The following is a 72,089-nucleotide window of genomic DNA, read 5'->3' as shown; positions in this document are numbered from 1 at the left end:
CATGAGAAAAACGTGATCAGGAGCCGGTTCATTCATGTCTCCCTCCGCCTAGAAGCCTACCAGGAGCCGCTCATTGTCCGTGCAACCTCTTGGCACCGGCGATCACTCCCTGCCTCTTCAGCCCCGGGCGTCACATGCCCACCAGCTTCCGCTTGGTTCGTCCCCGAACCATACCGTACTAAGAGAGGTCGGCTTTGATACCATTTGTAACGTCCCACTGTATCAAGACGGTTCTTTTCAGCGTGCTTATGTCCTCACTCACACGCACCCTGAGAAACTTCCCAGGGGGTCACCCATCCTATAATTGCCCCAAGTCAAGCACGCTTAACTTTAGAGTTCTTATGTGATGAGCTCCCGAAAAGAAGATGCACCTTCTTGATATGAGCAGTACATATGAAATCTTTTAATCCCTCCTCAACTATGTAGTCCCATACCTACACAGTCTCAGAATCCCCTCTCATTCCGGCACGGGATCGGTTCATTCATGTCTCCCTCCGCCTAGAAGCCTACCAGGAGCCGCTCATTGTCCGTGCAACCTCTTGGCACCGGCGATCACTCCCTGCCTCTTCAGCCCCGGGCGTCACAGATTTACTTAGGTAAATTTTCCTGTAATAATTGGAATATGATTATTAGGTTGTCAAGTAATTACAATTCTTCATCAGGACACCGAGATGACTTATACTGGAAGACGTGAACTGTGATCAAGACTAGACATAGTGGAGTATATTTCCAATGTTACTCTGGAAGTCTTTTGTACTCCAGAGGGTTAGGGAAAATTTACCCAGTTTAGAGATCATTGCAACAGTTACGTTAAAGTATAACTTAATGTCAGTTGATAACCTTGAAAAGATACTTGATCTTATTGATGGATAGAACTATGATGGGATAAGTGATTCCTGACTAGGAACATTTTGCATCAGAAGAGTTTGGGATCTATCAGATGTTTGATCTAGTTAGTGTTTGGCGGATGTCATGAACCTGCTAAGTTACAACATGGATTCGACAGTATGAGAATTTAGGTGTTCATGTTTGCTTTGAAATAGACAGTTAGAATGGTGCAAGTTTAGTGCCCAGTGACTATTTGTGACTATCGTCTGAGGCGGTCAGAGATAAACGTAGTTGTTTCCAAGAAATATGCTAGTTCAACTTTTGGATTTCCTTCTGCTTAAGAAGAGTTGATAAGAAGTTTTACTTCTAATTTATCAGTGGCAGATACAGATGTTTTAACCCCATGATGGAGGAGGTAAATGTTCTTTTGTAGAAAGAACGATTGGAATTGTTCATTACTTGGTGATTAGGAACTGAACTGTAAGATTTCTAATCATTGGAAGTAACTGATAGGATAAGATTTCTAATCATTGGAAGTAACTGATAGGATGAGTACATTACTCAGATATTCAGTTCTCAGAAATTCTGGGATTTCATTGTCAGAAATTGATATAGAAAGTGTTTGAATTTCAATGGGTGATAACGGGATAACATCAAGTGTTTAGACGTGGGAAAAGGACAGCAGCCGAGATCTAAAGTTACAAGGTCCAACGAGATTGTTGTGACTGATTTTCTGGGATGTCTATTGGATGCGTTAGGCCATTGATATGTCTGATTTGATGAAATCGAGTCAGGGGTTAGTTAGATTGTATTTGTGAGACCCCTGTCCCACATGGAAAAATTGAAAGGTTTAAAATGAGTTTAAAATGGGCTACAATGGATTTCTATAGCAACTTGGGTTAATCATTTTCGTAAAGCAAGGACGAATACGAAGTAGTTGCTATAGAGGCCCATTGTGCATTTGCGCAGGCGTGAGCTTGGGCACGGGGCGTTACAAATGGTATCAAAGACGACCTCTCTTAGTAAGGTATGGTTAGGAGACGAACCAAGCGGAAGCTGGTGGGCATGTGACGCCCGGGGCTGAGGAGGCGGGGAGTGATCGCCGGTGCCAAGAGGTTGCACGGACAATGAGCGGCTCCTGATAGGCTTTTAGGTGGAGGAAGACATGAATGAACCGATCCTGCCAGAATGAGAGAGATTCTGAAACTGTGTAGGTATGAGACTGCATAGTTGAGAAGAGTTTAAAAGATTTCATATGTACTACTCATATCAAGAAGGTGCATATTCTTTTCGGGAGATCATCATATAAGAACTCCAAAGTTAAGCGTGCTTGACTTGGGGCAATTTTAGGATGGGTGACCCTCTGGAAAGTTTCTCATGGTGCGTGTGAGTGAGGACATAAGCACGCTGGAAAGACTCGTCTTGATACAGTGGGTCGTTATAAATGGTATCAGAGACGGTCAACAGCCGGCAGACCCCCGGGAAATAAGTGCTATGCAGGATAAAGTGCTACGTGCATGGGAGCCACCACTTGAACCTGCGGGACAAAGTGCTACATGACGGGAGCCACCTCTTGAACCCGTAGGATCCACCTCTAGATTCCCGGTGCTGGTGGATCGAAAGGTCAGGTCGCGACGAGGACGTTGCGTTCTGAAAGAGGGGTGATTGTGAGACCCCTGTCCCACATGGTAAAATTGAAAGGTTTAAAATGAGTTTAAAATGGGCTACAATGGACTTCTATAGCAACTTGGGTTAATCATTTTCGTAAAGCGAGGACGAATACGAAGTAGTTGCTATAGGGGCCCATTGTGCAGTCGCACAGGTGCGGGTCTGGGCCTGGGGCATGACAGTATTTATTTAAGGACTTTGCCAAAGTGGGATGAAACAGTTTTGTTCATATAGTAGCGCAAGTCAGAATTCAACAAGGAATTATTACTATCCGTGGCAGGATAATCAGTATTCTAATTTTCAGGTGTTATTTCAAGTTATGAGATAGATGTCATAATATTAGTACTAGGGATTGTACTAATAGACTTTTGAGTCAACATAATATATTTATTGATATTTCCAAGAAGAGAACCTGTAGGGTCCAGGAAATCAGAAATTGTGGACAATGACTTTGTCACATGTGTTATGACAAGTTCATTAGTATGAGAATCCTTTTGGTACAAAGACTTGTGTACTCAACTCTAGTGGAAAAGTGTGAAATGCTTTGTGTATCAATATGTTTCTTGTTATTTGGTATGTCAACAGATTTAGATTGAACATCGACAATCTGGGAGTTTGTATCATAGTTATCGATTCCTGAGTGAAAATGGGAGTTATCGCAAGGATTTTGTGACTCATTTGCCAGTATTCTCAAGGAATTATGATACTATCAGGGTTGTGATGTATCGACTCACCGAGACAACACATTTCAATTTGTGTAATCGAGACTTCACTTGTGACAGTAGTGATAGACTACACATTCGGGAAATTACGAGTTTTCATGGAATATCAGCAAGCATTGTCAGAGAATGAGATTTCAGATTTGTTCCCAGATTCTAGGGGAGTTTTCAACATGGTAAGGATACTACTCTTGACTTGAGTACTTCTTATCATCAGGAAACTGATGATCAGTCGGAGCGCACGATCCGTACTATTGGAGATATGTTACGAGCGTGTCCTTTGGGATGTTGGAAAGTAAAAGAGATATAGTACATATTTAGCATTGCCGCTATATGGGTCTGGTATCCACGATGTGTTTCATGTATCACTGTGGTGATGATTTATGGTAGACGAGTTTTACATCTTGTAATAATCTAAGGTACAGTGGATACATATTTGACGTGTGTGGAGAGACCATGTTGTAACTAAATCATAAGAAACAATATTTTGGAATAAGATGTTCCTTTTGTGGTACAGTTTCAGTATTGAGGCACTACTGATCTTTGGATTTTAGTAGGATCTTGTAAAATGTTATGAGATAATAAGAACATGTTGTTCTTATTCAAAGTTCATTCAGTACTTAAAATATGATTTCGAGGACGAAATCTCTTAAGTGGGGGAGAATGTAGTATCCCGGTTCCATTTTACAAGATTAAGGGACTTAAACGTATTAAGGAAATTGCTCAAGGGACTAAATTTCAAAATGGATTCGGGTGAGATCGGACCGTCTGATCTCGGAATGGAGCGTCCGATCTCCCCCTGTTAGGTGTCAATTTGGAGTCGACATGTGGCACAGATCGGACCATCCGATGTGTTAAACAGGTGTTAACAGGATCTTGATACGTGGTGGGTGCATGCAGATCGGACTGTTCGTTGGTGGGATCGGACCGTCCAATCAAGGTCTATAAATAGGGGTGGATTTTGGCCATTTTTGAATCATTCCTCACCTCTCCTTGGCCCATGTTAGCTCGATTTTAAGAGCTTTTGGGTACTCTTATTTTAAGAGTTGGAGTAAGTATTAGTTTTTATATAAAGAAAAGTGTCCGTAGTAGTGGCCAGGAGGCGGAGCTCTGGCGAGGTGTCCAGGGGTCGTAGCTAGCTGTGCCCAGACTCTGGGGCATGCGACATCAGCGAGCTGACGACAAACGAAGATATGGTTCTTGCTCCTTATAAGAAATAGAGAGTATGCTATAGTTTAATTAAGGATTTTAGAGCATGATAGATGATGTTTGACATGCTAGATTATACATGGTATTTATGTATTGTAGTGTTGCATGGTAGGCTTGGACCTAGAGGGGAGCTTCTAGAATCTGCCTTAGTAAGGTACATAAGTATTATTAGAGATATCCATATTGAGTATGCATGTATTATGTGTTTTCATATATTATGTGATTGCATGATTTATATGATATACCATGTCATTACTGTATGTTGCATACATGAGCATATTGATCCCATGTCTTTGAGATATCATGTAGTAGGGCGCTCACCCTACGAGTTTGTGGATGGTTGGATACGTAAGTCTTATGTCAAGTCATAATTATGGTTGGACACTTGTAATAGTACCAGGTCACCATTATCCACTAGGTATAGGAGCCACCTCCTGAGGCGACGGCGCAGAGTACTATATACCCTAGGCCCGATCTATGAGCTAGTTTCTTGTCCCGAGTGTCTTGGTACCTAGTTCATTTGCATACATTCACACATTAGTGTATACTCATACACTCGTACTGAGCATGTTAGGCTCACTTCCGATTATTTTCTGTTGTCTGGATACCACATTCAATGGGGCCGATGCAGGTAGTTCTCTCGAGGACAGGGAGGTTAGGTGGTGACCAAGGATGTATGGCAGGTTTGACCACTAGATTTTGATTTTTTGGTATTTAGTTTATTTAAAGATCCGCATTTTCTCTGATTAATATTATTGATTGATTAATTGCATGCTTAAGCTTATTATTAGTAGGTGATAATGGTACGGGCCACTACATTCGGTTTCATCTTAACTCTTTGTACCTTCTTAATAAATGTGAGACAAAACTCTTCCCTAAAATATATGAGAGAGGTTACTACAACTGCTAAAGTGAACTGTTCGCATGTACCATTTTTGAAAAAATATTTGAATATCTGATTCTTGCGCATTTATTTCCGTCAATTTGTCTGTTCTTTAAAGTACAGGAAGTGGCTCTTGCACGAAAAATGGAGTTTATGTATCAGTTTAACGATAGTATCTTCAACGTCCATATCCTCAGAAATCAGCGGTTTGAGGAGTTGGAGCCAGTTGATGAATTGTGGCATTGGTTTAAGATTTTGTGCAGTTTGAACTTGCCAATATTTTTCTCAATCTTGAATGTTCCGTAACTGGTCTTGGGATTTCTGAACTGGTTGAACTGGCATATACTTGTTTTAACAGTTCTGAATTGGTAGAGATGTTTAGGGCTTCTGAACTATTGAGCAGTTTGCAGTTTTGAACTGGCTAAGTACCTGTCATACACTTTAAGACAGTTTCTGCTATAAAAATGAGATTTTTTTATCACAAAAAACAAGGGATATAATATAGATGACATAGTCCCACTTGTAACAACAGCTGAGAAAACCCCAATCGTCTTAGTTGTCTCCCTTGTAAATTCGGCAACAGACAACTCTGTAGAAATGAGATCTACTTCACTTTTGCCCAAATTCATCAACATTTTCATTGGAAAAACGTTCACTGTCGATCTATAATCAATTAAAACTTGGAAAACGAGTTTACCATTCACATGGGTCTTGATGTAAAGTTGTCATATTTTCTTGGTCATCTCTAGTGACAATTTCCAAAATAAGGTTGTCATATTTTTCATAAGGATTGCAAGGAAAATCTCAGAAATTATAGAAATGATTATGAAGAAGAAGAAATGCAGAGATAATTGATTAATAATATACGATGACTTTTCAAAATTTCTCTGACAAGACACGTGGCAATCTTGTATAGGAGAAAAGTTTTGAAGAAGGACTAAATGATATTTTAAAAACTAAAAAGATAAAACGTCAATTACTTTAATAAAAAATTAAACTGAGTCCAACATTAGTCAACTAAATGAAAGAATTAGTTAGTCGGATAACTAAGCATTAAAAAAATTTAAAAACTGAAAAGTCACTCAACTTGATGTGGAACTAAACTGAGTCATACATTGGTCAATTACTTGATAAGATTAGTTATTCCAAGAGTCTAGTCGACCAGTTTAGTTAGGTCACCAAACTGAGCATTAATTGGGTTCAAGGGTAACTGACTATTGTATTATCAGTTTTCTATTTGAAACTCAACATTCGCCTTTAATTAATCCTCTTCAGACAATTCAAGAAGTCCTAAAACATTTCTAAAATAAGAAAACTTAGTCTTAGGGAGTGGCTTGGTGAATATGTTTGTTGCTTGTTGCACAATTGAGATGTATTCCAACCTTATATCTTTATTCAAAGCAAGAACTCTCAATATGCTTGGTTTTGAAGTAAAGAATAAGATTGTATGTGATCCCAATTGTTCTTGTATTATCAAAGAAAATAGGTGACTTCTTAGCTTCAATCCCATAATAACTTAACTGTTGTTGGATCCAAAGCATTTGGGTGCAGTAGATTCTAGTAGCTAATTACTCTGCTTCAGTTGAAGTTGCAATGGACGTTTTTTTCTTGCTAAACTATGAGATCAGTCGGTCTCCTAGAAATTGAAATGCTCAACTAGTGTTTTTTTTTTTTTTCCAGTTTTCATTCTACATATTCTGTATCTGAATATCCAACTAAATTAAAATATTTATCCTTATCATACCATAACCCAACATTTTGGGTTCCTTTGGTGTATTTGGTTTGTCTGATGAATATCCCATTCTCCAATTACTTCACTTGAAAACTGAGGAAAAATGTCAGTTCACACATCAATTTCATTTTGAATTTGTCCTAAACTAATTTAGCAAACTTCTTGAATAGCTAGTGTTAGTTGACCCAAAATTAATGTCATCAACATAAATTTAATCAAGCAAAGTGTTTCATCCTTAGTGAATTTAAACAAGGTTTTATCCACTATGCCTATTTTAAAGTCGTGTTCAATAAAAAATTTGGTTAGAGCCTCATACCATGATCTTGGAACCTGTTTCAGTCCATATAGAGCTTTATTAAATGATATACATGATCAGGGTATAAATGGTTTACAAAACCTAGGGGTTGCTCAACGTAGACTTCTTCTTGTAGTTTGCCATTTATAAATATACTCTTGACATCCATTTGATAAACTTTAAAATTCTTGTGAGATGCATAGGAAAGGAACATCCTAATAGCTTCCAGTCGAGCTACTGGAGCATAATTTTCATCATAGTCAATGCCTTCTTCTTGCCCGAATCCTTGTGCAACCAGTCGAGCTTTGTTGCATACGACTATTCCATCATCATTGAGTTTGTTTGTATGAACCCAACTTGTACCTATAAATAATTGATGAGATGTTCTTGGAACTAAGTTCCAGAAAGAATTTCTGGTGAACTGGTTTAAATCCTCTTGTATATCCTCAACCTAGCTAATGTCACTCAGTAGCTCATCAGTTTTCTTAGGTTCAATATTTGAAATGAAACCTGAATGAAGAAATAAATTAAGCATCTGTCCTCTGGTCCTTACTGGATTAGAGATGCTATCTATGATCAATTTTGGTGGGTGATTCTTGTTCTATCAATATATTGGTTCATCTGGATTATCTTGTGGAACTGGATCAGTTTTCATAACTTCAGTTGGATTGTCTTCAGTTTACCTCACATCAGTTTGGTTGGGATCAATTTGGTTTTCTTTAGTTCTCTGTATTAACTGATCAACTGGTTAAACTAGTCCATCTTCTTGTTCAATTGGTTGATCCACCAACTTAGGTTCTGGAGTTTGAAGTGTTCTTTTGACATGTATTTCATCATCACTTTCATCCTCCAGATTGATGTCCTGTAGTCGACTGGTTAGTTGAGTGATCAGGTTGGTGATTAGTTGACATTGTTTCATAAAAAACAATGTGCACAGATTCTGAAAGAGTGGGTGCCCGGTTAGCCAACTTGTGGCTAAGAGCTTTTATGACTCTATGTATAAACAATCTTTGTTTAATATAATTTACATTCATTAATGACATTTTCTTTGTCTTTCTTCATATTGTTATATTGTGATATAATATTGTTGTTTTGATAAAGACCTTGAATATACTATAGTGTAAGTAAGATGAGATAGTGAATAAAGAGAGATCACTATTATGAAACACATCTTATAGTCACTGTATATTCTAAATAGTTCCTAGTCAATTGAGCTGTCCGCTAATAAGGATAAGGATCGCTCGAGATTGAGACTAGCATTTGTGATGCCAAGTACTATGTTTCATTGGTAATGGACATAGAGATGTTCAAAGCATGCAAATGGATATTCATATGATGAATGACCGAACTACCCTATTCGGACATTCCAAGTGGTTATTATTATTTGAGTGGATAAGTCCGCGATTTTGGTTGTACACCATTAGTCCTTACTACTTGAAACATCATTGAGACTCTATATGCTAGTACAGTACTTTGACTCGTTTACCGACTCTATTGGGGTAATCAGGTGTCGGGATTGGGTACAGTTACGGCACATATAGGAGTCGATGCTTTGTTGTCAAGGATTCACCACATACTTGCAAGTGTGGATATCCTATGCGATATGAGGAGATATTAGTGTGACGAATCTCTGGCCAGAGTACATGATGTGTTTTAGGTTACTCGGTTTTCCTTGTAACACATGCGATGTCACTATTTGATCTCCAAGATGTAATGCATAGTTATCGAATCTCGAACGACTCTCGATGCATCAATGGTTGTTGATTCGATCGGGATATATGGATGAAGGGACCGTACTGTACACTAACCAAAATATACTAGTTCTTGCAGGCACTATCAGTGATACCTAGGGAATCATGGGGCGATGTTGCTAGACGCTCTTACCATGATTCGTTGGGCAAGTCGGAAATTGTTGTTCTGAGTCACAAGGAGTTGTGAGCCCACGGCTAGCTGTATCCCTGAACCATTGAGGGTCACACAAGTAATGGATTACTAAACTCAGTTGAGATAGTTAAATTTAAAGAGTTAAATTTAATGAAAGAGAAGTTGGACTTCTTAAATAAAAGGAGTAGAATTTCCTAAAATGACATAGGGATGGACATTTTTGGAAATCACTGAATTCGGATTCAGAAAAATTATCTTGACATCAAAAGATGCAGAAATGGTTTATGTGCACATTGGTAAAATCAGTTTATCAATCGGAGTCACGATGAATTTTATATTAATTTCTATAATAACAGGCTTGGCTTGTTGGGCTTAAGTTATGGATTGTGGGCCCTAAGCAGTTAGAGTCCTAATACAATTATAACTTAATCTAGTCTAGAAATTATCTATAAATACATGTGTAGTGTTCGAAAATCATAAGCTTTCAGTATTGCAATTTTTGAATTACACACATATATTTTCAAGAGGAATTTTCGAAATTCCTCTGCTCCTTTTTGAGATAATTCAGTGTGTAATTTTTGTGAAAAATTACATTCTGAATTGACAGATCAAATCTATTTATTCTCTTCGATAAACATCTGATTGATTTCAAGTGCAATCAATCATAGGGTTTTAGTTTTCTATTCGTGGACTTAATTTCGGAGGTTGATCGTGATAGTCATCGGTTCCCGGGATTTACAAGAAGAGCAGATTAAATTCTGTTGGAGTCCATAATCAAGCCTTTTCTTGAATAGGTAAAATATTTAACTGTGTTTATTAATTTACTTGCAACAATTTTAATCGTTAGGATTTGATACCCACGATATGGAATCGTTCCATATCGAAAAATAAAATTTTTAAACTTTCGCTGCTCCGGGTATCACATCCGTGTGATCAAAGAATGCTGTTCCAACAGTGGTATCAGAGACAGGTCGTAAACTTTGATCAAACGATTAAAATTAATCGATTGTACAAAATTTTTAGCCTCGGTTTTTGAAACAAAACGAAAAATTTTTAAAATTAAATTTGAAAGGAAACAAGGCAATCGGGCAGCGCACGTCGCTGCCTAGGGCAGCGATTTGATCGCTGCCCCGCTGCCCAGGGCAGTGATCGTCGCTACCCACAGGCACCGACGAGCTGCCAACCTCTACGTGGGCAGCCCTATCCCACGTGGAGGCGGGGCTGCCCGGGAATGTCCCTGGGCAGTTCGAAAATTTAAAATTTTGATTTTTTGGATTTTTTGAAATTTTTGAAATTTTAGTTTTTGGTTCGATCGAAAATTGTTTTTGATTGGTCCACGAGGCATTGGATCAAATTGTTTGAGTCAAAAATTTTTAAAATTGATTTTTGGATAAATTTGAATTTTTGAAAAATTTATAAATTTTATCCGTTAAATTAGATTTTATAAAATTAATTATTTTGGTACAATTGATTATAAGATATGATCTTATGAAAGGATAAGATAAAATTTGATTTTATCTTTTTAATTATGATGCCATTGCATGTTATCCAATTATTTAATTATTGAATTAATTATTGGATAAAAAGATGATCGATTGCCATGACCAATTTGTTAGGTGTATGTTAGGTTATTTATATTTTGTTTTATTGTTGTTGGATTTTATTAATGGGCTTGGTTTATAGCCCAATTTGAATTGTCATTTGTAATAAAAAGTGGGCCTGGTTTATGGTCCGTTCCCACCCTTAAATATGTATCCCCTACTTGTCATCGAAATTTATTGTAAATTTATTAGACTTAGTGGGAGATAAAGATTTGAAGACAAAGGTGGGCCCAGCAGACAATAAAGACCGAAGAAATGTAAATTGGAAGCTCAATGTAATAGGATTGCATTGCATACTTGCATATCACCTAGGATTGGACTTAAACTCGTGATTGGCAACCACGGGTCGATTAGTGATTGGGATCGATCATCTTTTAAATAATATATAATATTATTGTTGTATGCATGTTTAGACTAAATTGTATGAATCCCACAAGCATACAAATATTGCATGATGAGACAATTTTCAAAATTAAAAATCCCTCATTTTAAATATGATTTAAAATTGATATCAAGATAAACAAAAGGAAATTTAAATATTGTTTAAATGTTCCTACCTTCCATCAACGATCAATGTATGAGATGCTACCCGCGGGCACGTTCCGGCTCATATTATTGGGGGGGCCCGTTCGTCGGAAAGCTGTACATTGGATCGACACATGTTGTAAGTTGGGTGGAACTCCCTTGGGATTGGCTCATATTATTGGGGATCCACATGGCGACCGTCCATCACAACTTAATATTGATGGGTCATCTTGACATGTCACATTAAATGGCGTCATATTATTGGACCCTTATTGGACATGAGGTAAAAACATGGGGGTTGCTTTGGAAGCAATTGAGCTCTACCTTTTGAAAATTATGGTTGGCTGATATTATTCGGGACTATAGTTTGTCACTTGGACTCCATGTTCTACTAAGGAAACAAGTTTCCCGTTTTCACTAGAGGGTAGTGAAATCGTTAAAATAGTGGGAGTGAAATTCATAAAATTAAATCTCGTCATATTTTATGTCTTAGTAAATTAATTAAACAATCACTGATTATTGTCTGTTTCTTTTCAGTATTTCATTACAATAAATTCGCGAAATCCACTATACTCAATTCTCGAACAAAACAAATTGACTGGCGCAAACTATACGAAATGGTTCCGTAAATTAAAGATTGTTCTAAACTCGGAGAAAATTTTCTAGGTGTTAGAAAAGAATCCTCCAAAGGAAGCATCGACTAATAAAATTCCGGAAGAATTGGCAAAACTTGATCAATGGTGGGACCATGATATAAAGGCTAAATGCTATATGCAAGCTTCAATGTCTGATGAACTCTAAAGGCGATTTGAGGATGCCGTGAATGCTGCTGACATACACATGCACCTCAAGGAATTTTTTGGAGCTCAGTCAAGGTCGGATAGGTATGCCACCGTCAAAGAGCTCATTACATGCCGCATGCGAGATGGGACTTCGGTCCGTGAGCATGGGGTACACATGACTGGGCTCATTGAAAAATTGGTAACACTCGATTTGACTTTGGAGCATGAACCAAACGCGGACTTTTTACTTCTTTCTCTTCCTTCGTCGTTTGACGGATTTGTGGTGAACTTCAATATGAACAAGATAGAGTTCACCCTTGAAGAGATGGTCAATATGCTTGTGTCTTATGAGGCCACATTAAAGAAGGATAAACCGGTACTCTTGGTTGGCTCCTCTTCTTACTCCAAGAAAGGGCCAAGTGGAAAGGGTAAGAAACGTTCTGCCCCACCCAAGAAAATTGTACCACAGAAGAAGGGCAATACAAAAGCTTCAAACATGAACATATCTGGAGATGTTTGCCATCACTGCAAGAAATCCGGTCATCGAAAACGTAACTGCAAGGAATACCTCGAGCAGTTGCGAACTGCAAAGGGTATGTTTTACATTGAAATAAATGTTTCACTTAATACTACTTCTTGGGTATTGGATAACGGATGTGAATCTCACATTTGCAATGATTTGCAGGTGATGACAAGAAGTCGTAAGATTAGGATGGGTGAGACCCAGCTGAGGCTCGGAAATGGTTCCAGAGTTGAAGCCAAAGCAGTGGGAGACGCTTATTTAGTTTTGCAGAACAATTTTAAGTTATTATTGAGAGATATTTTATTTGTGCCAGATTTAGTTAAAAACATTATTTCTGTTTCTATGCTTGATAGAGATGGTTTTTCTTGTAATTTTGTAAATGGGATTTGCAATATTTACAAGAATGAATGTTTGATTGGAAATGGACAACTTGAAAATGATCTATATAACTTAAAATTAAAATACGTTCCAATTAATTATGTTGATAAACCGGTAACAACAAATAAAAGGAAAAACGATAGTCAAAACCCGGTAAACCTTTGGCATGCTAGGCTAGGTCATATTTTCTCAAGGAGGATGAACAAGCTAGTGGGAGAGGGCATGTTTGATATGTCTGATATTTACTCTCTACCTACTTGTGAGTCCTGCCTAAAAGGAAAAATGACTAAATCTCCTTTCAAAGGAAAGCCTGAGCGTAGTCAAAATCTGTTGGATTTGATCCATACAGATGTTTGCGGACCATTTAGTATCGGTACTAAATTTGGTCACACCTACTTCATTACCTTTACTGATGATTATTCTAGGTATGGGTATTTATATTTAATGAAATGTAAGTCTGAATCATTTGAAAAGTTCAAAGAATTCAAGGCTGAAGTAGAAAACAAACAAGGTAGAAGTATTAAAGCACTTCGATCGGATCGAGGTAGAGAATACTTAAGTACCAAGTTTTTGAGTAAAAGAGAATGGGATTCTCTCTCAGTGGACTCCTCCTATGACACCTCAGCTGAATGGTGTCTCGGAGCGTCGCAATCGAACTTTGTTGGACATGGTTCGATCTATGATGAGCTTCACCGAGCTCCCTACTTCGTTTTGGGGCTATGCACTTGAAACGGCGGTGTTGTTGTTGAACAATGTTCATACCAAAGCAGTGAATAAAACTCCATATGAGTTATGGAATGGCAAAACTCCTAAGTATTCGTATTTGAGGATTTGGGGATGTCCTACTTACATGAAGCAGATAGTGGGAGATAAGTTGGATAGTCGATCCACCTTATGTTATTTTGTAGGATATACGAAGAATTCAATCGGATATTATTTCTATAATCCTACTGAAACAAAAGTGTTTGTTTCAAGAAATGCCACCTTCATGGAGAAGGAGTTTTTATTAGATAAGAAAGGAAAGATGATGGAACTCGAAGAAATTTGAGAAGAACCTGAGATACAAAATAACGATCCCACACCTCAAGAACCTTCAGTGGACACGCCTACATCTAGGAGATCCGAGAGGACTTCTAGACCTCCTATTCGATATGGTCTTCTTCTTGAAGGGGATCAAAGTGAACCCGACATTGGATGTGATCCAAGAAACTTCAAAGAAGCAATTTCTGATGCGGATTCAAATTTATGGCTTGATGCTATGCATTCGGAAATAGACTCGATGCATACAAACCAAGTTTGGTCTTTAGTAGATCCTCCCGATGGAATTGTTCCAATAGGGTGTAAATGGATCTACAATAAAAAACTTGGGCCTGATGGCAAGGTACTAACCTACAAGGCACGATTGGTAGCAAAAGGTTATACTCAAAGACAAGGAGTTGACTATGATGAAACCTTTTCACCAGTCGCAATGTTCAAGTCCATAAGAATTCTTATTGCCATAGCAGCATGGTATGACTATGAGATATGACAAATAGATATGAAGACTGCATTTCTTAATGAAAACATTAAGGAAGAAATCTATACGATGCAGCCCGAGGGATTCACATCCATGGGAAGTGAGCATAAGGTATGCAAGCTTCAGAGATCAATTTATGGTCTCAAACAAGCATCAAGAAGTTGGAACCAGAAATTTGATGAAACAATAAAGGACTTTGGTTTTATCAAAAATCCGGAGGAACCGTGCGTGTACAAGAAAGTAGTTAAGGATGCGGTGACGTTCTTAGTGCTTTATGTTGATGACATCCTACTCATTGGGAATGACATAGGGATGTTGTAGTCAACAAAAATATGGTTATCAGGTAGATTCTCGATGAAGGATTTGGGTGAGGCCTCCTATATTCTAGGGATACAGATCTATAGAGATAGATCTAAGAGAATGATAGGTCTCACTCAAGCAACCTACATCGACACCATATTGAAAAGGTTTTCTATGGATGAGTCCAAGAGAGGACATCTACCTATGTGTCATGGAGTTTCTCTATCCAAGTCTATGTGTCCCAAGACTAATGAAGAGATAGAGAAAATGACACACATACCATATGAGTCAGCCATAGGTAGTATTATGTATGGGATGATATCTACCAGACCGGATATAGCCTTTGCTCTGAGTGTCATGAGCAGATATCAGGCCAACCCCGGTCAAATGCATAGGAAAGCCGTGAAGGATATACTTAAGTACTTGAGAAGGACTAAGAATATATTCATGGTTTATGGAGGAAGAGAATTGAAATTGGAAGTCTATACCGACTCTAGCTTCCAAAGCGACGTGGATGACTCGAAGTTAACCTCTGGATTTGTATTCATGCTCAATGGTGGTGCTGTCTCTTGGAAGAGTTCCAAGCAGGACACCACAGTGGATTCCACCACTAAGGCAGAATACATTGCAACATCAGCTGCTGCTAAAGAGGCCGTTTGGATGAGGAATTTCGTCCTAGAGTTGGGCGTAATTCCTGAAGCTGTTGGTCCAGTTCCGGTGTACTGCGACAACACTGGTGCCATTGCTCAGGCAAATGAACCAAGGTCTCATCAAAGATCCAAACACGTACTTAGGAAATACCACATCATCCGGGAGATTGTGGAAAGAGGAGACATCACTATCGAGAGAGTGGCCTCTACAGACAATATCGCTGATCCACTTACTAAGCCCTTGCCAGGACCATTGTTTGACAAACATCGCGAAGCAATGGGATTACGTAGTATGACTAGTTGGCTTTAGGGCAAGTGGGAGATTGAAAGAGTGGGTGCCCGGTTAGCCAACTTGTGGCTAAGGGCTTTTATGACTCTATGTATAAACAATCTTTGTTTAATATAATTTACATTCATTAATGGCATTTTCTTTGTCTTTCTTCATAATGTTATATTGTGATATACTATTGTTGTTTTGATAAAGACCTTGAATATACTATAGTGTAAGTAAGATGAGATAGTGAATAAAGAGAGATCACTATTATGAAACACATCTTATAGTCACTGTATATTCTAAACAATTCCTAGTCAATTGAGCTGTCAGCTAATAAGGATAAGGATCGCTCGAGATTGAGACTAGCATTTGTGATGCCAAGTACCATGTTTCATTGGTAATGGACATGGAGATGTTCAAAGCATGAAAATGGATATTCATATGATGAATGATCGAACTACCCTATTCAGACTTTCCAAGTGGTTATTATTATTTGAGTGGATAAGTCCGCGATTTTGGTTGTACACCATTAGTCCTTACTACTTCAAATATCATTGAGACTATATATGCTAGTACAGTACTTTGACTCATTTACCGACTCTATTGGGGTCATCAGGTGTTGGGATTGGGTACAGTTATGACACATATAGGAGTCGATGCTTTGTTGTCAAAGATTCACCACATACTTGCGAGTGTGGATATCCTATGCGATCTGAGGAGATATTAGTGTGACGAATCTCTGGCCAGAGTACATGATGTGTTTTAGGTTACTCGGTTTTCCTAGTAACACATGCGATGTCACTATTTGATCTCCAAGATGTAATGCATAGTTATCGAATCTCGAACGACTCTTGATGCACCAATGGTTGTTGATTCGATCGGGATATATGGATGAAGGGACCGTACTGTACACTAACCAAAATATACTGGTTCTTGCAGGCACTATCAGTGATACCTAGGGAATCATGGGGCGATGTTGCTAGTCGCTCTTACCATGATTCGTTGGGCAAGTCAGAAATTGTTGTTTCGAGTCACAAGGAGTTGTGAGCCCACGGCTAGCTGTATCCCTGAACCATTGAGGGTCACACAAGTAATGGATTACTAAACCCCGTTGAGATAGTTAAATTTAAAGAGTTAAATTTAATGAAAGAGAAGTTGGACTTCTTAAATAAAAGGAGTGAAATTTCCTAAAATGACATAGGGATGGACATTTTTGGAAATCACTGAATTCGGATTCAAAAAAATTATCTTGACTTCAAAAGATGCAGAAATGGTTTATGTGCACATTGATTAAATCAGTTTATCAATCGGAGTCACGATGAATTTTATATTAATTTCTATAATAACAGGCTTGGCTTGTTGGGCTTAAGTTATGGATTGTGGACCCTAAGCAGTTAGAGTCCTAATACAATTATAACTTAATCTAGTCTAGAAATTATCTATAAATACATGTGTAGTGTTCGAAAATCATAAGCTTTCAGTCTTGCAATTTTAGAATTACACACATATATTTTCAAGAGGAATTTTCGAAAATCCTCTGCTTCTTTTTGAGATAATTCAGTCTGTAATTTTTGTGAAAAATTACATTCTGAATTGACAGATCAAATCTGTTTATTCTCTTCGATAAATATCTGATTGATTTCTAGTGCAATCAATCAGAGGGTTTTAGTTTTCTATTCGTGGACTTAATTCCGGAGGTTGATCGTGATAGTCATCGGTTCCCGCGATTTACAAGAAGAGCAGATTAAATTCTGTTGGAGTCCATAATCAAGCCTTTGCTTGAATAGGTAAAATATTTAACTGTGTTTATTATTTTACTTGCAACAATTTTAATCGTTAGGATTTGATACCCACGATAGGGAATCGTTTCATATCGAAAAATAAAATTTTTAAACTTCCGCTGCTCCGGGTATCACATCCGTGTGATCAGAGAACGCTGTTCCAACAGATTCTTCAACATTTAATGTTCTTTTGTTAAATACACTATAAGATTTTCTAACTGAAGAATAACCAAGAAATATAACCTCATCTGAATTTTCATTAAATGCAGTTAGATGAATTTTATCGTTATTGTGGATGTAGCACTTGCAACCGAACACCTTGAAGTAAGACACAACTAGTTGCTTGACAGGCTAGATATCATAAGGCTCTTTTCAATCTTCTTATTAATCATTGATTGGTTCTGAGTGTAGCATTCAGTGTTCACTGCCTTTCCCCAAAATCTTTGAGACATCCTAGAATCAGCCAACATAGGTCTAGTAGCTCTTTAAGATTTCTATTTCTCCTCTCTAAAATCCATTTTACCGTGGTATTCTAGCTGCTAAAAAATCGTGTCTGATCTCATGGTTCTCTAAAAAGGAAGAAAAATTTTGGTTGACAAATTCAGTTCCTCTTTCACTTTCGATTTTGTCAATCCCATTTGATTTTCATTTAAAAGTCTTTTGAAAATTTTGATCATTTGAGGAGTATTTTGGTCTTTTGATTTTAAAAAGATGACCCAGGTGAACCTAGAATAGTTATCAATAATAACTAAGGTATATCTCATTTCCCATAAGCTCATAACTGGAATAGGACCAAATAAGTCCATGTGTAACAGTTCTAAGTTTCGGGAGGTTGGTTACATACTTTGTTCTTAAAGGATGACCTGACTTGCTTTCCAAAATGACAAACATAGCAAATTTTGTATTTTAAAAATTCAATTTTGAACAGACCAATAACCAATTCATGTTTGCTCAGATTGGCAATGGCTTTGAAATTTAGGTGGTTCAGTCGCTTGTGCCACAATCGATTCTTGTTTGACTGATGCTAGACTTGGCCACGGTCGGGTTCGGTTCAACAAAAGACCCTTAACCGGCCCGCTCGTGGCCGGTTATGGTCCGAGTCTGGTTAACAGCTGGTTCCGAGACTAGTCCGACCATAATATTTTTTTTAAAAATATTTTAAATAAATATTTAAAGAATAAAAATGAATTTAAAAAATAAAGCTTGCACAATTGCACTTATAAAAAACTCTATCAAATATTTCATTATCTCAATAAAAAAAAAAATTACATTTATTCAATAAAACATATATAACATTTCAAATTTTTAACATTTTATATAAAAAAATATATTTCATTTTTATTATATTCAATCACATTCACTCGCATTTCATTATATATTAAATATATATTAATAATTGCTTTTAAAAAAGGTTGTCCCTCTGGGTTGGACGACTGGGTCGACGTGTCCAACCCGGTGGGTCGACGAGTTTGATGCCCGTAAACCGTAACCAGATTGCCTAATGGCCGGTCCGATCACAGTTTCGGGTCAAGCCCATTGAACAAGTTAATCGGTTCGTTCATTACGGGCCGAGTCCAGGTTAGACCCGGCCCTTGGCCAGGTCTAACTGATGCTTATCAAGTTATACTTCAAGTTCTCAACCAGCAATACATCATTAATAATAATATTACCATGGATAAGCTTACCCTTATACATGGTTCTACATGTTGAATTGTCACCAAAGGTGATCTTGGTCCTGAACATTGAATGATCAGTGAGTGATCAGTTGAGTTTCTCCAGTCATATGCCTTGAACATCCATAGTCCAAGTATCAAACTGGGCTCTTGATCTCTTCTGTACCTATCACCTGTATTCATAAAGTTGAATAATCTTGATCCCCATACCTACTTGGTTCCATGGTGGATTAATCCTTTTGGAACCTAAATGTTGATCAACCTAACTAATCGACCATTGGTTGTGTTCCATAAGGCTTGTGCATGTGCAAATGACTGTGGGTGATGTGTATAACATGCATTTGAAACAAAATGTTGTCCACCTTTCCCACATTTCAATTTGGACTACTATGAAGTAGAACTGCTATAGTTGTATTGCAAATGCTCAGTCAACAACGATGGAGAATTGGTTCTCTGCATCCAAGGCCACCGTCTGGTTGTGACAGGGAATTACATTGCTATGCTCTTATCTATGACTCAGGAGGGACTCTCTAATCTTTCTGAAGTTTTGAAAACTGATATTGAGGAAATGAGGACATTGTTCTCTGAATCTGGTGTACCAGTCAAGCTCTTAGAAGTCAAGAAGGAACTGAAGCTTGAATTTCAGGTGTTGGCTGACATGGTAGCCAAGGGTCTGCTGGCCAAGGCTGGTTCTTTTGCTGCAATGACTGCAGAAAAGTTCCAGGAAATGACTGCCATAGTCAAAGGTATTAAGGTCAACTGGGGACACGTTATTTACAATATCTTCAATATAATGATGTTTCCAGGCAAGCATTCATTTGGTTTTGCACTACACACCAGTCACCTGATTGAGGATACTAAGATAATGATGCCGGAAATCAACCACATGGCTAAGTCCAAGAGATTGAATACTAGCAATATTGTCTCTCTGAGAACTAAGGTACATCCCAACTAGGGGTGCAAATGAACCGAGCCGGTTCGTGAGCTTTACAAGCCCGCTCGATAAATATTTGATTCGTATTCGAACTTATCGAACTCGAGCCGAATTTGAACATGTTCGAACTTTTTTTCGAGCCGAGCTCGAGCCAAAATTATTCTGTTTGATAGTTCGCGAGCCTTAATATTTAATTAATATAATATAATTATATAATAAATATATATACATTTTGAACCTATTTGAACATTTCGAGCATTTTGAACCATAATATCTTAGCAATAGTTCACGAATAGGTTCGAATGTTTCGAGCCGAACTCGAACTTCATTTCGAGCCGAGCTCGAGCCAAAATATTTGAAATTATCGAGTTTTGAATCGAGCTCGAACTCGAATATACTCTTATCGAGCCGAATTCGAGCCTTAAAATTTTACCATTATTTGGCTCGATTCGGTTTGTTTGCACCCATAATCTCAACTGTGGAGGCAACAACTGAAGTCTCTTGAGCACCTGCTCCCAAGCCTACCAAGAAGGACAGTCCAACTGCCCCTAAGCCAAGGACACGCAGAAGACTGGTCACTCATGAAAGTGAGAATGAACAAGTGGAGGATATAACCATTCAGCTACCCAGCAAAAAACCAAGAACTACTAAATCTAGGCCAACATCCTCCTCTACTGCACTGATTGTAGCTGAGTCCTCACAAGCTCGGACAACAACTAAAGTAGTCATGGATGATACTAAAGAACCTTTAAAAATCTTGATTTCTCCAATTATCTTACCTCATCCACGACCAACTGTACCAATCACCCGATATCCAATTCAGCACGTACACCTTTTTTGGTCTTGACCTTTCAGAGGAAGCATAACTAAGAAAACTCTCACCTGTTCAGACACCGATTGATAGCTTGTTTGATGAAGTTAATGAATTTTATGAGAAATATTTGAAAGATTATGATGCTTGGTACAAATTCAGGACTGAGCTCTTTGATAGAAAGCTCAAGAAGATTAAAAAGTTTAAGAAGTTCATCTCGTTGGAACAAATGGTCTTAACAGTAGTTCAGTCAACTAAAATCAGTCTGGAACTTGAAAGAAGAGATTATTTCAGCAATAGAATGCAGATCAGAAAGCTTACTCAAATTTGTCAAGAACTTCAAATAAACTATGATCCAAGCTACTCAATTTCTTTTGATGATTGTGCATTGTTCACTCAACTGAATTCTGACCTAATCACCTTGCAGATAAAGGTCAAATTCTGGGAACAATACCAAGAACTTTTCATTTTAGTTCTGCATTAAAGCTCACGAAAATAAAAAAAAAACTGTGCATGGTTCGACGGCTAAACCAATCGAAGAAATGACTTAAGAGCCAGAGACTAATCTAGTTAAGGAGACAATGACTGAGCCCACTAAGGCAAATACTTTTGAACAAAGTTCAGTCCCACCTGAATCTATCATTGATCTGGAACAACAACTGACTCATCAAGTTTAGCCAGTATCTATTCTTAACATCGATTATGTATTGAAAAGTGTTAATTTCGAGATTGAGAAGGATGCAACTTATCACAGCCACGACTTTGAAATCGAAGTTGAGGAAGGACCTTTGATGTTCAAAGAAAGAGAACCCATTTTTGAACTCCAGCATGAACAAGAAGCCATTTCTAGAGAGTTGATTGATCTCACATCAAAGCTACATCAATCAAGTATTAACCATGAAGTAGAAATACTTAACGACACAGAGATTGAACAAGACAATACAGAAAGGATACAGAGCATATCTCTGAGACTGACAAAACACTTGTGATTGGTTTTGAACAAGTTGAAGATATGCAAGTTGAAGGACCAATTGGACCAGAGACAACCAGTGATCAAATCAAAAATCTTGGAACTTGGAACATAACAGGAACAACGTAATGAGAAAGCTACCGAGGAAACAAGGATTGGGGTAGAAACAGAACCAGACAAATCTGAGAATGAGGTTGACAATACCAAAGATACAAAACAAGAGATTGAAACGGAAGCTGAGAAGTTGTATAAATAATCTGAGAAGGAAACTGAACAATCACATGATACAAAAACTGAGAACAATAAAGAGACCGAGATTGAAAAACCTGAGGTTGAAAAATTCTCTGTGAAAATCGAAAGTGATGATGTAATATTGTATAAGGGAAAAAAAAACAGTACTGGGACGGAAGGACCTTCACGAGCACCTGATGATCAGTCGAAGGAAGAGATACCTGAGAGTGACTACACTCCTGACTTAGACGCAATCTTTGATACCATTGAAGGTAGTTTGTCAACTCTCTAGACCAATAAATCATCCATCAGGCCAATCAGTCTGAAAATAACTTTCACATCAGTAGTCTACGAGATTTCTTGACTAATGAAATGGGAAAACTTCACATTCAAATGGATAAACTCTGCAAAGCTATAGAAGCAACAAATGCAAATATTTCTTCTATGCCACAACTGCTTCAAGCCTATAAACAAACTAATCACAAAGTAGGCTTCTTGGGTGCTGATATTCATGATATAAAGATCACCATGGCTGACAACTTCATTTCTCTAACCACTCTGATCAGATCAGATCATTTTCAAATGTGGTACATCAAATTCTGCTTGCTACTCCAATATCGGAAACTGACCAACCACTGCCTAGCCCCTCTTGGATCCACTCGCCTCGTCCAATCGCAAACCTGCCCCATGGAATAGGGTGCCCAGAAACAAAGAGTACGAGACGTGAGCATAAAACGCTCAGTACTAGAGTATGAGTATACATGCATGCAAAGTGAACTCCCTATAAACTCGAGGTCAAGGATCAGATAACAGAGACAGACTGGGCCCTGGTATGTAGCACGCTGTGCCGTCGCTTCAGGAGGTGGCTCCCATACCATAATACCAGTGGATATGCCGGACCCAAATCGATGGAAGTCCAACCACTAACAGGATAGGGAAAAACCCTACTAATAGACATCTCGAAGGAGATAGCTCAGTATGCAAATGAATGCAGCATAAATCAATGACATATAAACCATGCAGTCACATAATACATGCATACTCAGTCAGGATATCTCGAACAATACTTTCGTACCTCAACTCAGTGCAAGCTCTACCAACTCTAGGTCCACGCCTATAGTCTGCTCTACACTGCCAAATGATAATACTATCATTATAGTGCACTAAAAGCCTTAACTAAGCTATTGCATACTCCTAAATATTTATCGGAAGCAAAAACTATACCTTCGTCCGTCGTTAGCCCTTTGATGTCGAGTGCCTCAAAACTAGGCCACAGCTCCGCTACGACGCCTGGATCGCTATGCCACTTCCGGATTCCCCACGGGACGCCTAGAATTCCCTAGATCTGAGTTAGAAGGCTAAGGAATTGAGAGAGAAGAGAGGAATTGGTGCACTCAAATGTGAGCTCGGCACCCCCTATTTATAGACGACGATCGGAACCTCCGTTCCTCGATCGGAACGTTCGATCACGATCGGAACGTCCGATCCCGACATCGGAGCTTCAGATCTTGCTTATTTGCCACGTGTCAAAATCTCACTGGTTGACTTCGAATAGGGGTGATCGGAACTTCCGATCCTGATCGGAGCTTCCGATCTTGCCATACATCATGCATGACGTAATTCGATCAGAGCTTCCGATCGCTCCTTCGGAACTTCCGAACTCACCTTCGGAGCTTTCGAACCCTTCCCAAGTAATTATGATTAATTCCTTAATCACTGATTTTGGTTACGGGCTACTACATTCTCCCCCACTTAAGATATTTCGTCCTCGAAATCAGATCTTAAGAACTGAATGTAATACAAAAATCAGAAACATTCTTTATTCAAATCAAACGTTTACAGAGTTTGTAACTGAATATAACTTAAGAATGAAATCAAAACAACTCAGGATTGTCTTCACGCATCTTGTCCTCAAGCTCCCAAGTAGCTTCCTCAGTGCCTCGGCGCTGCCACTGAACTAAAACCAAAGGAATGACTTTGTTCCGCAAAACCTTATCCTTATAATCCAGGATACGAATAGGTTTCTCAACATAGGTCAAATCCTTGCTCACTTGAACCTCAGATCGCTGCAGAATATGAGACTTATCCGCCACATATCGTCGCAATAGAGATACGTGGAACACGTCGTGAATACTGGAAAGATGCGGTGGCAAAGCTAGTCGATAAGCCAAATCGCCAATGCTTTCCAAGATCTCAAATGGACCGATAAACCTAGGAGACAACTTGCCCTTAAGGCCAAATCTGATAATTCTGCGGAAAGGTGACACTCTCAAAAACACTTTCTCCCCGACATCGAACTGCAAAGGCCTACGTTTAGTTTTAGCATAGCTGGCCTGACGATCCTGTGCAGTCTTAATCCGTTTCTTGATCTGATCAACAATGTCTACCGCCTGCTGGATAAACTCCAGTCCCTCAGCCTGTCTCTCCCCCACTTCTTCCCAGAAGAGTGGAGTACGACAACGTCGTCCGTACAACGCCTCAAAAGGTGCCATCCCAATACTAGTATGATAGCTGTTGTTGTACGCAAACTTGATCAATGGCAAATGATCCTGCCAGGCTGAACCAAAATCCATGACGCACGCTCTAAGCATATCCTCCAAAGTACGGATAGTGCGCTCTGACTGACCATCAGTCTCCGGATGATAGGCAGTACTCAAATTGAGAGTAGTACCCATCGCACGCTGAACACTCCCCCAGAATCTAAAAGTAAACCTGGGGTCCCGATCGCTAACAATGCTCACAGGCACTCTATGAAGTCGAACGATCTCCTGAATGTACAACCGAGTCATACGATCCACATTGTACTCCCAGCTATTGGCAATGAAATGCGCTGACTTGGTGAGTCGGTCCACCACAACCCAGATAGCATCACAGTTCCTTCAGGATACCGACAAATGGGTCACAAAGTCCATTGTGACAAAATCCTATTTCCATTCAGGAATAGGCAGACTGTGAAGCAATCCTCCAGGTCGTCGATGCTCTGCCTTGACCCGTTGACACACCAAACATCTCAAAACAAACTGATAAACACTGCGTTTCATTCCCTTCCACCAGAAACGAGTACGTAGATCCTTGTACATCTTGTTGCTCTCAGGATGAATACTCAACTTAGTGCGATGCGCCTGAGACAAAATCTCCTCTCGCAACTCTACATCCTGTGGAATCACAAGCCTACCAGACAAACAGAGAAAGACATCTGACTGATAATGAAATCCAGACGAGCTACCCTCATTAGCTAGACGAGCTAAATGCTTGGGCTTCGAATCAGACACCTGAGCATCTCGAATCCGCGAATACAAAGCTGGCTCAGATAATATCGCAAACATCTGTGTACTCTTCATACCTTTCTTATGCTTGAAAGTATATCCTGAAGTACAACAGTCACTGATCGCACTAGACATCGAACAAGTCTGAAGTGCGGATAGTCGCACCTTGCGACTCAAAGCATCAGCAGTAAGATTAGCAGATACCGGATGGTACTTAATCTCGCAATCATAGTCCTTAAGCAAGTCCATCCAACGTCTCTACCTCATGTTCAACTCCGCTTGAGTGAACAAATACTTGAGACTCTTATGGTCGGTGAAGATCTCAAATTTCTCGCCATACAGATAATGACGCCAGATCTTCAAAGCGAACACAATGGCTGTCAATTCCAAATCATGGACTGGGTAGTTGTCCTCGTGAAGCTTTAGCTGTCTAGAAGCATATGCGATCACATGCACATTCTGAGTCAGGACACAACCTAACCCCTGAAGAGAAGCATCAGTGTACACCACATACCCTCCAGATCCTGATGGTAATGCCAACATCGGCGCAGAAGTCAGCCACCGTCGAAGCTCACAGAAGTTCTCCTCACACTCGGAGGACCACTCGAAATCCACACCCTTGCGGGTAAGCTGCGTCAAAGGTCGAGCTAGCTAAGAGAAATTCAGAATGAAGCGACGATAATATCCTGCTAGACCCAAAAAGCTACGGATCTCAGCAACCATCGTCGGTCGCGACCAATTAAGCACATCCTCAATCTTGCTTGGATCAACAGAAATCCCCTCCCTGGATATGATATGGCCAAGAAAGACCACTCGATCCATCCAAAACTCACACTTGCTCAGCTTGGCGTACAACTGCTCATCTCGAAGATTCTGCAGTACCAACCGCAAGTGAGAAACATGCTATTCCGTATTACGCAAATACACCAAGATGTCATCAATGAAGACCACGAAAAACTTGTCCAAATACTCCCTGAAGACACGGTTCATCAGGTCCATGAATATAGCCGGCGCATTAGTCAAACCAAATGGCATCACTATAAACTCGTAATGCCCATAGCGAGTACGGAATGCAGTCTTGGCTACGTCCTGATCTCGGACTCTCAACTGATGATACCCAGATCTCAAGTCAATCTTGGAGTAAACTGAAGTGCCCTGCAGCTGAGCAAACAAGTCATCATTACGAGGCAAAGGATACTTGTTCTTCATAGTGACTCGATTCAGCTGCCGATAGTTAATGCACAGCCGCATCGACCCATCCTTCTTCTTTACAAAAAGAACAGGAGCACCCCAAGGAGATACACTAGGGCGAATGTACCCCTTGTCCAAAAGATCCTGTAGCTGATTCTTCAACTCACGCATCTCTGACGGAGCCAGATGATACGGTGCTCGAGAAATAGGCGAAGTACCCGGCATCAACTCTATGCCAAACTCGACTTCCCTAACAGGAGGAAAACCCGGAATCTCATCAGGAAATACATCTGGAAATTCATCCACAACAGGAATACTCTCTATCCCAAAACCCTCAGCGGACAAATCAACTGCATAGATAAGGTAGCCTTCCCCGCCAGACTCTAGAGCTCGACAGGCTCTCAAAGCTGATACCAAATGCATCGGGGGTCGCGCTCCCTCTCCATAGAAAAACCAGCTATCACTCCCATCCGGATGAAAGCGTACTAATCTCTGATAGTAGTCCACTGAAGCTCGATAGGTAGTCAGCATATCTATTCCCAGAATGCAATCAAATTCGTCCATCGCAAGAACCATGAGATTCGCTAACAGAATGTTCCCTTCGAATTCTAAAGGGCAACCCATCACTAGACGCTTAGCCAAAGTAGATTGGCCCATCGGAGTAGAAACAGACATCGCTACGTCTAGTGCAATGCATGATAACTTATGCCTCTTAACAAAACGTGCAAAAATGAAGGAATGAGATGCACCAGTGTCAATAAGTACAAGAGCAGGTATACCATAAAGCAGAAATGTATCTGCGATGACTTTCTCATTCTCCTCCACTGCCTGATCATGTCTCAAGGCAAACACCTGGCCAGAATCTCCTGGCCTCAAATGAGAACTCCCAGCAGGCTGTCCGTGTGACCTCTGCTAAACGGTTGCCTGAGAACCAGATCCTAAACCAGAACGAGAATCACCTCCCCCAGATAGTGGACAATCCCTCCGGATATGACCAGTCTCTCCACAAAGGAAACAAGCACCAGAAGCTCTACGGAACATGTCGGATGGATGATTCTTCCCACAGTGATCACACTTGTCCTTCTTTCCAAAACGGACAACACCAGCAGAGCCAGAGGAAGAAGAAGTAGATCCAGACTTCTTGAAAGATTGGGCACGGGGACCCAAAGAACTAGCAGGTCTCGACTGAGAGAAAGACCTGTTCCGTCGAATGCTATCCTCCGCTTGGTGACAACGGCTCACCAAACCCTCGCAGGACATGTCGTCACCAACCACCACACGGTCATGGATCTCAGGGTTAAGGCCCTGAAGGAATAGATTATACTTCATCTCGGAGCTGTCGGCAATCAAGGGGCAATAGGATAGCAGATCAAAGAACTTCTGCTGATACTCATCAATAGACATGGCTCCCTGTCGCAGACTCAGTAGCTCGCCCTCCTTCGACTGACGGAGTGCAGGAGGAAAATACAGCTTCTGAAAAGCTGTGCGGAACTTGGCCCAGGTGGCCACTCCTCTTGCCGCAACAAAAGGTGCAGAAGTAAACCTCCACCACCTGCACGCACTTCCATCCAGAAGATAACCAAGGGTCTCCATCTTCTGCTCCTCGGTGCATTGGAAAGTCTGAAAAGTCATCTCCATGCGGTCTAAACAGTTCTCCGTATCCTCCGGAGACTCACCTCCAACCAAGGGCATAGGCCCCATCTGCAAGAATCGACGTACACTGAAATGGTCCTCATCTCGATGACGATGGCGGCGTTCCCGATGAAGCTCCCGGTCGGCATCACCCCAACGCCCACCAATACTGCCATGAGAAATCTGGTCATCACGATCTGCCATCTACAAAATTAACCTTACGGTTATCTTATGTAGAATCTAAATCCCAAGAATACTTTGCATGCTCTGATACCATAAATGTAGTGACCCTTACCTGGATCATTTACTAAATAGAACTTAGGCATGCAATTAACTTAATTAAATGGATATCAGAATAAACTGCGGAAACCATAAACAATATACAATCCCAAGGCAAGGAATCTGTAAATACCCAAATATTATACAACCATATCAAAAAGCTGTATTAATCCAAATAACAATAGAATAAAACCTAGGTGAAGCTCCAGCTGACCAACCACTGCCTAGCCCCTCTTGGATCCACCCGCCTCGTCCAATCGCAAACCTGGCCCATGGAATAGGGTGCCCAGAAACAGAGAGTACGAGACATGAACATAAAACGCTCAGTACTAGAGTATGAGTATATATGCATGCAAAGTGAACTCCCTCTAAACTCGAGGTCAAGGATCAGATAACAGAGACAGACCGGGCCCTGGTATGTAGCACGCTGTGCCGTCGCTTCAGGAGGTGGCTCCCATACCATAATACCAGTGGATATGCCGGACCCAAATCGATGGAAGTCCAACCACTAACAGGATAGGGAAAAACCCTACTAACAGACATCTCGAAGGAGATAGCTTAGTATGAAAATGAATGCAGCATAAATCAATGAGATATAAAACATGTAGTCACATAATACATGCATACTCAGTCAGGATATCTCGAACAGTACTTTTGTACCTCAACTCAGTGCAAGCTCTACCAACTCTAGGTCCACGCCTATAGTCTGCTCTACACTGCCAAATGATACTACTATCATTATAGTGCTCTAAAAGCCTTAACTAAGCTATTGCATACTCCTAAATATTTATAGGAAGCAAAAACTATACCTTCGTTCGTTGTTAGCCCTTTAATGTCGAGTGCCTCAAAACTAGGCCACAAGTCCGCTACGACGCCTGGATCACTATGCCACTTCCGGATTCCCCACGGGACACCTAGAATTCCCTAGATTTGAGTTAGAAGGCTAAGAAATTGAGAGAGAAGAGAGGAATTGATACACTGAAATGTGAGCTCGGCACCCCCTATTAATAGACGACGATCGGAACCTCCGTTCCTCGATCGAAACGTCCGATCCCGACATCGGAGCTTCCGATCTCGCTTATCTGCCACATGTCAAAATCTCACTGGTTGACTTCGGATAGGGGTGATCGGAACTTCCGATCCTGATCAGAGCTTCCGATCCTGCCACACGTCATGCCTGATGTAATTCGATCGGAGCTTCCGATCACTCCTTCGGAGCTTTCGATCCTGTTCGGAGCTTCCGAACCCTTCCCAAGTAATTATGATTAATTTCTTAATCACTGATTTTGGTTACGGGATACTACAGATAAATTGTTGGTAATAAATTATCAAGGTTTGGTGTTAAACAATTACCTAAGAAAAAATTAAAATACTAAGTTAAGTAACTCAACTGGACAAAGTTGGATAACTGAACTGAGTTACTCAACTGGACCAATCATTCGATGATAGGAAACAGTCCAAAGCTTAAACTGGATATTTACACAACTAGATTGGACAAATCAAGTTATCGGATAATTCAAGACTGAACATAACAGTGTATTTGAATATTGGATATGAAGACTGAAGTCAGCACCTTGACTGAATCATAACTGGAAGTTTATCCCGACCAGTCAAGGGTGCTCAACTGAAGTTTAGGACGACTGACACTTATCAAACATATTCAAGAAAGCCAATTTCAATCATTGAACATTCCCTAAACTATAAAAGTCTTTCAGATTTGAATTGTTACCATTTATGGAAAAGTACAAACACTGTAGACACCGAAATAGTGGTAGTGCGTAGAGGTGTACTATTTTTCAGAGTTTGTCTTCAAGGCTTACAACTCAAGGCAACATGATTTTCTTGAGAGGAACGGATACTTATATAAACATTTATGACCGTTGCAGATTTATGTTTATAAATAGGATTGAAAACTAGTTGAAGAGTCTCTCCAACACTCACGCATTCTAAGATGTCCGTGCTATCAAAATTTCAGTCTAGCTTACAAAATCTCAAGTTTACACAACTTAAAAAGCACACTCATTCAAGATTCATATCTAATCATTGAGGATCATTTCATGCTTAGTTATACAAGTTCTTGCTTTGTATTCATAAAACCAGTCGAGGACTGTGATTGTATTGTGTTGAATACTAGGAGTTTCTGTTGAGGCAATTTTAAGTCCTTGCTGAATCGGGGTGTTACAAATATCTTGTATTACTCAAATCTTCTAGTGAATCCTTCTAAAAGGAAGAAGAGGGTGACGTAGGAGTATTCATCTCCGAACATCCAAAAACATCTATTGTGTCGTTACTATTTCAGTTGATTCTTCGCATTAGTGTTCAATCTCCCAGTTTACCTTATTTCGCACTTATCATTTGTTGGTTAATTTTGTCATTACTATTATTTTATGAAAAAATTGTAAATTTGATATATTTATTCATCTGCAATTTTATTTTTTTATGTTTTCAAATTTACCCTTATGTATATTCAAGTTTTTGTTAATTAAATTTAGTCAATTTTTATCGAGAATACTGATGATGTACTACACAGATCAACGTCCAGTTGAGACCACATCTACTATGCGTTAGAGTCAAATCAAGCAGTATCATGGCTAATTTTATTAGAGAAAATATAACGGACCAAGATAAAAAAATTCGATAACACGAAAAACCAAAATCACAAAAAGTAAAAATATAAGACCGAAAATAGAATTTTTTCTGCAATTTAATTAAGGTTAATGGATGTGTCATATGCAAGCCCAGCCTTCCAATCACTTGGAATCACACTTGTTTGCTGTACCCATTTGGGTTCACCATATCCAACACTCACCACTTGGAATCTCAAGTTTAGTGCACCCATTGGGGGATTTGCACTAAACTTGAGATTCCAAGTTCGAGTAGGCTCGGAGGCTAAGGATGAAGTCCGTGTGATCTCCTTCACCGTAGTCCGTTACGACTACCTTTGTTCCATCTTCGTTACAAAATGTAGGGATTTTGCACCTAACCTGACCACGGTTAATAAAGTTTAGTCCTATCTCGAGTTAAAAAATATTAATAATTAATTACGAGCAATGCTAGATGTACAACTTAGTGTACACCGTGGTTTACATATTTTCTTATTAATTGCAAAACTTTTTTTGACCACGAGATATTTATTTTTTATAATGAGTAATTTTATATTTAATGAGAAATTGTAACTTGGTGTAAGCTAATGTGTACACTACAAAATGTACATCTAGCATTTTTCAATAATTACATATTCTAGTTTGAGTGCTCAAAGTTTTCAAAAAGTTGCATGTTTAACATTAAAATAAAAAATTAAGTGTATTTTTGTTAATATAATCAATGCTTAAACTCGATCAGAACTCAAGAAAGTGTGCGTGTTTATTTATTTATTTTTTAATATTGGATATGGGAGTTTACATGGTCTTTGATGAGCCGTAGCCCAAAATTAAACTATTAACCTGTAAATGTCATAAATTAAAAATATTAAGCCCAAAAAGTCTACAATTAGGGGAATTCACTTCGGGCAAGCTCTCATTTGCTCTCAACACTGACTTGAATGTCGAAGAGTTTTCTCTGGATGATCCTGACGCTTCTAACATTTGTGATGCAGGTGAATACACTTATCTTAGGATTTGTAAGAGTGACATATGTACAAATGGATTTTTCTTCGCTTTTTCCTGAATTTTCCTAATTCAGATAATTACTTTATTTAACTGCATCAGCCTCGAACTCGAGACATAAATTGTTGAAACACATGGTACCTAGACTAATTAAAGGCCCGAAAATTCATTGTGTTGATACTCAAATAAAAGCAGAAATGAGTGATCAATGTATTACCTGATAGCAAGCCCCGCAGCTAGATCCATTCCTATAAAGGCTTGAGACTCCACTTACTTCACCATTATTCACCGTTCTCCCATATTCACCAAACCCACAAGCTCCACCTGTTTTTTTTTTTTAAAAATAAAACAATAATAATTAATAATTAACATTAACAACAACAAATCCACACTAATACTAAATGTTAGGGGCTTAGAAATTTCATCAAAACATTTTTTTTTCAGCCACACCCCAATTCTATTGGTCATGAGACTCATGACAAAAATCTCTTTCAATAGAGAGAAGCCTGATAGCGAAAAATTAATCCTTCACCTCATATAACAAAAAAATTTCTATAAAAAACCATAACCGCTTAAACAACAACAACAAAAATAAACAGACAAAGTAAAAAAAAAAAATTCAATCAAACTAAATTAAAATAAAAGAACATTTAAAATATATACATGAAATATTTATATATAGAAAAATATACTCTAAATGCACATAACACGTATTCCACTATACTTATACTTATAATAAAAGCACATACTTGGGTTCCCTAGACAATCGGGGCTACCGTAGAAGGTTGCCCTAGAGTAGACAAATGCTTCTTCACCATGACACATTGATGCATAATTAAGTGACCATATTACAAAAATGGAGCAAATAAGGCAAAGTTTTGACACCATATATATTTATAAATAGATTCAATTAAATTCACTGTTTTGGGTTAATTAAGAATTGAGAGGGAAATTAAGCTACGAGTAAGTATCAAAATGGTGGGTGGATGTGCTTAAGGAAGTGGCACGAAAGCCATATTTATAGATATTTTAATTTAACTAGCTAGGATCATGCAATATAATGACCATCAATATTAAATTATTTCTTTTTCTTATTTACTATTTCACTTAATTTCACATCAGCGCAGCGCACACGAGCACACTTATATGTATGTATATGTTAGTATGTGTATGTATATGTATATGTATGTATCTATATTGATACATGTATCTCTACTTTAATATAATATAAGTTGTATAACGTATGATGCTCTTAGACAAATCTCTGTTGATATGATCTGTCAATCAATTTTTCTCAACTTCTCTGATATTTAATTTAATTTAATTTACATATTAGTAATTTATAAATTTCCACTAATTTTTCCTACTAGCTCTATCATTCTAGCTAGATACATGCAACAAATTTAAACTAAATCAAGTATTTAAAATTCTTCAACAAAAAAAGATGTATAATTCTTTATATGGTAAAAATCGAAACTAAATCAATGATTTAAAAAATTAAAATATATTTTAATTGTATATGACATAATATTCATTCATTATATTATACACAATTCATATGCACTTATGCTAGTATTAATTAATGTTTCCAGCGCCTTGGCTTTTTCCTTTTGAAAAATGAAATTAAAATAATTTTGAGATTGTGGGTGCGCATACGTACACACAGATATATAAATATAACGAGTAGCTTTTTTCTTAAGATAAATCGATCCAATCCATACATGTTGTGAAAAATAATACGTTTGACATAAAAATTAATATTTTTCATGAGTTAGGTCGGATCGGATTGAGAATCTGTATCACAAAAATAACCGTGAAACAATATCATAGTAATTTATGTGATTTTCAATTATGGGATATTGTTCAAAAAAATTAAGTTTGAAATTTGATTTTTCTCCAACTACCACCATGTCAATGTGATGGGACACCTTCATTGACCACCTTAGACCGGAAGATGACATTTTAGTGCATTCATATGTAATGAGATTGCGACCAAATACAATTCATCCTTTTTGAGGTTTTTGCTTATAGGCCAAATTTGTGCACTCCTGACAATTTTATCTCATTTTATTGGTGTAGCAAGCTTAGAGGGTTGTTATGACAATGACGTGTTCGGATTGAGTTATTTGAATTATAGATTTTTTTTGAAGCATAAATTATAGATTTTTTAAAATATATTTTAGTTGTTTGAAAATTTTTAAATTTATCTTATATATTATATAGCTTGTGTTTAAAATATACTTAAAATATGTGTGATTTAAAATTTATGTTTCAAATGATCACTACACGTATCAAATTCATTAATCCAGTTCAAAACCTTTCATGTTTTAATTATCTTTAATTTAATCTATTATTTTAGGTTGTATTGAGATTGATGTATTTGAAGTTAAGAATTTCAAATCCATAATAATATAAATTTATTGGTTTGTTCGGGTACATCCATCGATAGCTAGTTAATTTTTAATTATTGTAGTGGATTTTAAATTCATCTAAATATAAAATAATTTCAAATCTTTCTTCAAATTAAATACTCTTTCGTATTTAAATAATTTAATCCAAACACAACTTAAAAAAAAAAACTAATTTGAGGATGCTTTAGTGAGTGGGGGGGTTTGAAGAGAAATGATTTCATTTTATCTAGAAAATATCTTGATCATTGTGCATGTTGACAAAATTGGGTAAATTACTTGATCAATTTGGGTACTTCTACTTATGTACTTAATCACGATTCACATCTTAGATAATTCTTTTAGGTTATATCGTCGATTTTATTTTATTTTTTTCCAACCCTCTGACTTTATCCAATATATTACCAAAGATATCCATGTTCCACCACTTCAGATGATGCTTAAGGCGTTTCAATTTAATAATCAGCCTAGACATTCCCACCTCACAACAAGGTAAGTTCCAATTCAATCTGACGGTCTGTAAGAAATCTGGATGCATAGTCCACATATTCTGAAATCTGAATTAAAGAGCTAGCCTATTTGGGCAAAAAAGAAGCTGAAATCTGGAGAGGGCTGTGATCCGAAGTACCCCGATGTAAATGTTCAAACTTAAAAGAGTTGAAGAAATTCGCCTAAACTGAAGAGATAAGAACTCGATCCAACCATTTTCACACCCTATTATTATTAGTACAAGTGAACCGAGAGCCCACAAACCCTGCATCTGATAACCCAGCCGAAACAATAAACTCTGCAAAATCATGCATGACAGTTGGACGTGAAGCCACTCCCGAGGAGGGATCCAAAGGGTCAGAAATTACATTAAAATCTCCACCAACCACCCACGGGCAGCCATCAACAGGTTGGTACCCAAGTAGACCCTCCCAAAGAGACAACCGAGCATCCCTACTACATTTAGCATAGACAATTGACATGTAAATATCCACGGGGAACAACCTAGAAGACAATTTAACATGAAGGAATTGTTCATGATCATGAAGCACCACAACCGACATCTCCAAATTATAGAAGAACCAAATTTTATTACTGGTATTAGCAACCACCTTCGAAAAACCAAACATCCTAGCCATCATCAAATCATCAAGACGTGTCATCGGTTCCAAAATGGCCATGAAATTTTTTTATTAATTTCCTTAAGGAGTTTAATCCTCCTCTGAGCAGCTTTATACCCAATACCTCTGATATTCCAAATCAAACAATTCATTGAGAAATATCATAAGATCCCAAGTCCAACTTCTTAGAATTACCTCGTGTCGGCAAGGGTGGCACCGATTTTGGTCGTTTGGGTGGTCTTCCACGTCCCCTTTTGTGGGATAATTCCACATGATCAGATTGATCATCAAGCCTTGAATCTTCAGTAATTTCCAAAGTTTGAATCTCTGCAGCATTAGGATTAATATACTCCAAAGATTTTTCCAAGTCACTCGACTCCATACTATTAAGATCTCTGTCCTCCTTACACTCCAAGCCATCCAAATCTCCCGGATCTTCCTCCAACTTACAATTTACTTTATAAAATTCTTCCTGATTAATAAGGTTGGCCATAATGATATCTGCACCACCATCACTATTAGCCCCTCGAGAAGTAGCAATATATTCTTCCAGTACCACAACCGTGATCTCCTTAGACTGAAAGGTTTCCTCAAACACAGAACTTGAGCTACCCTCATGTTGAACTATCCAACCAGGATCCAGTATTGGTTCTTTAAGTTTTTCAAAAACCACTCCACCCGTCTTGAACTTATATTGTACATTCGCATCTAACTCTTCCTCCAAATACACTTTTTCTTTCCCTGTAGTGTTCCGTAAATTTGGTACACTACCTAAATTTGTTTCCACTATAGTCACCTCATCCTCCTCCAAGTCAAGAAGCAAAGGGTCAAACCTATTTGCACTAGGAGAGACCCCTGCCAAGATTCCTCCTGAGTCACGATTATGTCCACATCGAGAATCACTACCTTCACCTTTCTTTGGCTCTACTATTTTCCATTCTAACTTCTGACCTCCAAGCAAACTTGAATCATTATTAAAATTTGTATTCTGCTTCTCCAACCCCTTTGAAACCTGACCCCATTTTTTCATTGATCACATCACGTAAATCCTTAAATGGCTTCCTGGATTTCGGAGGTGGACGAGGAGCTCGACCATTGACAAAACATTCCTCTACACCATGTCCCACATGAAAACAATTAATATACACAGCATTTAGGAAGATTTTCATAAATAACACGTTGCTCAACAATTTTCTTGCCAAGCCCAATGAAAATCTTTTCATGAAGATTATTTAGAAGATCAATTTCAACATACACCCTAGCCACCGTCAGCCGCTCCGATTTTGACGTTGATTCATCCATCTTAAGAGGCTTTCCGATAAAATTTGCCACAGAAAATAAATGTTTCTTATCAAAGAGTGGTATTGGGAGATCAGGGATGAACCCAAACCGAAGCAATCGAACGTTGGCGTCCACTTAAACACCCGAAGTAGGTGTCCTTGCAAAAACCAACGCCCTTTCCCCCGAACCTGGCCATATCTTCCTCAAGCTTAAAATCAATAAAAAAGATAATCTGGAAGTAGAAACCTAACATCATAAGGTCCAGAAAACCCTACTGATGCAAATGCTTGTAACGTCTGATCCCTTGTAGGACTTCCCCCTAAATATTTTCCAATCAATGCATAAGGATGTGCCTTCCCCATCGTTGAAAAAATACTGGGTGTATTTTTATACATTATCATCGGCTTCCCCACCAGATTACTCTCTCCTCCTTCCAAAAAATTTTACGTAGAGTGCGAGGAGACAAATCCATGAACGCTACTGCGTAAGATTTCTTTCCCATGTCCGATGTTTCTGGCCCTGCCGATGATCCACCGATAAGAAGAGGGTGATCGCTAGAAGCGGCTCTCTCGTTCATCCTTTTTTTTAAAACATTTGTTCTTTGAATCAAAATTTTGCCACTAAGATAAAGCTGATTTCAAAATATAAAGCTGGTTTTTTTTATTAATTTTTAAATTAAAGGGATGCAACACGAGGACTTCTCAGGGCTCACCTATCCTAATACTGTTCTCGCCCAAACACGCTTAAATTCAGAGTTCTGATGGGATCCGGTGCATTAGTGCTGATATGATCGCACCCAAGAGTTGGTACAGAGCAATTATTCAAAAATTAAAACTTTAAAAATTCAATAAAAAATTCATCTAAATTTTGTCGTCATGTATATATGATTTATTCTTTAAAGTGTAAGATGACCTAATTTCCATTTTCATTTCTATCGGGCCATAGTTTTTCTTTGTTTCTAATGAGCTGTCATGGTTGGGTTTCTTAGCTTCGGGAACTGGGCCGAGGAACTCATTCTATGTAAGGCCCAAAAATATTAAGTTATTAATTACGGAATTTGAGATTTATATTTCGAATATTGGAAAAATATTCAATTTAGATTATTTATGAAAATTAGAGATTTAATTTCCGAGTTGAGAATATTTAATTTGAGAATTTACGGATTTTGAGACTTAAATTCCGGCATTCTTAAATTAAAAGAATAAATATTTGAATTGAATATTTATGCGATTTAAGATTTGAATTCCGAGAACTTTGGCCTCTTTTTCCTGTAAAATAACAACAAATTAGTTTTTCTTGCAGAAAAAAAACTGCCTAGACAAAATCAAATTACACTACATAATCCATTTGCAAATATCGAAGTTTCAAGGGCTAACATGTAATTTTTAATTTTAATATGAGAATATCTAATTTGAGAGTTTTTTGGAGTTTAGATTTAAATTCTAATATTCTTAAATTATTTAGGATTGAAATTGAATTAAATGATTGGCCGAGGACTAAATAGAAATTAATGAAGAGTTGAGGGGCCAAATTGCAAATAGTAGAATTTGACTTGGACACATGGCAATTGGAGGTATATGAACGTGTATTACATATATTTATATCTGATTTTTGGATCAAAACCAGCAGCAAGTCGAGAGTTCTTAGTTTCTTTGGGAATTTTCATTTTCAATATCTCATAAGTCAAGATCCGTCTGGCCGATTTTAATTCGGATATAGCATCGCGAACCTCTCTTCAAGAGCTTTGATTTGGTGTAAGTGTTATTATGTTTACAGAATATTTCGAAATTGAGATGAGGAAGAACTCATAATTTGAGTGTATATGTATGTTCTTGAGCTAGTTGTGATTATATATATATGCGAAACCGGATCGAAGAACGGACAACGAATGCAATTGTTACGAAATTTCAGAAAATGGTTCGAACATAGGCTACTGATTTTGCTGGTTTTGATGACTGTTATGCTGATATGTGATGTATGAAGTGTATATTGATTGTTAGATTTGTTGAAAATGGGTTACGGTTGCCGGTTTTGTACCGTTATGCCGTCGGTTCAAGAATTTGATCGACTTTGAGTTTAGATTGATTTAACTGTGAGTTTATTAAGTTTGAATCTTGGTATTGATCATTATTGTACTTCAATTCAGATTTGTTTGAAGGGTTAGTGAGATCGAGAATTCGGAATTCGATTCGATGAAAATTTGATCAAAGTTTGAAGTGATTTTGATCTTGAGAATTTAGTTGAATTTGAATGATGATTGATTTGTTGATGTAGCTGAATATGAGATGAGTTGGTTGTTGATATTTATAGTATGTGAACATTTCATTTCAGATTGTATTGAAGCTTGTTGAGCTCGGGAATTCAGCGACGAAACCGAAATAGAATAGAGCAAGTCTTGAGTTGCAACTAGTTTTATCTTGAAGAGGGAATTGTGATTGAGCTGAATTTTGACGGGGCTTATATGATTCAACTTATCAGATTGAGGAGCTTTGGAAGCTAAGAGCGAAAGTTATAAGACGACATCGAGAGTCAGAGAGTTTAAACTCAAGGATGAAGCTTCTTGAGTTGTCCTGATAAACCACATACTTGTTGCTCTTTATTCTTGATTTAGAATTTGATGTTGTCGATCCATCTCAGGCAGTGGATCTTTATTGAGTTATATATGATATGAAAAAAATTGAATTGATTCTTTTGCCAAGGTCAGATGACCTTATTTTTGAGTCAGACGACTACGATAGATGGATATCCATGTCAAGATCGTATACGAATCTTGATGGCAGTGATTTATTATGAATCAATTCCTTAGCGCGCTATATAAATCTATTGATTTGAAGTATGATTTGAATTATATATTTGAAGCTTTGATTTGAAGTATTTAGAGTTGAGTTTATATGAACTGTTATGTATATGTCTTTTATACTGGAAATTATATTCTTACCGGAGTTATCAGGCTGTTGTCTTGTTTTGTATGTGTGCATGGAAACATGTGGGGCAGGAGCTGGCCAGAGTCGATGTGGGTAGCTCGTGAGAGAGTTGTAGATGTTGGAACTCGGTTTGTAGCTGAATTGAAGTCTTTGAGATCTTTTCAAGCATGCTAAAAGATTATGCTTGTAGTAGTTTGAAGAACACTAGTTCAGTTTTATTTATAACTAATTTTTTGATGTCACTCAAACTACTTAGTTGATGTAGCTAATGCTTGTAGACATGATTAGATCTTGTTCTTTGTATTTATACATGTTCTAGACTTGTAAAGCATGGATTGAAACGAGTTGAAATGATCAAAATGTGCTGTTGAAAAACAGAGCAGCAGGCTGCCTAGATCAGCGCCCGAGATGCACTTTTTGCAGCCCGGGCGCAGCCCAAAAATCCCAAACCCGAGAGTTGGGTTAGGGAGGGGCGCTCGGGCGGCGGTTTTTGACCGCCCAAGCGCAACCCCTGTTGTGAAAATTTCCTCGCAAGCGTACGAGTGTCAAGTTTTAATATAGTGAATAATTCAGATATCGATCTCACAGGAAGTAAAATGAAAATATTTAGTACTTGTAATTAGAATAGTCCAAACTTTATCTAGAAAATCAAACTTTGAGAATTTTGCAATAAAAATAAAATAATTAAGAGATTTAAAAGCACGCACACAACTTTCAGATTAAAAATCAATCAGAGAAAAATGGTCTAAAGGTATAGATTTCACCTAGTTTCAACAACAATCAATCCTAATTAATTTAGTTTCATGAATTCCAGTCAATTAATAGCCAAGAACACTTAAGTTTATTATTTCCCTCTCCCGAGCAACAAATAATATTTATCAACTACAATTCAATTCCAATATTCCTATTAAGAATTTATCGCAGTGATCTATCACAAAACAATGTTCTTTTTTTAAAAGCTCTGTTAAAATCATACACTCTCCCGAGCTGTATAAATAATTAACAGTGTAGTTTCTAATGTCCTATTCAAAATCCCCTCTCCCGAGCAATGATTTCAAATAAATATAACAAATCAATTATTGATCAGATAATTGAAAAGACAACCAATTCTAGAAAAAACAATTAATCTAAAAGAAATTCAATTCAATAAAATCAAACATTCATGAAAGCGTCTACACCAGGTTCCATCCGACCTCTAGACTCTAAAAATTTAGTTCATAATAAAATTCTGAATAAAATAATAATTCATAAATTCAAACATATTCAGAATTAAATAAATAAAAGATAAAAGAAACAAATCCGTCGTCGATGCCGTGTCCGGACTATCGAACTCCGTCTTCGTTCTTCAGTTAAGCTCCAGAAAATCTCCAAAAGTTCACGATCAATCTCTGATATCCTCTCTAAATGTTGTGGCGGCTCTCCTCCCTCTTTCTCATGTCTGACAAAAATCCTTTTATAACGTGCACAAAAGCCCACAAAATCAAGCCCATAAAAATTTCCCGATTTAATAAAATTCCCAAAACACAGCGACGGGGCGGGCGCTCAAGTGAAGGCGCGGGCGCGCCTTGATCTCGAAATCTCAATTCTCTCAGAAACATAACAGTAGCGCGTTAGCACATCTTGGAGCGCTAACAACAAGCGTTGAACCTTGGCCCAAATAAGAAAGGCCCAACACTATTCCTTCTCTTCTTTTGTCTGATCGTTCTTTTCTTTTCCTTTTTCTTCTTCCCTTTTATTCTTTTAATTCTTTTCTCTCAAATCTCATTTTTCTCATTTTTCCTCCTTTTCCACATAAATTCCATAATTTCCTACAAACACAAAAACAACAAAATACCCACATAAATCTGTTCGAAACAAGAAACTAACAATTAAAAGCATATATAAATTAAGTGTATAAAATACACTTATCAAATACCCCCAAACTTAGACTTTTGCTAGTCCCGAGCAAAACTATTAAATTCCAAAAACTCATTCTCTCAAAAACCAACAAGAATAGTCAAGAAATATTATGGAGCAATGTCCTCAGCAATGATTTCAAAAATATCAAATACAATCATGTCACACCTACTAACACTTGAAAGTTTCAGCCAATCACAAAATAATAACCGCATAAACTCACAATCTCCGCAACTCAAGTTCAAAACACCCTTCTTCAAATTCAATTCAAACATTCATAGATCATGAGGACTTTTCAAGGATAGCATAGGATCAAATATAAGATATTGAATCAAAAACACTCACAATTAGGTAAATTCAAAGAATAATAGTGTGTGCGTGTTTCGATCAAAATTCATAATCATTAAATGCATCAATCAACAGTCCATAGGCTAAATTCTTGCAACTCTACTCCACTAGTATATTGAGCAACTGAGACTCGGTCAATAGGACTTATTCAGCTTATAATATAAGGCCTGGCTCATGGCTACAAATAAAGGATAAGGATTCAAAATAAGGAGTAATTTATAATTTTATCAAACTCTAATTATGACTCCTTTTTCATTCACAATTTCACACTCTTTCTCTTCAATTCACTTCATTAATTTTTTCTCAACTTCATCTTCTTTCACAACTCTTTTCAAATTTTTCCAACCACATTTTTTTTCTTCTCTTTTTCTTTTCTACTACCTTCCTCATTTCCATTCATCCACCACACCATTCCATTTTCACAAATAAAGCTAGGAGCATACAACATTTTAGCATTCACATTACTCCCTTAAAGGTAGGAATTAGTGTTTAGGCTATTCAGGTAGTCAATGTAGGACCTTGAAATAATGAAGAATAGGGGTTTTATCACACGTTTATACGCATGCCATTCGATTTTCAATAAAGCTCAAACAAGGTACTAGGGATAAGATGCATTACAAGGTAGCTTGAAAGGCTCAAACGAATTCAGAAAAATTGCCTAAATCATTCCTAATCTCAGTTTTGCCCGTATTTCGCCTCGAAGAGTGTTCGAACTAGTTCTAGACAAGTCTCAATCCACAATTAAATCATACAAATCTCAATCAGTGCAGAAATAATAATCATCAGCAGTTAACGATGATTTTCACAAAAATTTCAGATTTTCTCGTACCTCAATGTACTAATAAACGTGTAGCTCAAATAGGCAACTAAGGATAAATTCAATGAAAATTAGGCCCAAAATTTCAAACAATGCCTCAATCATATCTATGTTTGTATGTCTCAAAAATCAGATTCAAGTATTAATCACAGAGTTTATAGGAAATTGTTCATCCAAATGGTTCCATTTTTTTTTCAAAAAATATTTGTCAGATAGGCAGACAATCATGGATTTCAGTTATAGCAGAAAATTTTTTTATCAGCCATGCATCCATTTCTTTCTTGACTTCTTTAAACTCAACTCAATTAACACAACAACTAAACTCAACAAAAAATTATATCAATGAAATTCAAAACTCAACTTTCAACCAAACAACTAAATCAAACATTCCAAACAACTAAATCAAACATTGATTCACCCCCCAAACTTAATGTAATCATTGTCCCTAATGATTAAAAACAATAAAAAGAACAAGGGACTCATACCTTCGACACCGAGCATCAGGACTTGGCGTCATCATCATCATCTCCATGGAAAGAAGGTGCAGCAGCAGCAGTATCATCAGAAGACCACTGCGGAGGAGGTGGATAAGGCACAACAGTGGGCGGATAATTCTGGGCGAGAGCGGCAGTGAAGTCATGCATATATGTCATATGTGCTTGCATCATCTTCCACTGCTTCTTCATCTGAGTAAGCACGGCCGTAGAATCATCACGAGTAGAATACTCAGTGGCTGGATGCGTCGGTAGTGACATAGGTCCTTCCAAATGGGAAGGTGCTGGCTCAAAGTGTGGTAGTGGCTCAGAGGGCTACGGTGGTTCAGCTGCCTGTTCAGAAGTACTGGCTGCTTTCTTCTTCTTGTCCCATCTCAGTGCACCAGTAATTCTTATAGGACCTCGAATTGGAAGAATCTGCTCCGTATCATCCCACACAACACCAGCTAACCGGCAAAGTTGAGTAATCAAAGATGAGTGGGGTAAACTGATAGTCGAGGAATCCCTAACTGCAGCAATAATAGACTCCTGAATCACCCTCCTAGCATCAACAGATTTTCCAGTGACAATGCAGTACACAAGACCAGCTCTAACCTTAGTCACATCGGATGTATGTCCAGATGGAAAAATTCTTGCAGCCACAAACTCATGCCAATTATTCGCTTCTCTTCTAAGAAAGATGGATGGAAATGTAACAGCTTCATCCTTCGCATTCTTCTTCCATTCCGCCCCATCATGACACAAAGTCTGAATTAAAATATTATCTGGATATGAATCATTCTTAAATACCTCATACTCATCATCTGAAATGTCCAAATCCGGCATTTCATAGAGACTGTTAATTGTACTCTTATCAAAAGGCACCAATTTTCCTCGAACTCGAACTTTCAGATTCACGTCTTTGACCATCAAATTTGCATAAAACTCATGAATCAATGATATAACAGCATCTGGTGGACTCCTAACAAATGTCTCCCAACCTCTTCTCTTAGCTTCAATTAACGCTGACGCACTATGCTCTCTCAAACTCATTCCTCTTTCTTTGTGCATCCCTCTCTCCATTACATCAAAACAATACTCCTCTGCTGTGGCATTCCAAAATCTGTGTCTATCATATGAACCAGCAGAGGACGAAGAAATTGCACCCTTTCCTTTGGTTTTCGGTGGCATTGTAACTCAATTATTCAACTCAAATCAAATGCCTCAAACAATGCACTAAACTCCAAACAATTCCAGCAACGTTCAAATACAACCCAAGCAATTCAACAAAAACTTGGTAGGCACAAATAAAATGATATAGAAATTCACTGCATCAAACGTACTCTACACCACAGCTCAGATAACCCAATAGCCTCAAATCACAACATTTATCACGGATCAAATGTAATAGATAAAATTTCAGCTTTTGTACCGTTCAAGAAGAACATTTTTTAAATCCTCCAAATTCCCCTTTCTCTACAAGCGTAGATGGAGCAAGACGAATTCTGAGAATCTCTGCCTTGTAATCAAGATCAAAATCCTTGAGATGATGATATTTTGTTGAGTGGAAGATTTACGATGATCGTGCCAGTATGTGAGATTTAAAGATGTTCGAACGAGGGATCGTGATTTCTAAAGTCTGGAAGGAGCAGACTCTGGAGTGGGTTTTTAAATTTCTGAAGCATTGCACGATAGCGCCTAAGCATGCGCTATTCACTCGCGCGATAGCGCCTGATGTGGCGTGGTTAAGGAGTGCGATAGCGCTTGATGTGGCGGTGTAAAGGAGCGCGATAGCGCTTGATGTGGCGCTGTAAAGGAGCGCGATAGCGCTTGATGTGGCGCTGTTCTTGAATTAGTGAAACGAAGGGGAGGCGCGTGCGCTCGAGAGCAATGGCGCGGCCGTGCCTTTAATTCGCAAACAACTCCAATTTCGTCCAGGTAAGGCGCGGGCGCTCCGATAAATGGGGCGGGCGTGCCGTCTGCTCGACTTTGAGATTTCTAGAGCCTGAAAAATTTTGAAAATTAAGAAAAATTAAGCTCAAAAAATGAAAATAAAAAAAACTTAAAACAATTAAATAAAAAAAAAAAATAAACTGAAAATTAAAGCAAATAAAATAAAAGAAAAATGCTTGGGTTGCCTCCCAAGTAGCGCTTGGTTTAAAGTCGTCAGCCCGACTTTCACCGGTGTTAGATCTTCCCCTTCTCTTTCACTCGCCAAATAAATTCCACGAACCGCCTTTTAAATTTTGCTTTTTTTCATGGCCTTCTTTGGTAGTTTTGGCGCTCTCTCATTCGATAAATCAACCGCAATGTCGGCTTTTGAACGACCTTCCAACTTTATAACCGGCTCTATCAAGCATAATTTTTCAATAGGGGTGTTAGATGACTTCATGAATATATTAAAAATTACACTCTCACCGTCCACACCCATCGACAATGCACCTCTCTTCACCTCTATCTTGGCATCGGCATTGGCCAAGAAAGGTCTCCCCAATATCAGGGGCATGTTTGCATCCTCCTCCATATCTAACATAACAAAATCCGCTGGAAAAATAAATTTATCTACTTTTACCAAAACATCTTCAATGATTCCAAGCGGATATGTGATAGATCGATCAGCCAACTGCAACGCGATCATGGTGGGCTTCACCTCACCAAGTCCTAAGCTTCTGAAAACAGACAAAGGCATGAGATTAATGCTAGCTCCTAAATCGCAAAGTGCATTATTAAAATAAGAAGAGACAATAGTGCAAGGAATAGTAAAACTCCCTGGATCCTTAAGCTTTTGTGGCATCTTCTTTTGGAGCACCGCACTGCACTCTTCCGTTAAATTCACTATCTCGTTCTCTAGCAGCCTCCTCTTCTTGGACATCACCTCCTTGATGAACTTCGCATAATTCGGCATTTGCTCCAAAGCTTCAGCAAAGGGAATGTTGATGTGAATCTTCTTAAAAATCTCCAAGAAATTGGAAAATTGCTTGTTCAATGCTTTCTTCTTGAACCTTTGCGGGTATGAAAGTGAAGGCTTGTACATCGGTTTTGGCTCAGATTCAAGCTCCTTCTCTTTCTCCTCAACTTTTTCCTCAAGTTTCTTATCCGCAACAGTAGGAATTTGGACTCCAACGTCTTTGGCACTCCGCACTTCGATGGCATTGCACTGATCCTTGGGATTCACCTCAGTATTGCTAGGGAACTGGCCGCGATTGTTGTCCTTCAGTGCGTTCGCCAACTGCCCAATACTAGTCTCCATGGATTGCAACACTGCGCCAATGTTGGCCATGTGCGTCTCCAAACTGTCAAGTCGAGACTCAGTTCTCGCCATCCTCTTACCTGATTCCTGCACAAAATTACTAACCACATCCTCCAACGACTGCTTACCCTCATCCTTGTTTGTATTGAATCTCGAAGGATTCAGCACATTTTTAATGTTAGCATATGAAAAATTTTCATGATTACGCAAGCTAGGATGATAAGTATTTGGGACAGGGTTACCTCTATAGCCTCCATATCCTCGGTATCCATTTGGATTTATATAATTGACTTGCTCTATGGCCGGTGATCCTTCAACTCCAGTTGAATCTGCAACATTAATTTTATTCAAAGAAGCTACCTGTGTAGTCAGTGCAGATAATTGAGCATTGATGGACGTGAGAGGATCCACTGCATACACTCCAGCTGGCTTCTTGACTCCCACACGCTCAGATGGCCATTGAAAGCTGTTTATCGTCATCTGTTCAAGCATATCATAGGCTTGAGCGGGGTCCTTAGCAAAAATAGTTCCTCCAGAAGCAGAATCGACATTCATCCTTGTAGGCACATTTAGTCCGTTGTAAAACCACTCGATCTGTTCCCAATCTGCAAAATTGTGGTTAGGACAACGTCTAAGTAATTCTTTGTACCTTTCCCACGCCTCGTAGAGTTGTTCAGTGTCTAGCTGCCGGAATGTGCTGATCTCTATCTTCAACTGGGGACTTGGCAGGTGGAAAATATTTAGCAAGAAATTTTTCTGTCATCCCTTCCCAAGTAGTGATGCTTCCAAGCGGCAGTGATTGCAACCAACTTCTGGCTTGATCCCTGAGAGAAAATGGAAACAAGCGTAAGCGAATAATATCTTCAGGAATACCGTTAAATTTTACCGTATCAGTAATTTCTAAGAAGGTCCTGAGATGCAGATGAGGATCAGCTGTGGCACTCCCATTAAATTGGTTTGATTGAACCATGTTGATCAATGCAGGCTTCAGCTCAAATTTTTTTGCATTGATAGTTCCTCGAGCGATTCCAGAATAGTGAGCCTGGATCGTCGGTCTGAAGTGATCTCTAATTGATACTAGGGGAGCTTGATTTGCTTCTTGTTCAGCCATTCTTTCAATTTCTTCTCTTCTAGCTTGTCTTAAAGCACGTGCAGTGTGCTCGATCTCCGGATCAAACAGTAGAGAATTAGCACTTTGAGATCGTCGCATAAACTGCAATTAAAAGATAAGAAGAAATGAGTTAGTAACTTAAAAAATAAAATAAAAAACTCTAAATTAAAATCTAGACTAATTGGTAACAAGACTAAAAAATAATCAAAATTTACTCCCCGGCAACGGCGCCAAAAACTTGTTGTGAAAATTTCCTCGCAAGCGTACGAGTGTCAAGTTTTAATATAGTGAATAATTCAGATATCGATCCCACAGGGAGTAAAATGAAAATATTTAGTACTTGTAATTAGAATAGTCCAAACTTTATCTAGAAAATCAAACTTTGAGAATTTTGCAATAAAAATAAAATAATTAAGAGATTTAAAAGCACGCACACAACTTTCAGATTAAAAATCAATCAGAGAAAAATGGTCTAGAGGTATAGATTTCACTTGGTTTCAACAACAATCAATCCTAATTAATTTAGTTTCATGAATTTCAGTCAATTAATAGCCAAGAACACTTAAGTTTATTATTTCCCTCTCCCGAGCAACAAATAATGTTTATCAACTACAATTCAATTCCAATATTCCTATTAAGAATTTATCGCAGTGATCTATCACAAAACAATGTTCTTTTTTTAAAAGCTCTGTTAAAATCATACACTCTCCCGAGCTGTATAAATAATTAACAGTATAGTTTCTAATGTCCTATTCAAAATCCCCTCTCCCGAGCAATGATTTCAAATAAATATAACAAATCAATTATTGATCAGATAATTGAAAAGACAATCAATTCTAGAAAAAACAATTAATCTAAAAGAAATTCAATTCAATAAAATCAAACATTCATGAAAGCGTCTACACCAGGTTCCATCCGACCTCTAGACTCTAAAAATTTAGTTCATAATAAAATTCTGAATAAAATAATAATTCATAAATTCAAACATATTCAGAATTAAATAAATAAAAGATAAAAAAAACAAATCCGTCGTTGATGCCGTGTCCGGACTATCGAACTCCGTCTTCGTTCTTCAGTTAAGCTCCAGAAAATCTCCAAAAGTTCACGATCAATCTCTGATATCCTCTCTTAATGTTGTGGCGCCTCTCCTCCCTCTTTCTCATGTCTGACAAAAATCCTTTTATAACGTGCACAAAAGCCCACAAAATCAAGCCCATAAAAATTTCCCGATTTAATAAAATTCCCAAAACACAGCGACGGGGCGGGCGCTCAAGTGAAGGCGCGGGCGCGCCTTGATCTCGAAATCTCAATTCTCTCAGAAACATAATAGTAGCGCGTTAGCACATCTTGGAGTGCTAACAACAAGCGCTGAACCTTGGCCCAAATAAGAAAGGACCAACACTATTCCTTCTCTTCTTTTGTCTGATCGTTCTTTTCTTTTCCTTTTTCTTCTTCCCTTTTATTCTTTTAATTCTTTTCTCTCAAATCTCATTTTTCCTCCTTTTCCACATAAATTCCATAATTTCCTACAAACACAAAAACAACAAAATACCCACATAAATCTGCTCGAAACAAGCAATTAACAATTAAAAGCATATATAAATTAAGTGTATAAAATACACTTATCAACCCCCTTTTAAAAAAAATTGTTGTTCTATTTGTCTTTGATCCTTTGTTAGATAATCATGTTTAGTGATTAATTGTCCCAAAAGTTGATTAGCAACCCGAGGCCCCACAACAGGTGGTATCAGAGCGGAAGTTAGCTTTTGGACCAAGATAGAAATGAGTGAGCGGGGTAGATTGAGTCGTATGTATTTATGATATTGCATGCTTAATGCTTTATTTGATTTGATAAATTTCATGCGAGTATGATTACTATTGAAAGAAATATCTGTCTGTAAGGCCCTGAAATTATTTATTTTGTGATTAGTAGAGTTGATTATTATTCATTTTGAATTAATGGGAATTAATTGAGCCGAGATTGAATTGATTTAGTTTGGAGTTCCAGGGACCGAATTGCAATTATGCCGATTGACTAGTCAAGTGGGGAGTATTATATTATTGGCCATGTAAATATCTCTCTTATCTTCCTCTTCCTTTTACCTTCCTTTTCACGCCAAAACCAAGAGAGAGAGAAGCAATGGTTGTATATTCTCCAAACTTTTTCTTCCTTCGATTCGCACGATCCGACCATCAGATTTCCGATTTGAGTTGAGATTCACGATCACCGCAACGAGGGCGTCGTTTTGCCGTAAGTTTTGCTACGATCTATGAACTTTGATTTTTGTTGGGTTGTCAAAATTTGATAATTTTTGAGTATGTTGTTCTTGAGCTAGCATAGACAGTGTATTCGAAGTCGGTTCGGAAAAAGAATGAAGTTTGGATTTTATATGATTTTTGGAGCATATTTTTGAAAATGGGTTTTGGAATTATGGTGGATCTGGTTTTTTGTTGGATTTGGAAGATGGGTTTGAGTTGTATTGATGATGATAATTGGTTTGAGATTTTTGGTTTGACCGTTTATAGAAGTTATGCCATCCAAATCGAGTTTTGGATTATCGGTTATATTGTTTCAGTTTGATTTCCGGGCTTGTTTGAGTTAGCAGATTGATATCGAATCCGTATGTTCTACATTTCAGAGTTTGATTGAAAGATTCGGGTTTGGAACGAACTTGGGAGTTTGAACCGATTCGAGAGTTGAAGACGGTATAGTATTGAACTTCTTGTTATGGTTTGTTTTGATTTGATTCGATATTGATTGAGTTCGTTGTCATTTTCAGATTTGAATCCCCGACGAACTTGGAAAGGTAAAAGACGACATTGAATGGAATGAGGTTGAATACTCGAGTTCGATTGATTCTCGAGTCCCAAAAATCACAGACTTCATGTTAATTTGTTGGTGTGAACTTGATTGATTTACCTTGTTACATTTGAATTCATATTGAGCCGAATATTTGATTCATTTTGAAATTATACGATTTAGGGAGATATATTGAAGTGACCTTGGATTTCGAGTTTTTCCAAGTGCTAGAATACTTCTTATAGTTGCTCTGAAGTCTAGGGGTTGAGTTGTGCGACATTCACCCCGAATGGGAGTGTCGGTGGGTTGTTCATAATGACTTGACTCCTGGATCCCAACCGAGTACCGATTGATATTTCGATTATCTGACTTGATAATCCCGTGTTTTGAAGTCATGCATACATCCACTCTCATTTGAATTATTGTTGATTGATACATTTCAATATGAGATGTTTAATTGTTATTGTATGTCTATCTCTTTTACTTGGAAATTATATTTCTAACCGGGTTATCCGACTGTTTTTTTTGTTTGTATGTGTACTTGACAACAGGAGGATTAGGAGCCGGACCGAGTCGTCTAGGTTAGCATGGGGTGAGAATGATAGAAGTGAGACACCATGTCGTAGGGTTGTGTCTTTTGAACTTGTATTATTTTTGATTATTTGATCGAACCCTATCATCGAACTTAGATTGGTTCCATACTCGTTATGCTTTGTATTGTATAAGCTAGATTGAAGCTTGTCCTAATAGTTTGAGATTGTATAACCATAGGCTATCTCGTATTGAAGCTTGTATGATGTTTGGATGAATCTTGTAATGGGTTATGCATGATTTAGATTGAGTTTGGACAAGTTTTCTGCTGTGTTTTTGCTTCAGGACTTCCACCGCTTGATCGGTGAGATCTTACCAATCAAGCGGGGAGGGCATTTGTTGATTTTCTGTTTCTGAAATTGCTTGCCCGCTCGATCGGTTGAATCCTACCGATCGAGCGGCGATAGTTTTTCTTCGGGCAGTGAGTTTCAACTTCTCGCTCGCTCGATCGGTAAGATCTTACCGATCGAGCGGAGCACTATTAAAAAAAAAATTTTGCTTTATCTCTTGGACCTTTTTATGATTAACGATAGGATTAATTTTAATTATACGATTAGAAAACAGGGTCTCACATTAAGTGGTATCAGAGAGATAAGATTCTTGGAATTGAACTAGAGTGAGCGGGGTAGATCGAGTCCGCATGAATTGAATTCTCGCATGTGATTGATTTATTTAAAATGAGTATTTTAAATACGTGCGAGCATGCTTTATTGATTCTTGAATTAATTGAATTACATGATTTGTGATTTAATTTATAAAGCATGAATTACGTGATATATAATATTATTTGTGCTATCATCTGTTTCGAATATCCTTGAGATTCATGAGTACTCAGTGAAGAGTTTTTGAACACCGGAGTTATGAGATTGAGATTGTGATTGAGATATTGTGTCCTAACCCTTTGATATCAGATGACACCTCGACGATCTGTGCGAAGGAATCAACCACACCTGGTTCCTCCTTCTAATGAGAATCTGCAGCCAGTAGTAACTCCTCCGAATGATCAGGGTAGTACTGGAGTGGATCAGATTGATGCTACCGCGACCCCTATGGAAACTCTATTGAAGAGATTTTGATCGTTCCGACCGCCTACCTTGACGGGTACCGAGAACTCCGTTGACTGTGAGAGTTGGCTAGAGGACATTGATAAGCTCTTTGATTCCCTCGACTATACCAATGATCGCAGAATTAGGTTAGTCATTCACCAGCTACAGGGTGTTGCTAAGAATTGGTGGACTACAACCAAGAGAGCAAATGAGAATCGAGGCACCGTTGTCACTTGGAGTTTGTTCAAGACTGAGTTCTATAAGCGATTCTTTCCTGTGTCGTACCGAAAGGAAAAGGGTGCCGAATTTGCGAATTTGAAGCAAGGGAACTTGAGCATCGAGGATTATGTGAGCAAGTTTGACAGTCTCTTGAGGTTCGCACCTCACATAACAGACAACGAAGAAGCCAAGGCCGATCATTTCATCAACGGCTTAAATCCTGAGGTTTTCACTTTGGTCAATACTGGGAGACCCAATAACTTCGCAGATGCTATGGATCAGGCAAAGGGAGCCGAAGCTGGACTTTTGATGCAGCGAGGAAATCAGTTAGCTTCTCAGCAGCAGCAGAGATCTTTTCAGAATCAACCTGTTCAGTTTCAGACTTAGCAGTCACAGTATCAGTACCAACTTTCTCAGCAGTCGAATCAGTCTCAGAGGGTTGAGGGAGGTAGCAGTGGCAAAAACAGGCGAGATCAGTATAAACCAAAAGGGAAGAAATTTAAGAAGCCTGGGAGCAGTTCATCGAGTTCCAGTGGCTCTAGACAGTTTAGTTCTGGGTAGAGTTCAGGGTTTTCAGGATCATCGTGCAGTAAGTGTAGAGGCCATCACCCAAGCGACCAGTGTCGAGGCGTGTTTGGTAGTTGTAATATCTGCCAGCAGCCGGGTCACTTTGCTAGAGTCTGTCCTCAGCGGGGATCCGATAAAGCTCAGAGCGGCAGTTCTTCTCAACCGCCAGCTCAGCCCGAGAGATCAGCTTCTGCAGTACATTATTTTCAGCCCCAGCAACAGTCTCATCAGGGAGGTAATCAGAATCAGAACCAACCTCCTCGACAGCAGGCAAGGGTGTTTGCTTTGACAGAGGATCAGGCCAATGCAGCTTCGAATGATGTGATAGTAGGTAACTGTTCGATTTTTGGTTATCTGCGTATGTTTTGATTGATACGGGTGCTTCTCACTGTTTTATTTCTAAGAGATTTGTCTTGATGCATGATTTAATTGCTGAGCCATTATCTGATGTCGTTTCTATTACTTCACCTTTGGGTGGAGAAACTATTCCGGTGAGATTGGTCCAAGACTGTGTGTTAGAATCTGAGGGGAATTCGATTGAGATAAACTACATTGTACTTGGACTATATGATTTTGATTGTATTGTCGGGATTGATGCTCTGACCAAGTATAGGGCGACAGTAGATTGCGTTCAGAAAGTGGTTCGATTCAGACCTGAGATGGCAGACGAGTGGAAGTTTTTCGATAAGGGTTCTCGATCTAGAATTCCTTTGATTTCTGTTATATCCATGACTCGTTTGCTACAGAGAGGGGCAGATGTATTTTTGATTTATTAGTGGATGTTCAGAGGTCTAGCCCTGAGTTGACTGAGATACCAGTGGTTAGAGAATTTCCTGATGTATTTCCAGACGAGATTCCTGGTTTGCCGCCTATTCGAAAAATCGAATTTAGCATTGAACTTGCACCAGGTACTCAGCCTATTTCGAAGGCGCCTTACCGAATGGCTTCATTAGAATTGAAAGAGTTGAAGGAGCAGTTAGAAGATTTGTTTGCCAAGGGATACATCAGACCTAGCGTATCACCTTGGGGTGCTCCAGTGCTTTTCGTGAGGAAGAAAAATGGTTCTCTGCGACTCTGCATCGACTACCGCCAGTTGAATCAAGTGACGGTCAAGAACAAGTATCCTATGCCTAGGATTGATGACCTTTTTGATCAAATGTAGGGTTCTTCAGTGTATTCAAAGATAGATCTGATATCAGGGTATCATCAGCTGAGAGTTTACGACGAGGATGTGACTAAGACAACTTTCAGAACCAGATATGGGCATTTCGAATTTATAGTCATGCCGTTTGATTTGACCAATGCTCCAGCAGTTTTTATGGATCAAATTAATCATATCTTTCAGGATATTTAGATGAGTTTGTCATTATCTTCATTGACGATATTCTAATATATTCGAAGGACCGTTCAGATCATGCAGAGCATTTGAGGATTGTATTGCAGATTTTGCGAGCCGAACAGTTGTATGCTAAGCTATCAAAGTGCGAGTTCTGATTGGACCAAGTTGTTTTTCTAGGCCACATAATATCGGGAGATGGAATTGCTGTGGACCCCAGTAAGATCGAGGCAGTCATGAATTGGTCGAGACCGACATCAGTGCCAAAAATCCGAAGCTTTATGGGTTTAGCAGGATATTAACGCCGATTTATCAAGGGTTTCTCTTCCATTGCAAAGCCGATTACCCAGTTGACCCAGAAGAATGCACCGTTTGTTTGGTCCGAGGAGTGCGAGGCCAGTTTTATTGAGTTGAAGAAGAGGTTGACCAGCGCACCGATCTTCTCTATTCCATCAGGTACGAGAGGTTTTTCCGTTTACTGCGATGCTTCTCACCGTGGTCTTGGATGCATTCTTATGCAGAGAAAGCAAGTCATAGCTTATGCATCAAGGCCGCTAAAGCCACACGAGACTCATTATCCGATCCATGATCTTGAGCTTGTTGCGATCGTTTTTGCTTTGAATACCTGGCGCCATTACCTTTATGGCGAGTCTTTTGAAATATTTTCTGAACACAAGAGCCTGAAATACTTGTTTTCCCAGTCCGAGCTGAACATGAGACAAAGGAGATGGATGGATTTGCTTAAGGACTTTGACTGTGAGATCAAGTATTACCCTGGAAAGTAGAATGCAGCTGGAGACGCTCTTAGTCGGAAACTTTGTTCCTTATCTCTCGCTACGATTGGTGTCTCTAAGTTGATTGAAGACTGTTGTACTTCTGGTTTGGAGTTTGAGACTGATAGGAGATCCATCAGAGTTTTTGTGATTCAGGCTGAGCCAGAGTTTTTTTAGTTGATCAAAGAGGCACAGAGATCTGATTCGAGCAGTCAGAGTTCGATAGAGAGGGTCAGATCAGGTCACCAGTCAGAGTTTCAGGTCAGGGATGATGTTTTATTCGTGAATAACCGTATTGTGGTGCCCGATGTTTCTGAATTGAGACATCGTATTCTACGAGAGGCGCATTGCAGTCGGTTCAGTGTTCATCCCGAAGGCCGGAAGATGTATAATGACCTGAAGACTCAGTTCTAGTGGAAGCAGTTGAAGGGAGACGTCACGAGGTTTGTGTCCCGTTGTCTGAATTGTCAACAGGTGAAAGTCGAGAGGAAGAAACCAGGTGGCTTATTGCACAGTTTGCCTGTTCCGAAATGGAAGTGGGATCACATCTCTATGGATTTCGTCACGAAGCTACCGCGTTCAGTCAGAGGTTGTGATGCGATTTGGGTAGTGATTGATCGGCTGACAAAATCTTCTTGTTTCATTCCATACCGAATGACATACCGTCACGATCAGATGGCCGAGTTATATGTCAGAGAGGTTGTGAGATTGCATGGCATGCCGAAGTCGATAGTATCAGACAGAGACCCGAGATACACTTCTCACTTTTGGCACAGTTTACAGGAGGCATTGGGTACTCGTTTTCACTTGAGCACAGCGTATCACCCTCAGACCGACGATCAATCCGAGCGTACGATCCAAACTTTGGAAGATATGTTGCGAGCCGTAGTGCTTGATTTTGGCTCAGGTTGGCAAGATTCCTTACCTCTAGTGGAGTTTTCGTACAATAACAGCTTCCAAGCGAGTATTGATATGAAACCTTTTGAAGCTTTGTATGGGAAGAAGTGCAGATCTCCGTTATTTTGGGATGAGATTTCAGAATCACCTGAGTTGGGTCCCGATATGATTCGCGATATGGCAGAGCAGGTGAAGTTGATTCGAATCAAAATGAAGACAACCCAAGATAGACAGGCCAAGTATGCTAATATCAGATGCAGACCACTGTGTTTTGATCAGGAGACCGAGTTTTTTTGAAGATTTCTCCGTTTAGAGACACTGTCAGATTCGGGAAAAGAGGGAAGTTATCGCTGAGATTCATTGGTCCGTATGAGATTTTGGAAAAGATAGACGATCTTTCCTATAGGATTGCTCTTCCTCCGTCTCTTTCAGGAATCCACGATGCGTTTCACGTTTTGATGTTGCGAAAATATCATCCGGATCCGTCCCATGTTATTCAACCAGACGAGGCAGAACTCGTTGAGACTCTGAGTTACTTCGAGAGACCGATTCAGATTCTTGACAGGAAAGAGAAGCAGCTCAAAAACAAGTCGATTCCGTTGGTGAAGATTTAGTGGAGTCGTCACGGAGTTGAAGAAGCGACTTGGGAGACCGAATCTGATATGAGGCAACGATTTCCAGAGTTATTTGATTGAGTTGAGTCCTTCTTCAGTATGATTCTTCCTTTGTATCAGTGTGTGATCTGTCAGATTTCGAGGACGAAATCGAATCTTAGAGGGGGAGAATTGTAAGGCCCTGAAATTAATTATTTTGTGATTATCATAGTTTATTATTATTTATTTTGAATTAATGGGAATTAATTGAGCCGGGATTGAATTGATTTAGTTTGGAGTTTCAGGGACCAAATTGCAATTATGCCGGTTGACTAGTCAAGTGGGGAGTATTATATTATTGTCCATGAAAATATCTCTCCTATCTTTCTCTTCCTTTTCCCTTCCTTTTCATGCCAAAACCGAGAGAGAGAGAAGCCATGGTTGTATATTCTCCAAGCTTTTTCTTCCTTCGATTCGCACGATCCGACCGTCAGATTTCCGATTCAAGTTGAGATTCACGATCACCGCAACGAGGGCATCGTTTTGCCGTAAGTTTTGCTACGATCTATGAACTTTGATTTTTGTTGGGTTGTCAGAATTTGATAATTTTTGAGTATGTTGTTCTTGAGCTAGCATAGACCGTGTATTCGAAGCCGGTTCGGAAAAAGAATGAAGTTTGGATTTTATATGATTTTTGGAGCATATTTTCGAAAATGGGTTTTGGAATTATGGTGGATTTGGTTGTTTGTTGGATTTGGAAGATGTGTTTGAGTTGTATTGATGATGATAATTGGTTTCAGATTTTTGGTTTGACTGTTTATAGCCGTTATGCCGTCGAAATCGAGTTTTGGATTATCGGTTATATTGTTTTGGTTTGATTTCCGGGTTTGTTTGAGTTAGTAGATTGATATCGAATCCGTATGTTCTACATTTCAGAGTTTGATTGAAAAATTCGGGTTTGGAACGAACTTGGGAGTTTGAACCGATTCGAGAGTTGAAGACGGTATAGTATTGAACTTCTTGTTATGGTTTGTTTTGATTTGATTCGATATTGATTGAGTTTGATGTCATTTTCAAATTTGAATCCCCGATGAACTTGGAAAGGTAAAAGATGACATTGAATGGAATGGGGTTGAATACTCGAGTTTGATTGATTCTTGAGTCCCAAAAATCATATACTACATGTTAATTTGTTGGTGTGAACTTGATTGATTTACGTTGTTACATTTGCATTCATATTGAGCCGAATATTTGATTCATTTTGAAATTAGACAATTTAGGGAGCTATATTGAAGTGGCCTTGGATTTCGAATTTTTCCAAGTTCTAGAATACTGCTTATAGTTGCTCTGAAGTCTAGGGGTTGAATTGTGCGACATCCACCCCGAATGGGAGTGTCGATGGGTTGTTCGTAATGACTTGACTCCGAGATCCCAATCGAGTACCGATTGATATTTCTATTATCTGACTTGATAATCCCATGTTTTGAAGTCATGCATACATCCACGCTCATTTGAATTATTGTTGATTGATACATTTCAATATGAGATGTTTAATTGTTATTGTATGCTTGTCTCTTTTACTTGGAAATTATATTTCTAAACGGGTTATCCGGCTATTGTTTTTGTTTGTATGTGTACTTGACAACAGGAGGATCAGGAGCCGGACTGAGTCGTCTGGGTTAGCACGGGGTGAGAATGATAGAAGTGAGACACCGTGTCGTAGGGTTGTGTCTTTTGAACTTGTATTATTTTTGACTAGTCGATCGAACCCTATCATCGAACTTAGATTGGTTCCGTACTCGTTATGCTTTGTATTGTATAAGCTAGAATGAAGCTTGTCCTAATAGTTTGAGATTGTATAACCTTGGCTATCTCGTATTGAAGCTTGTATGATGTTTGGATGAATCTTGTAATGGGTTATGCATGATTTAGATTGAGTTTGGACAAGTTTTATGCTGTGTTTTTGCTTCAGGACTGCCATCGCTCGATCGGTGAGATCTTACCGATCGAGCGGAGGGAATTTGTTGAGCTTCTGTTTCTGAAATTGCTTGCCTGCTCGATCGGTTGAATCCTACCGATCGAGCGGCGATGGTTTTTCTTCGGGCAGTGAGTTTCAACTTCTCGCTCGCTCGATCGGTAAGATCTTATCGATCGAGCGGAGCACTATTCAATTTTTTTTTTTTTTTTTGCTTTATCTCTTGGACCTTTTTATGATTATCGATAGGATTAATTTTAATTAGACGATTAGAAAACTGGGTCTCACACTGTCTTACTAAGTTATGAAGTTTTAAATTCTTATAGCTTTTGTTATAAAGTTTCCCCGGGTGAATTAAGCACCCAGAACAGTGCTTTGTTTCGAGTAAGGTAAGTACACCAGATGGAACAAAACAATAATCTTCAGATGTAGAAAGTATCTCATAGTGAGCCGAACTGTTTATGAGTGAACTAAAGAATGTTATGCTTACCTTGATGAAGATAGTATTGAAGTGATTTCAGACATACCATCCGCCAACTATGAAAGGTACAGATGATGCCAGTGCATGTGAATGTTGGTTTATAGAGCTTGATCATTTGCCGAGTCTTTTAAACATTCAGATGAATATAGAATCAGGATGCTTGTATACCAACTTTAATATTTGTCCAATCGTTGGTGGATTGTTACGAAGATATTGTTATGAAGAAATTTGTTGAGAGCCGAGGTATGTTAATTATTTGGCTTATGTTGAGAACAGATTTTGTTTATCAGTGATTTATTTTCGTATCAGATAGAAAAGATATGGGAATAGAATATGCCAAGAAAGAGGAATATGCTAATTAGAGGCAAAGCAATTTGATTATTGAGGAAAATGAAATTAGATCCTCAAGTTTGCTGCTATGTAATCCTTGAATAGTTAATAATGAATAGTTGATAATGAAGAAACTTAAGTAGAGTTGTGTATGAAAGGCCTGAATTTAGAAATTTATATTCTGGTAATTAAAATGACCTAAGATTTTGCAAAAGCCATAGATAGGGCCAAGAAAGTTGAATCTAGTTTTCTGACTTAGAAAGAAAATTAGACATGCCACAGAATGTGAGATAATCACAACCTTAGCTGGAATTTCCAGAGGTAGTGGCAGTAGCCGCAAAGATTTTAACCTCAGCTTAGGAGTCATTAGTTTACGAGAGTAATTTCTTTAGATCTAGCGAACCGAAACAGATTAGTTTGGGTCAGAATGCAGAGTGTGCTGGTGGTTTTTGTACTCATTGTCAAGGGAGATATCCTAACAATCGGTACAGAGAAATTTCAGAAAGATGTAATAGATACAAGCAAATGACACATGTTTCCAGAATGTGTATTAACTGAAGCGGAGTAAGAGGAAATCAGAATGAAGATTAATCCCAGAGGCATACAGAGGATCAGACATAAATTGCACCTGAGAGAATGAGATTGCAGGTAACGGATTATTTTGTTTAGTTACCCTGTTTATGTTATTGGTGCAAGAGATATATATTGATATCTTTGTTCTGTTCTGATCTCTGTATAAGAAGGGAGAATCAATGAATTTGATTGATGAATTGAGCTACAGTTTTGAAAAGATATGCTTGCACATGAATTTTGTTCGTACTTGGGATTATTTATTGATGTTTGCATGATAGATGATGATGCACTACTCAATTATAGAATAGCAGGAGATTGCTTCTCTGAAATGATTAAGCTAGATTAATGAAAATAGGAAAGTGCATATGATTATGTTGATATGGTATGGAACCTAGAATTTAGATTTCTTTTATTTTTGTAAGTGATTATAGAAAAGTTCCGATAAGGTAAGATATTCTGTGCTCTAGATATGTTCAAGAACTAAACCAGAATTGATAAATATGCCAATGGGTAAAGTTACAAATATGTTCCAGATGCGGTTTTTGACTTTAGATTAAGTTGCGAACTGAAATTCAATAGAGAAACATAAGATTACGAAATAAATATTGTGATTGAGAGTTTATAGAATAGATGTTGATAAGGAGATAAATTACAGTTGAGTCTTTTTTTTTATTATGCTGAAGTTATTACATTAGATTGGAGATATGATTCTTGAAATATTTGATACTGATTGGCTCTCGTTGCTTATTCATTGAGCCTGAGTTGATTCACTCGTTCTGAGTTATGAGATGCAAGTGAGTTGTTTTCACTGTGCAGAGTTTGTTATCCAGAAGAGTTGATTTTGGATGACCCTGATTGAGAGATTTTCTCAATCTTGATTTATTTTTTTTGATTTCAATAATTATTTATCCTTCGATGATTATTTCAGCGTAATTTGAATTTGTTGGCTCGTAACTGATAAAACTTTTAGAGTATCATCTGAATTTATGGGTTGATTAGATGATTCATCAGTACTTGGGAAACATAAAGAGAGAATTTGATGGACACAGAAGTATTTGATTATCTGTTTCTATGTGTTCTAACTTGAATTTTTCAGACAAAGGTGTGGTATATAATGTCTTCAAAGATTGACTTATATATATTGACTCTTGAAGGATGTTAGGTAGTTAGGAGATCGGTTAGTGGCCAACAGCTGGAATCTTGATTGCTTAACTACCTCAAATAGTTGGGATATAAAGGAGTGTAACCGGAAGCATCAGGTTTAAAAGAAAGGAAATTAAACTGCTGCTCATATATATATATATATATATATATATATATATATATTGCATGATCGAGAAGAAAGACACAGAACACTTTCAGAATCTAAAACCAAGCTGTGATCACAAGTGAAGGGAAGCTATAGAGAGAATAGAGAAGATCGTGAAAGAATATATTCTTGTTTAATCTTTTGACTCCGTTCTTGTAACTCTTTGGTGATTGAAACCTTGGTTGATTCAATAAAAGATAGATTGTCCTTCCGTGGATGTACGTGGTTATCACCGAACCACATAAATATTCTGTGTGTGAACATTGAATTACATTTCTTTCTTGTTTGTTAATTCTAAATCATCGAGATAAACTCAAAGTGAGTGTTCATTGATCGTGAGAGTGATCATTAATATAATCACTACTAGACTGCGAAGATTGAGTTCTGAGTTTGATTTTTTGATACATCGAGCAATAATCACAAGAATTGGCGTCGTCCGTGGGAAGAGCGAATTGCGAAGATGGGAACAATGAAGTATAATATCGAGAAGTTCAATGGCAGGAATGATTTCGGATTATGGAGAATCAAGATGAGGGCTATCTTGATTCAACAAGGCCTCATTGATGCACTGCAGAAAGATGATGGATCATCTGGTTCAACGAAGGATGAGGAACAGGGAAAAGAAAAGGCAAAAGTTGAAATATAAGAAAAGGCACTGAGTGCGATCATCTTGTGCCTTCGAGACAAGCCACTGAGAGAAGTTGCAAAATAGAGAACAGCAGCAGCTATGTGGCTCAAGCTCGAGAACCTGTACATGACAAAGTCATTAGCAAATCGTCTCTATATGAAGCAGAGACTATATTCATTCAAAATCCAAGAAGAAAAGAACCTGATAGATTAGATTGATGAGTTCATCAAGATTCTAGACGATTTGGAGAATATTGAAATAAAATTGGAAGAGGAAGATAAGGCTCTGATATTACTAAATGCGCTTCCAAAATCTTATGAAAACTTCAAGGATGCAATGTTATACGGTAAAGAGCAGTCAATCACTCTAGAGGAAGTTCAATCTGCTATTCAAGGTAAGGAGCTATAGAGGAAAATACTAAATCAAACTGATTCTCAAGGTGATATAATAACCGTGAGAGGTAGACCAGATAAAAGAACTCAAAAGTTCAGAAGGGATAAATCCAGATTGAAGAGCCGTACAAGGTTTAAGTGTTTTCAATGCCATAAGGAAGGCCAATTCAAAAGGGACTGTCCTGAAAGAAGAAAGAACTTGAACGAGAAACCAAGGGAAAGTGCTGAGGTTGCTGTTGCATCAGAAAGGTATGATTCAGCAGAGGCTTTGGCGGTGTCTAAACAAGAATTTGATCATGAATGGATATTGGACACTGGATGCACATTTCATATGTGCCCAAACAAATCCTGGTTCAAAGGGCTAAAAGAATTTGATGGAGGATTGGTTCTTATGGGAAACAACAAATCTTGCAGGGTGAAAGGGATTGGATCCATCAGGTTAAGAACTCATGATGGAGTGGATCGTGTATTACATGAAGTCAGGTACATACCTGAACTTAAGAGAAATTTAATATCTCTTGGTTTGCTAGAATCAAATGGTTATGCCTTTAAATCAGAAAATGGATTAATAAAAGTGACTAAGGGATCATTAGTTGTCTTAAAGGCTGTTAGGAAAGATGCTTTGTATGTTCATCTAGGAAACACTGTTGTAGGTGGAGCTTCTTTGTTGAAAAAAACAGCTGATAAATCGATGTTATGGCATTTAAGATTAGGACATGTAGGTAAAAAAGGGCTGCATGAATTAGCAAATCAAAACCTACTGTGTGGGGACACAATTCATGATATTGATATTTGTGAAACTTGCATTCTAGGAAAGTCTAAAAGGGTACACTTCATAGAAAGTAAGCACACTACCAAAGCACCATTCTGATCTATGGGGACCCTAAAAAACAGTAACACATGGTGGGGGGAAGATATTTTATATCAATCATAGATGACTATTCAAGAAGTTTGTGGGTTTATGTACTTAAAATGAAAGATCAAGCTTTTGATAAGTTTAAAGAATGGCTCATAACAACAGAAAATAACCTAGGAAGAAAACTAAAGCATTCGAGGACTGACAATGGCCTGGAATATTTTTCAGAGCAATTTCAAGAACTTTGCAGGTCTCATGGAATTTCTTGACACAAAACAGTACCTGGTACCCCTCAACAAAATGGTATAGCTGAGAGGATGAACCGCACACTCTTGGAAAGGGTAAGATGCATGATTTTAAATGCAAACATGCCTAAGTCCTTTTGGGGAGAAGCTGTGACGATAGCAGCCTACTTAATCAATAGATGCCCCTCAAGATCTATTGATTTCAAGACACCTATAGAAAGGTGGAGTGGGAAACCGGCTGAATACAAGAACCTTAGGGTGTTTGGATGCATAGCTTATGCTCACATCAAACGAGATAAGCTAGATGCTAGAGCACTGAGATGTGTCTTCATAGGCTATCCAGAAGGAGTTAAGGGGTACAAGGTATGGAATTTGGAGGTCTCTGGTCCAAAGTGTTTTAATTCAAGGGATATTACATTTGTTGAGAACAAGGCAGGGTTTGCTCAAGAAAAACCAGTTCAAATTAGACAGAGTTTGCACGGTGATGAATCTCAGATTGAGGTGGAGTTACAAGAAGACAATATAAGCAAAGGAAATGAAACTCATTCTGAAACTATTGATGAAGAAACTGATATAACCGATGAACCTAAAAGTGAAGAGGATCTTAGCACATATATGTTAGCAAGAGTTAGACAAAGAAGAGAAATAAAAGCACCAAGATGGCTGGCTGAAGCAGACTTAGTCTCATATGCACTTCTCACAGCTGAGCAGATAGAATTCTCTGAACCAACAAGTTATAAAGAAGTTGTGACTAGTAAACAGAAGAAGTTTTGGCAGGAAGCAATGCAAGAGGGGATGAACTCTTTGATAAAAAAATGATACATGGCAACTGGTGAAGAAACCTATAGGTCAAAGAATCTTGGGATGTAAGTGGATCTACAAGATAAACATGAGAATGCTAAGGTCAAGGTCATTAAATATAAAGCAAGACTAGTTGCTAAGGGGTACACCCAAATAGAAGGAGTAGACTTTAATGAGATCTATTCTCCGGTTGTTAAACACTTTTCTATTAGGATGTTTCTTGCCTTGGTGACTCAACTAGATCTTGAACTAGAACAACTAGACGTCAAGACTGCTTTTCTTCATAGGGAACTTGAAGAAACAATTTTTATGGAGCAGCCTAAAGGTTTCATATCACCAGGAAATGAAGACAAAGTTTGTAAACTGAGAAAATCACACTATGGACTAAAACAAAGTCCTAGACAGTGGCATAAAAGATTCGATGACTTCATGATGAAATTTCAGTTTACAAGAAGTGAATTTGATAGTTGTGTCTACATGAAAAAGATGAGAGAAAAAGTACTGATTTTTCTTCTACTATATGTTGATGATATGTTGATAGTTAGTGCCAACAAAACTGAAGTTGAGATGTTAAAGAAACACCTTAATTCTGAATTTGAAATGAAGGACTTGGGGGAAGCCAAGAAGATTCTAGGAATGGAGATTTATAGGGACAGAAACTCCAAGATTTTGTTTCTAAATCAAAGTACTTACATTAAGAAGGTGCTTCAGAGATTTAACATGAGTGAGTCAAAGGATGTCTCAAGACCTTTAGGACAACACTTCAAGTTATCAAGAGAACAGTCCCACACCACAGAAAAGGAAACAAAACAAATGGATAAACTTCCTTATGCTAGTGGGGTTGGAAGTGTAATGTATGGTATGATTTGTAGCCATCCAAATTTATCATATGCCATCAGTGTTATCTCTAGATTCATGGCTAATCTAGGTATAAAGCACTGGGAAGCTTTGAAGTGGAATTTTTGATACTTAAAAGGGACAATAAACTTAGGATTGTTATTCAAAAGACAAGATATAAAGTCCAAACCTTAGGTGGGATATGTGGACTCAGATTTTGCAGGAAATTTGGATACAAGAAAATCTTTGACAGGGTATGTGTTTACTATGTTTGGGATAGCTGTTAGTTGGAAGGCTAATCTTCAATCCGTGGTTGCATTGTTTACAACACAGGCTGAGTATATTGCACTTACAGAGGCTGTCAAAGAGGCAATCTGGTTAAGGGGAATAACAGCCGAGTTTGGTATGTTTCAAGATCAGTTTACAATCTATTGTGACAATCAGAGTACTATACATCTATCTAAGCATCAAGGGTACCATGAACGGACTAAGCATATAGATGTCAATTTATATTTTCTAAGAGATATCTTTGAAAAGGGAGAAATAACTGTTGAAAAGATTTCAACCGAAGACAATCCAGCAGATGTCTTGACAAAATCATTACCTCAAGAAAAGCACACTCATTGCTTGAGGTTGATAAATGCTAAAGAAAGGAGTAAAGACCCCTGAGTTAAAGGGGGTTGGAGGGCAGTCATCTTTAAGACAAGGTGGAGATTTGTGGTATATAGTGTCTTCAAAGATTGACTTATATATATTGACTCTTGAAGGATGTTAAGTAGTTAGGAGATTGATTGGTGGCCAACAGCTGGAATCTTGATTGCTTAACTACCTCAAGTAGTTGGGATATAAAGGAGTGCAACCGGAAGCATCAGGTTTAAAAGAAAGGAAATTAAACTGATGCTCATATATATATATATATATTGCATGATCGAGAAGAAAGACATAGAACACTTTCAGAAGCTAAAACCAAGTTGCGATCACAAGTGAAGGGAAGATATAGAGAGAATAGAGAAGATCTTGAAAGAAGAGATTCTTGTTTGACTCCATTCTTGTAAAGCTTTGGTGATTGAAACCTTGGTTGCTTCAATAAAAGATAGATTGTCCTCCCGTGGATGTAGGTGGTTATCACCAAACCACGTAAATCTTCTGTGTGTGATCATTGAATTACTTTTCTTTCTTGTTTGTTAATTCTGATTCATCGAGAGAAACTCAAAGTGAGTGTTCATTGATCGTGAGAGAGATCATTAGTATAATCACTACTAGACTGCGAAGATTGAGTTCTAAGTTTGATTCTTTGATACATCGAGCAATAATCACAACAAAAGGCATTCTCAATCAGAAATTATTAATTGAGAATGAGTTTGAATTGCTTAAAAATGATAGAAGATAGATAGAATTGAGTTGAAAGAAGTTTGAGTTCAATAGAGAATGCAAGATCAAGATATGAATTGAAGACAACAAATCATCATTGATGGATTTTGTAGTGAATAATCGTTGGATTATGCCCGATATTCTAGATATATAATATTGAATATCCATCTAGTTGTCAGAAAATGTATGAACTACGTTAGAAAGCAGTTTTGATGAAAGAAAATGAATGCAGATATGACAGAATTGAATTTTGGCTATCAAGATTTCCAATGGAAGACATAGAAAATAAGAGATCAAGTGGTTTATGTTACAATTTAGCCACTTTAGAATCGAAATGCGAATAGTTTTTTGACAGATTTGTATTCAAAACTATTTAGATTGCCATTAATTTGCGATTTGAATTGAGGTATATTGTGACAAATTCCAGAATGCGATGTATTAGATACAATACAGATATGATTTGGTAGTTATCAAGAAGATAGAGATGTTTGAAAAGACAGGAGTTATTGAAATCTATTGTTGAGATGAAAACTTTAGATTACATTGGATACATTGTATGCGCTTTCACTTTATTCCAACCTCTGATCGATGGATTGTCTGAGGTGACTATCCAGATTTTGAGGAGTTACTCAAAACTCTAGTACCTGATTCGATACCAACTGATTGATTTTTCCATCGAATGATTTTAATTCCTGTGACAGTTACCTGACAGATGTAGAGATAGTGTTTTGATTAGTAGATGAGAAGAAAATAAGAGTTCTTATGTTGAGATAGTATCTCTGCAATATTAAGTATCAAATCAGATGTGATTTGAGAAAAGACAGAAAATGTGAAGATTGATCTGTACAGAATGAAAGACGAACAATGTATGATTGATACAGATTTTGAATTGATAATCAGCATGATAGTGTAGACTTGATATATGTTCTTAGCCAAACTTGGAATGCTATAGAAAAAGAAACAAGTCGTCACGAAAGCTGAATTGTACTATATTAGATTTTCAATACAGTTAATGAAGTTACTGACAGATATAATCCTTCCAGAATTGATAAGAGAGATCAGATATGATCCACGTGTCTACAGAAGTATCAGTGAGATTCTTCCGATGTACTTTAGTCAGCAAAGGTAGAATTTGATACGAGCCTGAGTTACTTCAAATATCCGAAATAGATACTGAATCTGAAAGAGAAATAGCTCAGAGAGAAATCAAATTCCAGTCAGCTGACTAAGTACAATAGAATAGACGCAAACGTGAAGGAAGAATTTGCAGAGGTAGATTCAGATATGATATTAGAGATTCAGAGTTGTATGATTGAAGTAAGAATTACTTCAGCTAAACTTTTACCTGTAAACTTTAATCAGGTGAAGTTGATAAGATTTTAATTGATCATAATGATCGATACATATTTTATCACAAGTAAGAGCAGCTTAGATATAGATTAAGTTCAGTAATTACAAGGAGAGTGAAGAAATGATCTGAAGCGATCAGAGAGAAGAATATGAGTAGAGATGAAAAGATATCTAAAACTTACAGAATTGAAGTAAGTACTACTTCAGTCAGCTTTACACTGAAGATATTCGGTAGTAAGAGTGAATACGATTTCGAGGACGAAATCATTCCTTAGAGGGGAGGAATTGTAAGGCACAAAAATATTAAGTTATTAATTATGGAATTTGAGATTTAAATTTTGAATATTGAAAAATATTCAATTTATATTATTTATGGAAATTAGAGATTTAATTTCCGAGTTGAGAATATTTAATTTGAGAATTACGGATTTTGATACTTAAATTCCGGGATTCTTAAATTAAAAGATTAAATATTTGAATTGAATATTTATGGGATTTAAGATTTGAATTTCGAGTTTCGGGAATGAAAAAGATTTAATTCGGAGGTGAAACTCGAGCAGGGACTGTTTTGCAAATATCGAAGTTTCAAGGGATAAAATGCAATTTTTAATTTTAATCCGAGAATATCTAATTTAAGAATTTTTGGAGTTTAAATTTAAATTCTAATATTCTTAAATTATTTAGGATTGAAATTAAATTAAATGATTGGCCGAGTACTAAATCGCAATTAATGAAGAGTTGAGGAGCCAAATTGCAAATAATGGAATTTGACTTGGACACATGGCAATTGGAGGTATATGAACGTGTATTACATATATTTATATCAGATTTTTGGATCAAAACCAGCAGCTAGTCGAGAGTTCTTAGTTTCTTTGGGAATTTTCATTTTCAATCTCTCATAACTCAAGAACCGTTTGGTCGATTTTAATTCCGGACATAGCTTCACGAACCTCTCTTCAAGAGCTTTTATTTGGGGTAAGTGTTATTATGTTTACAGCATATTTCGAAATTGAGATGAGGAAGAACTCAGAATTTGATTGTATATGTATGTTCTTGAGCTAGTTGTGATTATATATATGCGAAACCGGATCGAAGAACGGACAACGGATGCAATTGTTATGAAATTTCAGAAAATGGTTCGAACATAGGCTACTGATTTTTCTGGTTTTGATGACTATTATGCTGATATGTGATGTATGAAGTGTATATTGATTGTTAGATTTGTTGGGAATGGGTTACAGTTGCCGGTTTTGTACCGTTATGCCGTCGGTTCAAGAATTTGATCGACTTTGAGTTTAGATTGATTGAACTATGAGTTGATGAAGTTTGAATCTTGGTGTTGATCATTATTGTTCTTCAATTCAGATTTTTTTGAAGGGTTAGTGAGATTGAGAATTTGGAATTCGATTGGATGAAAATTTGATCAAAGTTTGAAGTGATTTTGATCTTGAGAATTTAGTTGAATTTGAATGATGATTGATTTGTTGATGTAGCTGAATATGTGATGAGTTGGTTGTTGATATTTATAGTGTGTGATCATTTCATTTCAGATTGTATTGAAGCTTGTCGAGCTCGGGAATTCAGCGACAAAACCGGAATAGAATAGAGCAAGAGTTGCAACTAGTTTTATCTTGAAGAGGGAATTGTGATTGAGCTGAATTTTGATGGGGCTTATATGATTCAACTTCTCAGATTGAGGAGCTTTGGAAGCTAAGAGCGAAAGGTATAAGACGACATCGAGTGTCAGGGGTTTGAAACTCAAGGATGAAGCTTCTTGAGTTGTCCAGATAAACCACGTACTTGTTGCTCTTTATTCTTGATTTAGAATTTGATGTTGTCGATCCATCTCAGGTAGTGGATCTTTATTGAGTTATATATGATATGAAGAAAATTGAATTGATTCTTTTGCCAAGGTCACATGAACCTTATTTTTGAGTCAGACGAATACGATAGATGGATATCCGTGTCAAGATCGTATACGAATCATGATGGCAGTGATTTATTATGAATTAATTCCTTAGCGTGCTATATAAATATATTGATTTGAAGTATGATTTGAATTATTGATTTGAAGCTTTGATTTGTAGTATTTAGAGTTGAATTGATCTGAACTGTTATGTATATGTCTTTTATACTGGGAATTATATCCTCACCGGAGTTATCCGGCTGTTATCTTGTTTTGTATGTCTACATGGCAACAGGTGGGGCAGGAGCTGGCCAGAGTCGATGTGGGTAGCTCGTGAGAGAGTTGTAGATGTGGGAACTCGGTTTGTAGCTGAATTGAAGTATTTGAGATCTTGTCAAGCATGCTAGAAGATTATGCTTGTAGTAGTTTGAAGAATACTAGTTGAGTTTTGTTTATAACTAGTTCTTTTGATGTCACTCAAACTGCTTAGTTGATGTAGATAATGCTTGTAGACATGATTAGATCTTGTTCTTTGTATTTATACATGTTCTAGACTTGTAAAGCATGAATTGGAATGAGTTGGAAGGATCAAAATGTTCTGTTGAAAAACAAAGCAGCAGGCTGCCTAGATCAGCGCCCGAGCTGCACTTTTTGGCACCCCGGGCGCAGCCCAAAAATCCCCAACCCGAGAGTTGGGTTAGGGAGGGGAGCTCGGGCGGCGGTTTTTGACCGCCCGAGCGCAACCCCCTTTTAAAAAAAAATTGTTGTTCTATTTATCTTTGATACTTTGTTAGTTAATCATGTTTAGTGATTAATTGCCTCAAGATTTGATTAGCAACCCGAGGCCCCACATTCTATTTTTTGGCCTAGGAAATAAATTTATTTTTGGTTCAAACAAATGCCCCCTGCAGGCTGTTGGCCCAACGGGCCAATATGCTTGGATATAATTTTGCAATATTATGGTCATAGCTGAGAAAAAACATCGCAAATTTTTTGTTTTTACAGGCAACGAGATATGACATAAAATTTTAAAGGATTTTGGAGAAAGAACATGAACTGGAATGTGAAAAATTATATCCCGTTATTGCAGGGCTTTATTTTTATGGGAGTCTCCTTCGTTATCGTGAGTTAAAATAAATACATATTTGTCTATTTTTTTATATATATATATATAATAACATAATATTATGTCAATTGTAAGGCTTTTTATCATGGTCCATCACCGCAGAGTCGACATGTTGTTTTAATCGTGGTAAGCACCATAGTAAGGAGGGGGGGGGGGGGGGGGGTTACTGAGACAATATCTTATAGATGAAAATATATAGTCATGGCAGGGATAGTGGCTTTCAAGGATTTCTATTCCTGTCATTCGATTGTGAACAATTGTTCATAACGTTTTGGTTGCCCATTATCGATTCAATAATTAATAATCTTCCATTTGGTGGTACCACAATAGGGCCAATACGAAAGAAAGCAAGTACTAGTGCAGTAAATTTTACATCTTGCGGTCTTTTTGGAGAGCTATTGATTATTATGTTATGTTTGATATGATTGTTTTGAAAGGTTGATTAATGTTAAATTTGAATTTTACAATAAGAATTGTTTACACCAAATTTTTTTATGTATTTTACAATAAAATTTACTAACAATATATATAAAAATAAAACTAAAAATATATACTTATATATATATATATATAGTTCTTTTATGGTGCCCAACACTCTGTGCCCACTTCATGCCCACCATGTACAAGTTAACTCATCTATTGTACCGGTCAACTCATCTATCGTACATGGTGGGCATGAAGTGGGCACATAGTGTTGGGCATCATAAAAAAAATCTATATATATATATATATATATATTCGGGTATGGGGTCGGGAATGTGGACTAATTTCCTGCGGGTATGCGGATGAAGAATCCCCGATTAAAATTAACATTGAATGGGGCGGGTAAGGGGACAGGTTTTGTATTCATCCCGTCCCCGTTCCGTCCCATTGCCATCTCTAATTACTTTTAAATAATTTTTATACTTATATTTGATTTTTTAAAAAACAATTGGACAGGTGCTTTGACCAAGTCATCTATCATTATGTGCTTGGATACTACTTTAGAGATGGAGTTAAAGTCGTGGTGTACATTTTTCTTTCAGCACGATTTTTATCTCCAGTTCGTGATCAGGGTTCTATTGGAACTTGTGCATTTATTTTTTTGTCGCAGCAGTAGAAATGTTGTTTATAATACATAATATTAAAATCATGAAACCGGAAAGAGAGACGTGGTGCGGAGATTAATTTGTTGATATAAATAAGTTATATAACTATTTATATTTAAATTTGGCGAGTGTTCTCTATGCCCATGTTACATCAGAATCCAATGAATTCACTTGTATCGATGCAAGAGCATATCTGAATTATATAGCTACTTTTGGGCTGAAAGACATGATAGTTTGTACAA

General features: G+C 37.8%; 1 protein-coding gene and 1 pseudogene across 1 annotated transcript; both read right to left on the bottom strand.

Moving 5' to 3' along the window:
• Positions 1-31,221: 31,221 nt before the first annotated feature.
• LOC140867678 (expansin-like B1) lies at positions 31,222-33,092 on the bottom strand. The gene is given in 4 exon segments (XM_073272724.1): positions 31,222-31,394; positions 31,396-31,519; positions 32,358-32,464; positions 32,890-33,092. Coding segments are annotated over 4 exon segments (525 nt in total). The 5' UTR covers positions 33,029-33,092; the 3' UTR covers positions 31,222-31,239.
• A 4,526-nt stretch (positions 33,093-37,618) lies between these two features.
• Positions 37,619-37,736, bottom strand: LOC140869673 (5S ribosomal RNA; annotated as a pseudogene).
• Between the last annotated feature and the right edge of the window lie 34,353 nt (positions 37,737-72,089).

Source organism: Henckelia pumila, chromosome 4 (genome assembly GCF_033568475.1).
Source record: "Henckelia pumila isolate YLH828 chromosome 4, ASM3356847v2, whole genome shotgun sequence".
Lineage (NCBI taxonomy): Eukaryota > Viridiplantae > Streptophyta > Magnoliopsida > Lamiales > Gesneriaceae > Henckelia > Henckelia pumila.
The sequence above is the reverse complement of the archived record's forward strand: the minus strand, read 5'-3'. Positions and strand labels throughout refer to the sequence as shown.